The 72,089-nt window shown below is 41.3% G+C and overlaps 1 protein-coding gene across 1 annotated transcript; it reads right to left on the bottom strand.

The window, feature by feature from the left end:
- Window positions 1–18,263: 18,263 nt before the first annotated feature.
- Window positions 18,264–40,674, bottom strand: TMEM272 (transmembrane protein 272). The gene is made up of 4 exons (XM_036743905.1): window positions 40,593–40,674; window positions 36,875–36,934; window positions 32,503–32,585; window positions 18,264–18,626 (listed from the first exon to the last, which is right to left on the bottom strand). Exons 1-4 carry the CDS (start codon window positions 40,672–40,674, stop codon window positions 18,264–18,266), a joined length of 588 nt encoding a protein of 195 aa, XP_036599800.1.
- Between the last annotated feature and the right edge of the window lie 31,415 nt (window positions 40,675–72,089).

The following is a 72,089-nucleotide window of genomic DNA, read 5'->3' as shown; positions in this document are numbered from 1 at the left end:
GCTATGCACTATGGCTCCACCTAGCTGGCCCTTACTATTTATGGAACGATGAGCGAGTCATTTAACCTCTGTCTGCCTCAGTTCCCCCATATATAAAATGGGGATAGTAATATCCCCTATCTCCCAGGGTTGTTGTGAGGATCAAATAAGACAATAATTGGAAAATGCTTACCCCAGAGCCTGATACATAGTAGGCGCATATAAATGCTAGCTAACTATTCAGGTTGTTGTGAGGATCAAGTGAGAAAATACTTGTAAAATGCTTTGTAAACCTTAAAACACTATGTAAATGCCAGCCATTGTTATTATTATAGACGCACAAAACTAAAATACCAAATGATATGAGTTCATTAGAGCAATTCAAAGCAAAGTGTTATGGGAAGTCCTGGAAAGGAAAGGCCAGGAAGGGCAGGCTCAGGAAAGGCTCCTGGCAGGAGATAGCATTGGAAGGGAGCTTCAGAGGACCCCAAGAGGTGAAGAAAGGAAGCAGCCCTTGCATAGAATGACTTCAATCCTTAAAATCCCTACCTTCCTCGAAATGCTTGGCCCCAACTGCCATCCCCTGTGAAACTTCTCTGAATCCCTAATTGTTACTACTCTCTGCTTCATCAAATTAGCTCAGATTGATCAATCGATTGACAAATATTAATTAAGCACCTACTAATTGCTAAATACTATGATAGGCATTCAAGGCACCTATATATCTGTACAGGTAGAGAATCTCCACTTGCCCCGAGTAGAGAGCACTCCTTTATTCATTCTTATCTTTGGTTCCCTAGCCCAGATGACATAATAGACAGAGTCAGCCTTAGAGCCAGGAAGACGTGAGCTCAACAGCAGTCTCTGGCACATACTCACTCTGTCACCCTGGGCCAGGGCTCTCAGTGTTCTGAAGTTAACCATCTAAGCCAAGATCTAGAGCAGATGCTGACCTGCGCTGGTAGAAGAAATTCCTCAATAGATCTGGGTTGCAAAGCATGTTTCTGACTCCGAATCCAGAACTCTCTCCATTATACCACACCTGGCCACTTCTGTGAGGGGGAAAAAAACTATTCTCTTCCAATGTATTGTAAATTTAATTGAAACCTGCTTCCCTGCAGACAAATATAAAATGGAAATGGAAATGTGCTTTTAGATATGCTAATGCTGATACTCAGCTGCTGGACAATGGAGACATAAGCTATGGGGCATGATGGGAGGTGGGAGAAAGGTGGCCATGAAGGTGCCTATGAGAAACCAGATCAGATGACAGACTGGGAATAAGCATTTATTTAGTGCCTACTGTATGTAAGGCACTGTGTTAAGAATTTTACAAATATTATTTCATTTGATCCTCACATCAACTTTGGATGGTGGGTACTATTATGATACTCCTTTTACAGATGAGGAAACTGAGGCAGAGTTAAGTGACTTGTGCGTGGCCACAGAGCTAGTGAGTGATTTGAACTCGGGTTTTCTAGGCCTGGTGCTCTATGCAGTGGACCACCTATCTCCCCTGGAAGACAGCTCCTAATCTCAAGTAACTCACATTCTAACGGATGAGACAGCACACGGGGAAGGTTTCAGTCACAAGTCAGAGAGAAAAGTTCTGTGGTCCTCAAGGGGCAGTTCAGGAAAACCAGCCAACACATTTACGGTATCTGACAATATATGGCGTAATCCACACTCGAAGCCCCCATATCTGCATGGAGAGAGAGACATTTTCTCCACTATTCTTCTAGGTGAACTTGGCTGTTATAATTATATAGCATCTGACTTCAAACACGGACTAGCTGTGTGACCTTGGGCAAGTCATTTAACCTTTGTTTTGCCTTGGTTTCCTTAACTGTAAAATGGAGATTAATAGCAGCACCTACTTCTCAGCATTGTTGTGAGGATCAAATGATATAATATTTACAAAATACATAGCACAGCGTATGGCGCACAGTAGGTGTTGTGTAAATACTAGTTATTATTGTTATTATTACATAACCATTCAATTTCGTTTTATTGTTTTTTCTATTTACATTTTAGTAACCGTTATCTATAGGACAGCTGGGTGGCGCAGTGGATAGAGTGCTGGTCCTGGAGTCAGGAGGACCTGAGTTCAAATGTGGCCTCAGATACTTAGTACTTGCGTGACCCTGGAGAAGTCACTTAACCCTGTTTGCCTTGCTTAGTTCCTCATCTGTAAAATAAGGATCATGATAGCACCTGCCATCCAGGGTTGATGTGAGGATCAAATGAAATAATATTTGTAAAGTTCTTAGCACAGTGCCCGACATACAGCAGTCACTTAATAAATGCTTATTCCCAGTCTATAATCTAATCTAGTTTCTCATAGGCAGCTTTATTTTCTTCCTTTATATCCACCTTTCAGCTTCCTTACTCGAGTATCTTTGCCAAGAAAACCCAAATTGGGGTGACAAAGAGCTAGACACAACTGATCGACTAAACAACAACAAATCGTTATGTGTACTATTTTCCTGGTTCTGGTTAATTCGGTTAATCATCAGTTCATATAAATCTTCTCTTCTGAATGCTTCACATATGTTGTCCCTTATGGCACAGTAGTCTTCCCTTACAGCCCCCTTCTATTGTTAATGCACTTTCCATTAACCTCAACCTCTCCTTTGTCCTCATACCGGATCTCAGAGTCTAAGGAGACAAGTAAGGTGTAAGAAGACTGGAAAGGTAGGAAGGGCCCAGATGACAGCTTATAGAGGACTTTTTTTAAAATCATAAAATGTAAAATTATATTCTCCCTATAATTATGAAAACTCTAAATATAAAACAGCAAAACTCTATGTTATGGAGGACTTTGAAAGCCAAACAGAAGATTTTATATTTGCTCCTGGAGGTAATAGGGAGCGACTTCTATATTTGCATGACTAAATCTTGTAATATCCCATCCTTCCTGTTCATCAGGCTCAGCTCCCATGACCTCCATCTCAACCCTACCTCAGCCATAGAGAGGGTCACACTTTACACTTCACCTGAAACTAAGAAACCCCACCTCTAAGATCCTGACCCCGAAATTCCCTTTCCTGACCACAGTCTCCTGCTCGTCTTGCTTTCACACTGACTTCTGAACCTGCTCTTCACCCTTACTTCAACTAGTATCTTGATCCTCCAGAAATTCCCCTGATCCCTCAACCTGGTGACAACTTCAATCCATTATAAATTACTCAGTGGTTCTCTATTGTGTTCAGATCCTGATTCAGAGCTAGACTTTGAAGAATATACAAAGTTCGGAAGCATGTAGTTCCTCCCTTCATTCATGTCCAATGACTTTTTGTGACCCCATTTGGTGTTCTCTTGGCAAAGATACTGGAGTGGTTTGCCATTTCCTTCTCCAGGTCATTTTACAGATGAGGAAACTGAGGCAAACAGGGTTAAGTGACTTGCTTAGGGTCACACAGCTAGTAAGTGTTTGAGGCCAGATTTGAACTCAGGAAGATGAGTCTTCCTGACTCCAGGCTGTTCAGGCCTGGCACTCTATCTACTTCACCAATTGTCCCTCAAGGAGCTCACAAATCTAGAATGGGATAAGATACAAACATAGCTATAATATGCATTATTACATGATAACTGCATTAGTGACAGGCATAGAAATACAAAAGCAGAGATAGTCCCAACCCTCATGGAGTTCACATCCTAACATCAGGGAAACAGTATATATAAAAAGAACGGGGAGAATGGTGACCAGGGAAGGGTGACCAGGTGGTCCAGAAAGTTACAAGATGGTAAGTGGGGATAAATCCTTTCAAGTAAGAATGAACTTGATGGGGAAAGTGTACCCCAGCTACAGACAAAGTAAGCCTGTGGAGAAGATGGCCGAGGAGTAGGGAAAGAAGTGAAACATGGCTTTGGTCTTCTTGAAATGGCAGGCCAGGAAAGGCAGTCACCAATCAGGAAGTAAGGAGGGTCTGGGGAAGCCTTCCCCAAGATGAAAGAGGTAAAACTTCCAGGAGACAGTCTATGGTATAATCAGGAACACTGTGTGCAAGGGCCTTCCGTGAACAGGAAATGGTTGTTCTTTCTCCATGACCCCATCTGGGGTTTTCTTGGCAGAGATACTGGAGTGGTTCACCATTTCCTTCTCCAGCTCATTCTACAGGTGAGGAAACTGAGGCAAATAGGGGTGACTTACCCAGGGTCACACTTCTAGTAAGTGTCTGAGGCCTGATTTGAACTCAGAAAGATGAGACTTCCTGATTCCAGGCCCGGTACTCTATCCACTGCTAGACTGAACAAAATCATAGACATAAGAAGCATGCTCTGGAGGCAGGGAGTCATACAGTTTGGATGGACTACTTTGTATTTAAAAAATGGAATAATATGTGCTAAAACCATAAAGATAGGCTGGCATCAGGTTACAAAGAGCCTGAACTTCACTTTGGAGGCAATAGGGAGCCACTGAAAATTTTTGAGCCAAGGTAGGACATGATCTAGAAGATGATTTTGGCAGCAACATGAAGGAAGCACTTGAAGTGTAGAAAGAGTAGAGGTGGGGGGCGGAGCCAAGATGGCAACTGGAAAGCAGGGACTTGCGTGAGCTCCCCGCCAGGTCCCTCCAAAAACTTATAAAAAATGGCTCTGAACAATTTATAGAACGGCAGAACCCACAAAATAGCAGAGGGAAGCAGGGCTTCAGCCCAGGACGGCTTAGATGGTCACTGGGTAAGATCTATTGTGCACGGAGCTAGGAACGGAGTGGAGCAGAGACGTGTGTGAGCCACGCCTGGACCAACCAGACCAGGAGCCTGGTGGAACAGGCCCTAGTGTCCTGAATCAGTGAGCTGTGGCAGTTACCAGATTTCTCCACCCACAAACACCAAAGACAACAGAGAAGAACTGCAGAACCCATGAAATAGCAGAGGGAAGCAGGGCTCCAGCCCAGGACTGCCTGGATGGTCACTGGGTAAGGTCTATCACCCAGCACTGGGAGCAGGGGGGAGCAGAGCCCAGCATGGGCTAAGCTGGGACCAGCCAGACCAGGCATTGAGTGGAGCAGGCCCTGGTGCCCTGAATCAGTGAGCTGTGGCAGTTACCAGACTTCTCAACCCACAAACACCAAAGACAACAGAGAAGATTAGTGGGAAAAGCTGCAGGGGACAGAGTGAAGGAGTTTGCGGTTAGGCCACTGCCCCAGGGGCAGCGGGGGAGGTGCAGCTACAGAACTACAGCTGCACTTGCTTCTGGCCTCAGGCACCACCTGGTGGGAGGAATTAAGTGGCAGATCAGAGCAGGAGTGCAGAGCCTGCTTAAGATTTGAATCCAGTCTGGGTTGGCAGTTCTTGGGGGAGGAGGAGCACAGGTGTGCCAGAGCTTGCTGTATAGAAAGCTCCAAAAACAACAATGCATCCCCTCAAGCTTGGGACAAAGTACTCTTTACTCTCCAAGTAGTCATACCCTGACAAAAAAACTCAAGGGTCAAGTAGTTGGCTGGGAACATGGCCAGGCAGCAAAAATGCACCCAGATTCAGTCTCAGACTTTGGAATCTTTCTTTGGTGACAAAGAAGACCAAAACATACAGACAGAAGAAGTCAACAAAGTCAAAGAGCCTACATCAAAAGCCTCCAAGAAAAATATGAACTGGTCTCAGGCCATGGGAGAATTCAAAAAGGATTTGGAAAAGCAAGTTAGAGAAGTAGAGGAAAAATTGGGAAGAGAAATGAGAATGATGCAGAAAACCATGAAAAACAAGTCAATGACTTGCTAAAGGAGACCCAAAAATACTGAAGAAAACAACACGTTAAAAAATAGACTAACTCAAATGGCAAAAGAGTTCCAAAAAGCCAATGAAGAGAAGAATTCCTTGAAAGGCAGAATTAGCCAAATGGAAAAGGAGGTCCAAAAGACCACTGAAGAAAATACTACCTTAAAAATTAGACTGGAGCAAGTGGAAGCTAGTGACTTGATGAGAAATCAAGATATTATAAAACAGAACCAAAGGAATGAAAAAGTGGAAGACAATGTGAAATATCTCATTGGAAAAACTACTGACCTGGAAAATAGATCCAGGAGAGATAATTTAAAAATTATTGAACTACCTGAAAGCCATGATCAAAAAAAAAAAAGAGCCAAGATATCATCTTTCAAGAAATTATCAAGGAGAACTGTCCTGATATTCTAGAGCCAGAGGGTAAAATAGAAATTAAAAGAATCCACAGATCACCTCCTCAAAAAGATCCCAAAAAGAAAACTCCTAGGAATATTGTTGCCAAATTCCAGAGCTCCCAGATCAAGGAGAAAATACTGCAAGCAGCCAGAAGAAAACAATTTGAGTATAGTGGATACACAATCAAAATAACACAAGATCTAGCAGCTTCTACATTAAGGGATCAAAGGGCTTGGAATATGATATTCCAGAGGTCAGTGGAGCTAGGATTAAAACGAAGAATCACCTACCAAGCAAAACTGAGTATCATGCTCCAAGGCAAAATAGGAATTTTCAATAAAATAGAGGACTTTCAAGCTTTCTCAGTGAAAAGACAAGAGCTGAATGAAAATTTGACTTTCAAACACAAGAATCAAGAGAAGCATGAAAAGGTAAACAAGAAAGAGAAATCACAAGGGACTTACTAAAGTTGAACTGTTTTGTTTACATTCCTACATGGAAAGATGATGTGTATGATTCATGAGACCTCAGTACTAGGGTAGCTGAAGGGAATATACATATATGTGTGTGTGTACATATGTGTATATATATATTTACATATATATATTATACAGAGGGCACAGGATTAATTGAATATGAAGGGATGATATCTAAAAAAATCAAATTAAAGGATGAGAGAAGAATATATTGAGAGAGCAAGAAAGGGAGTGATAGAATGGGGTAAACTATCTCGCATAAAAGTGGCAAGAAAAAGCAGTTCTGTAGGAAGGGAAGAGGGGGCAGGTGAGGGGCAATGAGTGAATCTTTCTCTCATCAGATTTGACCTGAGGAGGGAATAACATACACACTCAATTGGGTATCACCCCACATGAGAGAAGGAGGAAGAAGATAAAAAAGGGGGGATGATAGAAGGGAGGGCAGATAGGGGGAGGAGGTAAGCAAAAACAAACACTTTCAAAAAGGGACAGGGTCAAGGGAGAAAATTGAATAAAGGGGGATAGGATAGGAAGGAGCTAAATATAGTTAGTCTTTCACAACATGAGTATTGTGGAAGGGTTTTACATAATGATATGCATGTGGCCTATGTTGAATTGCTTGCTTTCTTAGGGAGAGTGGGTGGGGAGAGAAGAGGGGAGATAATTTGGAATTCAAAGTTTTAACAACAGATGTTCAAAAAAAGAAGTTTTTTGCATGCAACTAGAAAATAAGATACACAGGCAATGGGGCATAGAAATTTATCTTGCCCTATCCTATAAGAAAGTAAGGTAAAAGGGGATGGGAGGGGAGTGGGGTGACAGAAGGGAGGGCTGACTGGGGAACAGGGCAACCAGAATATATGCCGTCTTGGAGTGGGGGGGGGAAGGTAGAAATGGGGAGAAAATCTGTAATTCAAACTCTTGTGAAAATCAATGCTGAAAACTTAATATATTAAATAAATTTTTAAAAAAGAAAAAAAAATGAAAGAGTAGAGGTGGTAAGACCTATGGTCTTATTGTTATAGACTAGGGGATGGCAAAAAGGAACCTAAAACGAAGTGGTGGCTCCATTTGTGAATAAGGAAATAGATACCAGAGATGTAGAAATAGAGTTTATAGGACTGAGTAACTGATTGAATACAAGAAGTGAGGTAGGAGGAAGACTCAAGGGGTCATAGATTCAGAGCTGGAAAGAACCTTGGAGGCCACCAAGATCAAACCCTCCCCAGACCTTCCCCTTAGGAATCTAAGACATAGAAAGTTTACGTGACTTGCCCAGGGTCACACAATTAGTATCTGAAGAAAGATTTGAAATCAGACCTTTTCAACTCCCAGTCCACTCTTCCACACTGCCTCTCAAAAGTAACTCCAAGGTTCTAGACATGAAGGACCAAGACAGAAACAGCAAAGTCAGGAAAAGAAGCAAGTTTAAGAGAAAGGGTAGTTTCTGGAGTTTTGTACACATTCAGTTTGAGGGGCTGTTGGAATATGAATAAATGAATAAAAATATTAAGTATTTAACATATACAAAGCACTGTGAATCACTGGGGATAAAAATACAAAAAAGGCAATCCCTGCCCTCCATTTTATAGACTAGTTGGAGAAGACAAGATATATAGGAGAATGGCAACCTGGGGGAAAGTATTCCTCTAGACGGCCCGCAATTGACAAGCAATAGTACTTGTCAATTGGAAAGCTGGAAAGTAGGGTTAAGGGAAATCTAGAGAGGTGGTGCATTTGCTATGATAGGGAAGATTGAAAGATGACATCTAGGTGGGTAGCTGGATGGAATGTGAAGCACAGTCTGGTCTGGTCTTGTCTAGAGAAGGTTACATATAGTGAACTAAGCAAGTTTACACCTGTTCAATGCCAGTCAAGGCAGCTTAGATCTAGGGAGGGTGTTACAAAGCTGAGTAGCTCAACTTCCCCAGGGACTAGGTTGTGATGTTATGGACAGGTGGAGATGTGAATCTGGAGCTCAGAAGAGAAATCAAAACTAGAGAGAGAGAAGTTTGGGAGATGCATAGATATGGTCATTGAAGCTCTTGGAATTAATTAAAGGGTTGAGGAATTTAGAGGTCAGTTTGCTAGAAGGATCATGGACTTGAACTTTGAAGTCCTCAAGAATGAAGCCAGAAGATGGGGTAAGAGGGAAGACCACAATCTAGGTACTAATCTTGTTTTAAAAAAAGTTGGCAGAATCAATTGGGGAATGACTGAACAAGTTGTGGTATATGAATATAATGGAATATAGTATTGTGATATAAGAAATGATGAGTAGGAGGATTTCAGAAAAACCTGGGAAGACTTACATGAAGTGATGCTGAGTGAGGTGAGCAGAACCAAGAGAACGTTGTACTTAGTAAGAGCAACATTGTGTGATGATCAACTATGATTGACATAGCTCTTCTCAGCAACACAATGATCTAAGACAATTCCAAAAGACTCGTGATGGAAAATGCTCTCCACATCCAGAGAAAGAACTATGGAGTATGAATGCAGATCGAAGCATACTATTTTCACTTTTTTTGTTTTTTTATGGCTTTTACCTTTTGTTCTGTTTCTTCTTTAATAACATGACTAATATGGAAATATGTTTACATGATCATATATGTATAACCTGTATCATATTGCTTGCCATCTTGGGGTAGGGGGATGGGAGGGAGGAGGAAAAATTTTGAAAATTAAAATCTTATAAAAAATGAATGTTGAAAACTACTTTTACATGTAATTGAAAACAAATAAGATACTATTTACAAAAAAAAGTTGGGAGAACGACCTGGAAGTTGGTAGGCGACAGCAACAAGGATGGAAGAGAGTACTAGAAATAATTGAATAGACCTCAAAAGAGAAATTAAGATCCATTGAAAGGTGATGTTATTGAATCATACTTTTTTCAGTTTCTTTTTATAGGGTTGGGTTTTTTTGGCAGCATGGCTAATATGGAAATGTGTTTCGCATTACTTCATATGTATAATTGATATCATATTGCTTGCCTTTTCAATGGATGGAAGGAGAGAAGAAGGAAAAGAATTTGGAACTCATTTTTTTTTAATTAATGTTAAAAATAAATGGATGAAGGAGCAATAATAAAAGAGAAAAAAGAAAGATGATGATAGAGGAATAGTCTGGAATGGAGAAAGTCATAAACTGATTCAGTGATTGCATGGCAATCCTTTTGTTCATCTATTATTGATTCTCTATCACAATGCCCATGGTAAATGTTGAAAACTCCTCATTTCCCAACCTTTCAACATGATCCCATTTCTTTCACAGAAGATGGCCTCTACCCTCACTTTACTGGAAATATTGAGGCCATTGGTCATGAATTCCTTGTCTCCCCTCTTTCTCAGATCAAAGCCTCTCTACATCTTTGCCCATTCTCTCTTATTTTGAGAATTACTTGTTCCTTCCCTTTGAGAAGACTAACTCCTCCCCTTGTGCACTTTGTTCCATGTCTTCCTGCCCTTGCTCCATCAATCATTCCCCTCCCTCTCTCATCCTTAATCTCTTTGTTCTTTTTGGCTCCTTCCCCGATCTCTACAACCATGTTCCCAATATTACAAAACCTTCACTTGATTCTACCCTTTCTTTGATCTATCATCCTGTATCTCCCTTTTGCTGCCAAGTCTTTAAAAAGAACCACAACCTACACTCAATACCTCTGCTTTCCTACGACCCTCACTCTTCACAGTCCCATAATCTGGCTCTAATCCCACCACTCTACTGAAACAGCTCTGTTGAAGTTTAATAATGATAATAATAATAGCATTTATAAATTGCCTTAAGGTTTGCAAAACACTTTACAAATATCTCATTTGACCCTCACTCAACCCTGGAAGGTGAGTGCTATTATGATACCATTTTACAGATGAGGAAGCTGAGGCAGATAGAGGTTAAGTGACTTGCCAACAGTCACCTGTCTAGGAAGAGTTGGAGGCTGGATTTGATCTCGGATCCTCCTGACTCCAAGTCTTGCATTCTATCCGCTGTGCCTCCTAGGCTGTTTATCACATAACCAGTTACTCAATGACTGTCTAAACAACCAAATCTCTGTCCTCATGCTCCTTGACTTTTTCTACAACATCAGCCACTTCCAACCATTCCATCCTTCTGAAGAGTCTCTGCTCTCTCGGTTTCTGTAACCCTTCTTTCTCCTGGTTGGTCTGCTAAGGTTCTTCTCAGGTTCCTTTGCTGGATCATCATTCACTTCTTTCCTCTTAAGTGTGGGTTTCCCACAAGGCTCTGTCCTCAGCTTTCTTTTCTTTTCTCTCTATACTCTTTCCCTTGGATATCTCTTCTCATTTACTCAGGTAAGTCCACTCATTCATCCCATCTATGCAGATGACTCCAAAATCTATGTATCCAGACCCAATATTTCTCCTGACCTCCAGTTCTGCATCTCCAAAAGCCCACGGACACCTCAAGCTCAAAATGTCCCCAAATAAATTCCTTGTGTCTGCTTCCTAGACATCTTGTCTTCCTTGCATCTTTCTTGTGTCTGCTGAAGGTGAGTTTCATTGTGGTATGGGATAATAAATAAAGATAGCCTTATTTTTCATTAGTGACATTCATGTGCTCTGTGTTCCAGTTACACTAGGCTGATTATCTCATGGGTTCCTCTTTCACCTCCTTGTATGTATGAAGACAAGCCATGAGACCACTTCCCCTGACTCTAAGTGATCTCTCCTTCCTCACATTTTCCTGGAGAATTTGTTTGCATCTCCCCTTGGCCTCTGTCATATGCTGCTTTTTTGGTTGTATTTACACAAACACATGCCGCATCTCTTTATTATTGTGCCTGGTCTCTACCTCTTGCAACCCTGAGCCTCCTTCGGAGCTCAACTCAAGTATGACCTCCTACCTGAGACTTCTCCTGATTCCCTTCCGCTGCTCATCTACCAAGTGAAATTTGTATTTTTCAATCAATCAACAAGCATTTATTATGTGCCTACTACATACCAGGCACTGTGGATACTGTACAAAGAATGCAATGATCCCTACTCACAATGAGCTTATATTCTAACAAGGGAGGCAAATACCTCTCTCTCTCTCTCTCTCTCACACACACACACACACACACACACACACACACACACATCCCACAATAGACTGTGAGCTGCTTGACAGCAGGGACTGTTTTGTCCTTCTTTGAATTCCCAGCACACAGTACCTGGCATATAACTGGTACTTAATAAATGCTCATTAACATATGTGGCTACTATGTGCTGGACACTTTACAAATAGTATCTCATTTGCTCCTCACAACAGCCTTGGGATGTAGGGGCTTTTATTATCCTCATTTTTCAGTTGAGGAAAATGAAACAGACAGAGATTAAGTGCCATGTTCAAGTTCACACAGCTAGAAAGTGTCTGAAGCTATATTTGAACTCAGGCCATTCTGATTCTAGGCCTAGCAATCTGTCCCCCACGCCATCTAGTTGCTCCCTACTACTATAGAGCTTTATAAACTAAACAGCTGAGTTTGTATTTTACCTTAAATACAATAGGAATTGATTAAGTAAAAGTCACAGGGTTAGAGATATGCTTAAGGAAAATTATTTTGGAATCAACGGATTAGAATGGGGAGAGACAAGGCAGGGACGCCATTTAGGAGACAGTTGCAATAATCTAGGCGAGAAGTGCTGAAGACCTGAACGAAGGCAGTAACTAAGTTTCTGTTTCATTACTATGTATTTTGTATCTATTTATATGTGTATGTTATTTCCCTGGATAGACTATAACCTCCTTGAGGACAGGCAGGGACTGGTTTTCTCTTTGTGTTTTTAGCACTTAGCACCACCATGGCACATAGGAGGTAATTAAAAAATGCTTGCTCACCAATTGATTGATTAGATTGTGAGCCTAGACTTGAGGTAGGCTGCATTAAAGCAATCATACTGTGTTCCTGTAATTTACCCACCTGTAATATACCTGATATCTGGAGATTTCACCTCAAACAGCTAACTGAGGCATCATCTGAGGGTTACCAGAGTGGAATACGATGGGTCTTTCTGAAAGAAATTCTCTTTCTTCCCTTTCTATTTGCAAAAATCCACTTGTGGCAGAAAACCATCTAGACCACATAGTTAGAATACCTAGTGAACTTGGAAGGTGACACCTTTGAGTTAAAATCCTGGCGGACAGGTTCTTTTGTTCCTTTCACTTCTGCACACAGGAAGGATCAGAAAAACTTTCCTGTTCATTCATTTCTCTAGAGATTCCACTACAGCAACACCTGCCCATGGAGCACAGTGTCTGGCACATAGTAGGTACTTAATAAATATTGTGTGTTGAGAAAGAGGAAGGGGAAAGGGAAAAGGGGAGGGAGGTGGAGAAAATTGAAACTGAAAAGCTTATGGAAGTGAATGTTGAAAACTAAAAATAAATTTTTTAAAAAAGAAAATCACTATATTAAAAATAAATACTTGTGTGATGACTGATGTGATCCAAATAAGTATTTTCTTTTTGTAAAGCCTTGTCAAAAGTATACTTTTAGAATCCATACGTACAAACACATTTGTAGCAGCTCTTTGTTGTGGTACCAAAGTGGAAACTGCCCAGTTTTAAAAGGTGCCCACCTATTGGGGAATGGCTAAACAAAGATGAATGTAACGGAATATTATTGTGCCATAAGAAATGATGGACTGGGCAATTTAAGAGGAACCTGGGAAGAATTTTATGAACTGAGTCAGAAGGAAGTGAACAGACATAGAACAATTTATATAATGACACCATTATGGAGAAAAACAACTTTTGATAGACTTTAGACCTCTTACTAATGCAATGATAAACCATGAGTCCAAAGGATTGAATTTGAATTAGTTCATTCACCTCCTACCAGAGAAGGGATGGACTTAAAATTGAGAACAAGACATGCATATTTGAACATGGTCAATGTCAGGATTTGTTTTGCTAGACTGCACATTTTTGTTGTGAGGATTTTGTCCTTTTGATTTTTTCATTGTTCTGTTGAGGAGATAGATATTAAGTGGGAGGGAGAGAAAAGAAACACTTTTGTTTAAAAGTATATTTTTTAAATTTTTTTTTGTAATTTTTCGAGGGGGAAAGGCAGGGCAATTGGGGTTAAGTAACTTGCCCGAGGTCACACAGCTAGTAAGTGTGTCAAGTGTCTGAGGCTGAATTTGAACTCAGGTCCTCCTGACTCCAGGGTCAGTTCTCTACTCACTATGCCATCTAGTTGCCTCTAAAAGTATACTTTTAATGTGTTGAAATTGGAACCGTCCCAGAAAATCTGAGACATATGGTAAGTATACACATGTGGATTTTGTGGAGGAACTCTTGAGCAGGCTAGACTCCTGAGAGCCTTAAGTCTTTCGGGTGAGAATTGTGATGCCCCATCTAATCCACTGAAGGAATGAGCAAGTGACAGAGTCTGTGGATGGTGGTAAAATTGCCATTTGGTGTTCAAGGAAGGGTCTGCAAGACAAATTGCTTATGCAAAGTTTATTTCACCAAAGTTAGAAAAACAAAGGCCTACAAATAAAGCAAAGGTATTTATTACAGTTGCAAAAACACAAAAATCAATTATCATTCAGCATCATCTCATGCTAAAATATAACCTTATTGTTGCACAATGTTAACAATATACAGACGTAACATGAAATCATGGGACTTGATAATAAAATCATGGAACTGACAGCAAATTGCTCTGCTGGTGCAATAAAGTCTATACTGGTCATAGGTCTGCTTCACCTTAGTCTGTGATGACTGCTATAGAAATAGCAGAAACTAGTCCTCCTAGGATGCTCACCTTTGATGATCACAGTGTAGATCTCCAAGGCTTAACAGGAACCACCAAGTCTTCCAGGGGCTCCAATTCTACCATGTTGCGTGGAGACTCCGCCAGCAAATGTGAACAGCCTTATTTTGACATGACAGCTACCTGAACTGAGTTTTCCCAGGGAGGAGACACACTTTTTGCCCATTGGGCACAAAACCGACAACCACAAATGATGGAGAGAAGCTCACAATCCCATAGCAATCCCTGCTACACACTCTAGCAAGCAACCTCCCTTCGTGCATGCGATGAATCCAAAGGAAATCAAAGGAAATGAAGACTTCCTTGTCTCTGCCCAGCCAAGAAAGCATTGCTAAGCTCTGGACCTTAAGCCATGAGAGCTCTACTCAGGTCTCACCACAGCAGAGATTTATACAATCTCTCACGCTATCCTTGTAGACTAGATGGAGAAAGGTGGGCTAGATGACATAGTAGAATTAAGTGCATTTGGAACTAGCTGAAGGACTAGACAAAAAAAGGGCCATTAATGAATGATTGGGTGTCAACTTGCAACTGTTGTTTGCTGTTCAATTGGTTTTTTCTGTCATGTCCAACTCTTTGTGACCCCCTTTGGGGTTTTCTTGGCAGAGGTGCTGGAGTGGTTTACCATTTCCTTCTCCAGCTCATTTTACAGATGAGGAAACTGAGGCAAACAGGATTAAGTGACTTGACCAGGGTCCCACAGCTAGTAAGTGTCTGAAGCCAGATCTGAACTTAGGAAGGAGAGCCATTAATGAATGATTGGGTGTCAACTTGCAAGGCCATCTCCAAATGAGCATTCTTATCTCTTCATGGCTTTGTGCTATAGAACATCTTTATCAATGAAATGGGCAAAGGCATAGGTGGCAGGCTTATCACATTTACAGAAGACACAAAACTGGTATGGATAGCTTTCACACTAAAGAATGGTCAAGACAAAAAGATCTAGATAGGCTAGATCAGGAGTCAGGAAACTACTGTTTTAGGACCAAGTCCAGTCTACCGCTTGTTTTTGTATGTCCATACTTAGTTCATAAGCCATATGAAAAAAGAAAGTGAGTCAGATTTGACCCCAGAGTCAGAGTTTTGCAATCCCTGGGTTTGAACTTGTGTAGACTCTAGTAAGATTAAAACTAGGGACAAATAGATATTTGCATATTACAATTACAAGCCAGAGGGGGCTTGACTATATAGCAATTACCTGGAAAAGACTGGGGAGATTTTCTATACTGTAAGTTTCAAGTCAATCAATAGTGTGATAAAGAAGAAAAAAAATGTTGATACCATTTTAAACCACATGAGAAGAGGCACAGAACATTTAGCATGAAGGTGATGGTTCCATTAACCTGTCCTAGTCAGATGACATCTGACATCTGAAGTACTGTCTTCAGTTCTAGACACTACATATTAGAGAGACTGATAAACTGGAGAGGAGCTAGCACCTTCCCTCTGCTGATTATTTCCATTTAAACTATATGTAACTTACAAGCTTACATATATAATTGTCTACATGTTGTCTTCCCTATTAGACTGTGAGCTTCTCAAGGGTAGGAGCTGTCTTTGCCTTTTTTTGTATCTCCAGAGTTCAGGACTACGTCTGGCACGTAGTAGGAGCTTAACAAATGTTTGTTGATTGACACTGAAAGTATTTGAAATGCTCTTACTATCCAGAGAGACATTTCCTCATCTCCAAAATGAGGATGGGACTGAATTACCTCTAAGGTTGGACTGAATCATCTCCACATCACAATCCCATGAACCATAGTACAATACACGCAACGATATTAGAAACACTAAAGCATATGCCTCCATGAGAATCATGGATGGTTTTCGGTGAAAAAACTATAGAAGGGAATCTGCTTTTTTAATAACCCAGATGTTTTTGCTGAAAGGCAGTGCCACAGATTGGCTGCAACTCTGTTGTTGGTTTTGATTAGAAAGCACCAGAAGGAGTGTTTTTCAAGATAGGCACCATAAAAAAAAAAAACATGCATATGTACAGCACATGCACCTGATTGGGATAGAAGGAAAAAGTCCAATTATATACCTATAAATGTAACTCTGTGTCCTTTTACCTGTGGAGGAGTTATTTCTGTAAATCACTGAACTAACAATTCCCTCGCCTTATTCATTAAGAAAACATAACACCCAAGAAAGCAAACACCCAAAGAAATTTGCATTCTTTAGCTGCTTTCTTGGGCAGAAAGTTAATCCAACCTTGGATACCACAAAAGAATGAAGCTGTACTAAACACGATATTCAGCCCCAGAGAGGCTAAGAAAGTGCTTACTTCATGGTAGACCTTAGGACAGCAGCCTCAGATACATTCAGGCTGTCCACAGGCTCACTGGCTGTCTACAGTAGAAGTGTCAGACACAGAGCGCAGGGGTGGCCTATCAGCCTGAACCAGATGGAAATATAATTGGTAAAATAAAAATGCATTAAAACATAGATAATGTCAATATGCAGTTTTCTAAGTCAATATGTGCCCACAGGGATCCTCATATATCTATATCTGGATATATACATACATATATGTATGTGTATGCTTGTGTATGTATCTGTACATACAGATACCTATCTATATATCTGTATGTACATATGTACGTAGAGATATATATGTACAGATATATAGATATATTTCTGTATGTACATATACATATATATCCATTTCTAGTTCAGTTTGACGCCGCTGTCTACATTTCTATCAATTAAATACTGGACAGGTAGCGGGGGCTGGAGGGCAGGGAGAAACATAAACTCAAAGCCAAGACAACCTTTGCAATATCACATGGCTTCTATACTCCAAAAGGGAACCCTTCTATTCATAATGATCCTCCTCCACTACAATGTGAGCTTCTTGAGGGCAGGGACCATGTTTTTATTTTCCTTGGTATCCCAGTGCTTAGAAGAGTTCCTGACACACAGTAAATGTTTAATAATTTTTTTATCGGCCAAATGGCTTTCATTGTCAGCACCAAGCTAATGTACCCCACACATGTGACGTCATCCTGTCCTGGGCTGGAATGTCAATATGGTTTGCTTCTGAAAGAGGACCTTTAACATAGACCTCGATCAGCTTCCATGGAGTCAGAACGAATCTGATGGCTGCTTTTCCTCTTCTTCCAAAGGGTGGCTAGATTCATTAAGAGAGCAGCCTTTGTATCCCAAAGCACAGATATCAGGTCCACTTGGCATTTTAAAATACCCAGTCAGGCTTTGGCCCTTGTAACAGTGAGTGGTTGCAGTGACTGATATTCAGTAGATTTGGATGCTAATAATAGTAATAATAAAATATGAGAATGATATGACAATAATAACTGGCATTTCTATTTTAAAGGAATTTTAAAGAATTTTAAATTTTAAATTTAAAGGAATTTTAAAGCCTGCAAAGTGCTTTATATACATTTTCTTACTTGAGCCTCACAACAGCCATGTGAGGTAAATACTATACGTGGAAAGTCTTTCCTCTTTTCTCCTTCTCTCTATCCCTAATTCAAGAAAAAACAAAACAAAATTCCTTACAGATGAAATTCTGAATGTAAAAGGTGGCAGGTGAGAGCAAGAAAACGGGGTTCCCTACCAAAGCAGTATGTATGTCTACAAGTTCTAGATTTTTTTATTTTTTTGGATCAGGGGCCCTTTTGGAAGTTTAGTAAAGCTTATAAACCCCCCTTTCAGAATAATATTTTTAAATGCAGAAAATAAAAGATGTTGGATTGCAGAGGAAACCAATGATATTGAAATAGATACCAAAGTATTTTTTAAACCCAGTTGACAAACCCAGGTTAAGAACCCCCATTCTGTTGGAAGGTATCCAGGAGGGCATTTTTGTGGTTTCTTCATTGTTTTTCTGAATGAGTGTGGTCATTGCCTTTCCCTTGAAATGGGGTCTGTGTGGTCCTAGTCTTCCTCACCACTATACCTCTGCCTGGAAACAACATATATGCAGCAACTACAAAAGACAAGCAGGAATAGCACCGAATGACTTATCACCAGGACACTCACGGCAAAGAGGTACAGGGTTTTATCACAGTAATCCTGAGGCTGGTGGAAAGGAGGAATAAAATTGGGCAGGTAGATGGAAAAGACCCAATAGTTGCCCAGTATGAACCAGATGAAGAGGAAGAGGCTGAGGATGAGGTGGATGTAGTATTTGTGAGCATTCTGTCTCCAGGGATATTCATCATCATCGTCATCGTCGATTACAACAGACTTGGAGAGCAGCTGTCTCATCTTGGTAGAGTCATAGAGCAGAAGGGAAACCTGTGACATGGGTGGAGGGGTCCAGGCAGGCAGGGAAGGGGAGGGGGAGGAGAAAGAGAAAGAGAGGAAGAGAATGTCATAGATCATTAGAGATGGAAGGTGTGGGGTGGTGGAAACAATTTTTAGAGTTCACTTAGTTATGGGATCATGGATGAAGAGCTGGATCCAACCTCCCCATATTTTTTAAAAACAAATTTGTTTTGGGGCAGCTAGGTGATGAAGCATTGACTCTGGAATCAGGAGGACCTGAGTTCAAATGTGCCAAGAGAGTCTACATCCTTCTTATTCACCTTAGCAGCATGTCAACTCTTTGAGGGCAGACACTATCTCTTTTATTTGTGTGTCCAGTGCACAATAGGAACGTAATCAATGCTTATTAATTTATTGGCTGATTGACTATGGAAGTCATATCACCACTTTCTCTAAAACATGGATAATGATATCTATTCCCTAAGCTCTTGTCTCACAGGAATACTGTGAGAAAAAAAGGTATTATGGGGGGATGGGCTGAAGTCAGCTCCAACTGGAAGCATTAAATTTTCCCACTTCAGAAATTAATGAACACTACAAATCAAGGCTTGATTTATTGTTTTGTTGATCGTGTAGTTTTAAGAAAATTGGAGAAAATATTAATAATGCACATTAAACTTAAAAGTGTGTTTAGGGTTTGTTTTTTTCCTGGAGGGCTGGTTGTTAAACATTTACCAGCACACCCCTGGTATTATGTAAAAAGAGAGGATTTTTGTAGGGCCAGGAGAGGGAGGGAGGAATGGGTTCATTCCCACCCCCACCTTCCCACTTCTCTTGTTACTGCAAACATACAGGAATCTCCATTGAGATTCCAACCAGGTAGAAAGCATTCCAGGTGCTCTTAGTGGAGAAGTCTGAGTGTGTCACACCAGGGTTAAGTACGACAGAAATAGGAGGTCCTGTAATTCCAGTCTGTCATGAAGCAGCTACTTTGTTTCCCTGTAAAGGCTTCCCTGCACAAATGTGCATGTGTGCTTGCGTGTGTATGTAGATGGTGGTTACAAAAGGATAGAGTGCTCGGAGCAGGGTTAATGAGGTCAGTGTTTCTCCTGCCCCATCACACTGTTCACACTACATAGCAATAACTAACATTTCTGTGGTGCTTGAAGGTTTGCAAAACACTTTACACACGTCTTATCTCACCTGCACATCTTTACCACAACCGTATGAGGTGAGAGCTTTTATTATTCCCTTATTACAGATGAGGGAATGAAGGCTGAGAGACAAGTAAGGTGTCCGTGGTAACCCAGCAGGATTCAAACTCTGCTCTCCCTGATTCCAAGTCCAGCGTTCTACCCTATAGGGAAAGCACCTAGAAGCCAATATCATGTCGCTATCCTGCCCACTCTTAGGAGCTCTGCTTATCCCTAACAGGGGAATAAGGATGTTCCGTGGAGAGGGCAGAAAGGGTGAAATTAGGCTAGCAGAGAAGAGGGGACCAGAGGGGAAGGGAACTGAAAACGGAGACAGGGAGGAAAGGTCTGGGAGAGCCACCTCACTCCCTTTAAGCATCCACCGTTTTTTGGTCCCCCATCAAAAATGACCCATCTTCTGTTCCATTCCCTTAGGCAGGGGTGGGGAACTTGTGGCCTCGAGGCCACATGTGACCCTCTAGGTCCTCCAGTGCAACCCCTTGGATTCAGTCAAAGGGATGGACTTGAGGACCTAGAGGGCCTTTGGCCCTTGCTCTTGGGGTTCTGTTCTCTGCTAGCTAATCTGATAAACTAATTCAAGCCAAGGTGCTAATGATAGCTTTGTTTCTCCATTGCAACCAGGGCCCTAAATGCCTTAATGCCTCTCATATCGACAAATAACTGGAATTTCAGACCCAACAAAAGGCAGGAATATACACTGGGTGGGGGGCTGGGGGTGGTAAACAGCCTTTTTTGGTGGGCATCTCCAGTCACAGAGGAAGCCTGCTCATAAAGCCAGCCCTGATAGAAACCATCTGACTTTCCTCCTGCCTGTAGTTGTGTTGGTAATTTCCCCTTTTAATGACTTGTACCAAATTGGGAATTGGACTGTTAGAAAGCATATGCCCAGCTCTGTTCCACCTTATACTCAAAGTATGTCTGTTATGAGCCCTTGGGGACCGGAATTCAGTACTGCTACTTTCTCCTCAAGAAGTGGTTAAAACTAAACTTAGAAGGAAGAACCAGAAGAATAATGAAAACTATAATGACATGGAAGCATCTTGCTGGGTGAGTGGGTACACACATGCTTGTGGGTGTCTTGAGCTCGGGAGTTCTGAGCTTCACTAGGGCTAGTGTCGATTGCTTGTCTGCACCAAGTACAAGACCAGTATGTACACAAGCCCTTCCTCGGGAGTGCAGAGGCTATCAGGTTGCCCAGGGAGGATTGGGCTGACTCAGCCGTAGATCCAAGCTGTCATGCCAGTCCACAGTGGAATTTAGGATTAGGGCACCTGGGAGGTACCTATACTTACAGCCTGGGGGAGATAGGGAAATCTAGTCTTAAAAAAAATAAAAAATTGAAAGACTTAGGAACTCTTATCGGGCACAGTGATCAAAATTCCAGAGGTCCTTTGATGAGGAAGAATGCTATCCTCATTCTGACAGAGAGATAATGGACTAAATATGCAGAATGAGACATAGCCCAATTGGGAATTTGTTTTGTTTAATTATGCATTTTTGTTACAAGGATTTTTCCTGGGGAGCAAGGAGGTTGGAGGAAGAGAGAGAGAGAAAATGAATACTTGATAATTGGAAAAAATAAAGTATAATTTAAAAATAACTAAACTTAACTAAATCCCCCTGCTATGGATTTCCTTTGGGTGAAGAATCTAGGCCTACCTCCATCTCTGCTCCCACCCCTCCCTAATTTGTCAGAACATCTGCATTCCAGAAGTGGGATGTGTGTCTGTTTTTAAATATTGAGAACAGGTCATTACACTGTGCAAAGGCCTAAATTTGAATGGAGAATCTCCCTCCCAAAATGACATAGAAAAGATGTGATACTGGTTGGAATCCAAGAGGCTGGAACACAGTAAACCTTAAGCAGAAGGGAGAAGAATGCCAGAATTCAGGGCTCATCTCTTCCCAGATGAGTGAGGTGCTGTTCAGTCATGCCAGATGGAACCACAGAGTTTGATGGCTAGCTGTGATTTAGTTTTTAAATGAGGCATGTCCCTGAGGGTGGGGAGAGGAGATGGGATGAGGGACAAAGAGGGTAATTTAATATGGAATGATGGCTGAGGAATGTGTAGCATTTCATGAAGAAATGTGCAGCATTTCCATTGTGAATGAGTCAGAGTACGGACAGTACTCTATTAACTGGCCCTCATCCAACCAGAAAGCTTTGGAAGCTAGCACTTCCATATCCTCAATACAAATCCTCCTTCTAAGAAGCTAGCCAGAACAGGATCATAGACTAGAGATGGAAGGGACCCTAGAGGTCTTCTACTCCCACTCTTTTATTTTATAAAAATAGGAAATTGAGGCCAAGAGAAGTGACTTGATTTGAATTCATCTTTCCTTTGGCTACAATCCGGCATTCTTCCTGCAACCAAGGAGACTATAAAAATGGATTTATATAATTGGGATGGCAGATGCCAACTATGTGCTGTCTCAGGAAAAGAAACTTAACACCTACTATGTGCTAAGTGCTTTGTACAAATATCTCATTTTTTTTTACAACAGCCTTGGGTGGTACATCTTATTATTATTATTCAGATATTGTAGTTGAGGAGGCCAAGATTAAGTGGCTTGCCCAGAGTCAAGCTAGTAAGTGTCTAGGTCACATCTGAACTCAGGTCTTCCTGAGAGAGCCCAACGCTCTCTCCACTGTGCCACCAGATGACAATGGTGATTTACCTCTTGACTTTTCTAGGAGCAGTCTCTGTGCCCTACTGCTGACACTTTCCTGGGCTGTTTTAAAGTCTTAGAAAAAAAATTGTGGTAACTAATGTTCTACAGGCTGCCAGCTGCAGGAAAATCCAGGAAGGGAGGGGACAGGAGGAGAGGGAGGAGGAAGGAGAGAAGGGAGATGGGAGGGTTTTCTTTCCTCTGCAATTCAAGAAGGCAGCTTGCTGTTTGGCTCAGAGCTGGAAAATTCAGGATAAATACGAGGTTAAATAGAAAAATAGACTAAACCTGGACTTCTAAGTGTGACCCTAACGTAGAGAACAGCCATGCTAGGGAGATTTCTCTTAAAACCAGGTTCTGTTGCTTGGTTTCCTTATTTGTACATTTCCCACATTTCATTGGGAAGAGTTTGCTAAAAATGTACCATAAGGGTCATAGCAGGAGGGGAATAATGTGCTCATGGGCTACTTGAGACATCAGCTGTCTTCTCCAAGGCAGAATCCTGTTGCCCCCCAGTGGCTGCACCATGTCCTGGCTACTGGCTGAGCTCCACAGCTGGAGTGGCCAGAGTAAACATGGCTGGTCCCAAACATGCCTGGATTTCCTTTCAGGGCTGACAGATAACCAGCTGAGTTGGTTACCTTATGCTACAGGCTCTAAACGCCTCTCCCTCTTTTAAACATGGAAGCATTTTCTCTGGCTTTGCTAAAGCAGACACGAGCAATTTACAAGATCCTGCCATTTTTCCGCTGTTGCCGTGATACGACAGCCACGATCCCTTTGACGTGCTTTCTTATTCCTAGCATTTCATAGTCCGCCTCTTTGTGAATCTCTCAATTTTTTTTTACCTCCTAACTTTTGACCTCTTATCAAGCAATTTTCTTTCTCCGAAAAGTCATTTGAACAATACTGTGTAGCATGGACATAGAATGTATTTCTTCTGAGGATATGAGCTAGTCAATTTATCAATCTATCTGAAAAAGGAGTTAGGCGGCTCAGGTTCCTGACCCAGGCCAGCTACAAATGAGCTATTTTCCCATCTGTAAAATTGATGGTGTAGACAAGATAACAACGATAATATAACTTAAAAATAATGCTAGCTGTAACACCAATAATAATAGCTAGCATTTACACACCACCCCCAAGGGGGTGGGGTCATTTCTAATACTATCATTCTCAAGCCATTATCTGATGTGCCCCAATATCAATTAATCGGCTGATATCTCCCTATATCAATTAATCGGCTGATATCTCCCAATATCAATTAACCAGCTGATATCTCCCATTATCAATTAGCCAGCTGATATCAACTTGATAATTGAGAGCCAGGTGGCACAGTGAATAGTGCTCACTTAGAGTCAAGAAGACTTCAAGTTCAAATCCTGCTCCAAATATGTATTAGTTGTATGACCCTGGGCAGTTCACTCAACCTCTCAATCTCAGTTTCTTCGTCTGTAAAATGGGAATGATAGCATCTACTTCACAGGGTCAAATGAGAAAACACATGAAAAGCACTTTTCATACCTTAAAAGACACGATATATAGATGCTAGTGTTGCCTAAGATGGAAATGTCCTTGAGGGGCCTGAATGCTGAACATGGAGGCCTCTGTGTCCATCCTCCCCTCCCTCAATGGGTGGGAGTGGCCTCCTTTGATTGGCTGCCTGAGTCTTCCCAAATACTGAAGAGGTGAGAAGGGAAGGTGTTCCTTCCCCTGCCCTCTCCCTTTTACCCCACTCTGAGAAATGGGTCTGGGAGTGTTCCTTTCTGTTTCTGGTCTGTGTTATTTGTCCTCCTCAGTTTCAGGTACTGCAAGTTAGAGCCTCAGCAGTCTTGGAGCTAGGATTGTAGATAGGATGGCACAGCCAGCCAGCCTGGCGTGGAAGCCCTGAGAAGCCAAGGTGTTGGGGACTTAAGCCCCAGGCTGGTTTTGAACTTGGAACTGGGACTGTGCTCTATGGGAACTGAGCTAGCCTGTGAAGAGTGGTGGAAAAAGAGATTGATCCCTTTGGTCAATAGTTTTAAAGATGTAGGCGGCCAATAAAAGGAGGGTAAGCCCACCCGTGTGGCAGGGGATGCAGAGACTTGCATCGTGGGCAATCCAAACCTACCCCAGAGGCCCCTCAAGGGCATGCCCAGGTTACACTATATTGTGGTTGTTATAATTTCATAAAAGGACATTTACCAAGAAGGTATGGCAAGGAACAAGGACAAGGACGTGCCCCCAAACTAGGGGCACAGTCTCCCCTCTGCAATAAACCATCCCTGGGAAGAGTGGGAATATTCTTAAAGTCATGGGTACAAAACATCCCCCCACCCCCAGGTTCTGGGATGCAGTCTCCCACAAATAGATACTGAATCCAGTGCAGGTCGTATGTGGCAAAGGCTCATGGCTCCCTGAATGAAGAAAAAGGTCAATGGATAAGAGTGTTGGGCCTGGAGTCGGGAAGATCTAAATTCAAATCCAGCCTTAGACATTTGCTAGCTGCGTGGCCCCAGGTAAGTCACTTAACCGCTGTCTGCCTCAGTTTCTTCAATCGTAAAATGAAGATAATATTAGCACCTACTACCCAGGATTGTTATGTGGATCAAACGGGATAACATTTCTAAAGTACTTAGCACAGGGCCTGGCATGTAGTAGGCGCTTAATAAATGCTTGTTGCCTTCACTTCCTTCCCCCACCTTCCTGGAGTCCTCATGAAGCTCCCCTGCCCCCCACCAAGGTATGTGTAGCTCTCCACCAGGCCCTGAGGATGGGGGTAGGGACCCTTGTAAAATCCTGAAGCTGCCTTTTCTTGGTGTGTTGAATTTATCCTTGAAACACCGCCATTGTTGGGACATTGCTACAGGCACCCATGGGAAGTCCAAATCTCCTGATCTTTTGAAGGTTATAAGGTTTTCCTCTGGTCAAGGAGGCATGGGAAAGTCAAAGATTTCCCACCTTACTTTCCCTATTCCCAAACAATTCCCTTTCTAGGGTGGAAGAAATTCCCTCCACCAATGCAGATCAGTCCCTTCTCTGCAATTTAAACTTGGAACAATAGGAAGCTCCTAGTGTTCCTGGCTCTCAGTCACACAACCAATGTGTATCAGGCTCAGGGCTCAAACCCAAGTCTGGGCTGGCTTTGAAGGACAACTCTCTAGTCAATTTACCTCTTTTTAAAAAAACTCCATCAAACCATTGTGTCAAAGACGAATCCAGTTGATGCCTTAATTTTAGTCCTCTCTAAAACATCCCTAAAATGTTAAATGGAGCATGACTCTTTTCAACCACTAGAAAAAAAACTTTGTTTACCTTTCGTATGTGGACTTTTTTGTACCAATCCAACATCTCTAAGTCCTCTAAGAGGCCAAGGCATGAGGTAGAACAGTGTCCATAATAGCATGTCTTTTATTTCCAGTGCCTAATGTAGTGCCTGGCACAATAGTCGGCCCCTGATAAATGCTCATTGGTGATTTATTGTTTGATATGCTGATGATCACAAAGTCCAAGCAATATTTTATTCAGTGACTCTGGACTAAGCAAATTCATTCTTCTTCCATTTTCCCATCAATAAAATGGCATGATGGGACTAATACCCCACTTCCCAGAGATACTGGGAATACAAATGCATTCTTTTGATGGTGCTTAATATTAAATGTTATCATTGCTAATAGAATTCTATATCTGGTGCATCTTAAAAATTTACTCCCTATTGGAGCTAATGATTATTGACTTCTTGTGAATTACCTTGTGGTGATGAGTATCAAAATTTAATTTGTTATTGCCTGGTTTTAGCTAGGCAGGAAAACATCACTATTGTTTATTAGGGTCCCAGGCTGTTCATTAAAGGAAATCACTCTAGTTTCTCTGGTTTCTTTCCTAGAGGAAAAGTTTTCTGTTATTAAAACAGATTGCCCAGATTCTAACATCTCTGAAGGAAAAGTTCAACTCAGCTGTCAGATGGCTCTGAAAGTGAAGCTGCCAAAGTTAATGACTTCCTTTGTGCTAGTTATCTTCTTTATGGAAGCCTATTCAGGAGTTCTGGCTATAAGACTCTGTTTTAGGTAAGACTGCGTTCTAATAAGAGCCTTAGGGGTAGCTGGGCACCACCAGAATCCAAGATGGAACTGGAGAGTAATAGATATTTTGAAAATAAATTTTGTTTTAGGGTGGGTAGTGAAACAACAGGGTCTTTGTAATATAATATTAACATGGAAGCCTCTGTGTCCATCCCTCCCCTTGCCCCATGGGTGGGAGTGGCCTCCTTTGGTTGGCTGCCCGAGTCTTCCTGAGAACTGAAGAGGTGAGAAGGGAATGTATCAATTAATCAATGAGCATTTATTAAAGGCCTACTGTGTTCTAGGCACTGGGGATACCAAGCAAAAAAGACACAATCCCTACTCTCAAGGAGTTTATGTTCTATCTAAGGAGACAATGAGAATGGATAGATAGAGAGACAGACAGATAGATAGATAGATAGATAGATAGATAGATAGATAGATAGGTAGATAGGTAGGTAGACATATAAATACAGATATATGGATAGATTGTTGTTGATTCTCAATGAGGACCATGACATCAGGAAGGTGATGTCATGACTTGCAAATGAATTGGATTTTAAGTGAGGCAGCACTATGCAAAGTCACCAGCCTCACTTTCTCCTCTGAAGCCATCTGGGTCCAGTGGCCAGCCAGATATGGATCAGGGTGACTGGAGATGGCCCCTATGGATAGATAGATATAGATGGATAGATAGATATGGATAGATAGATAGATAGTTGGATAGATATAGATATAGACATATAGATATAGCTACAGGAAAAGAAACATATATCATATATATATAGACATAGATATATAGAATAAATGTTAACAGGATAAATATAAGAGAGTATGCAGGAAGGGCACCAGAAATTTGGGGGGAAGAGAAAAAGCTTCATGTAGAAGGTAGCGCCTGAGCTGTGTTTTGATGGAAATGAAGGATTCCATTGGGGTGGAGGTAAGGAGGTAGTGCATTCCTGGCATGAGGGGCCATCAAGGCAAAGACATTGAGACAGGAAAGTAATGTGGGTAAGGAAGAGAGATCAGACCAGTTTGGCTGAACTGTGGAGTGTGGGAAAGGGAGTGATATATAAATGAGGCTGGAAGGATATATTAGGACAAGATTGTGAAGGGCTTAAGGGTAGAGGGGCAGGGAATAAGCATTTGTATAGAGCCTATTACGTGCCAGGCACTGTGCAAAGTGCTTTACAAATATGATCTCATTTGATCCTTGCAACAATCTTGAGAGGTGGGTGATGTTATCCATTTTATAGTTGAGAAAACTGAGACAAATAGAGGTAAGTGACTTGCCCAGGGTCACACAGCTCATAAGGATCTGAAGCTGGATTGGAACTCAGGTCTTCCTGACTCCAGGCCCACTGGGGCACCTAGCTGCCTTTAAAAACTGAGCAGAGGAGTTTATATTTAGTCCTAGAGGCAACAAAGCACCACTAGAATTTATTGAGTAGGAGAGTGGAATGATCACATGTGCACTTAAGGCAAATCGCTCTAGCAGCAGTGTGGAGAATGAATGGAAGAAGAGAGAGACTTGAGGTAGTGAGACCAACTAGACCTTTGTGGTTTTTGTTGTTGAGTCATTTCAGTTGTGTTTGACTCTTCATGACCCCATTTGAGTTTTTCTTGGCAGAGATAATGGAGTGGTTTTGGCATTTCTTTCTCCGCATCATTTTGCTGATGAGGAAACTGAGGCAAACAGGTTTAAGTGACTTGCCCAGGGTCACACAGCTAGTAGGTGTCTGAGGCTGGATTTGAACTCAGGAAGAGGAGTCTTTCTGACTTACAGGCCCAGCACTCTGTGCATTATGGCGCCACCTAGCTGCCCAGCAGCAGCAGCAGCAACCACAAGGCTTAGGACTGTAGATCTACTAGGACATTGACATAGTCTAGTTGAGAGGAGACGGGAGCCTGAACTAAGATGGCAGTTATATGAGTAGAGAAGAGTTCAGAAGAAAGGTTATAGAGCTGGAAACAGTGAGACTTGACAACTCAACTAGATATGTGCAGTGAGGTGAGGGGTCAAGAATAGTTTAGGAAGAAGTGAGGTGGTATAGTACATAGACTATGGGACCTGGAGTCAGCAAGTACCTGAGTTCAAATCCTGCCTCAGGCACTTACTAGCAAGTCACCTAACCTTTCCTGTGCCTTATTTTCCACACCTGTAAAATGTGGGAGTTGGATCTGGACCTCCAAATACCCTTTCACCTCTAAATCTATCCTCCTGTGATCTTATAATAACATTGAGGGTACAAAATTGGGAGACTGGAAGGCAGTGGTGCCTTCGATAGAAATCTGGAAGTTTGGCAGAAGAGTGGGTTTGGAAAGAAAGATAATGAGTTATGTTTTCCATATGTTAGGCTTGCCATGTGTCCTTGGTATATTGAATCTGAAATGTCAAATAGACAATGGTGTGGAACTGAAGCACATGAGAGAAACTGAGGCTGGATACGTAGATCTGTGAGCAATCCGTGCAGACGATAGTTAGACTCATGAGAATAAATGAAGTTACTGAAGGATCATGCCACTTGTGATGAAGCGTGCTACCCATCCTGACAGAGAGGTGAGGGTCATACTGAAACAGAGAGACAGAGAGAGACACACAGAGACACAGATAGATAGATAGGGAAACAGAGAGAGACATTGACACAGAGACAGGGAGACTAGAGACAGAAAAAGAGAGGCAGAGAGTGTCACACAGAGACAGAGAGACAGAGAACTAGAAAGACATCAACACAGAGACAGAAATAGAGAGACAGGCACAGAGACAATGACAAAGATAGAGACAGACAGAGGGGGATAGAGTCAGACAAATAGAGACACAGAGAGAGGATGGCAGGTTACGATCTGGTAGAGAAGATGGGAGGGGATGGGTTCAAGCGGGCATGTGGGAGGGTTGCCCTTGGCAAGGAAAAGGGCTGCCTCTTTGTCATAGACTTGGGAAAAGGAAAGGAAAGAGGAGTTTTGAGATGAAGAGATAGGGGATGAAAAGCTTCACATCAAATGGCCTCCATCTTCTCAGGAAAGAAGGCAAGATATTCAGTTGAGAAAGAGGGGGTGGAGGGTATATGGGAGTCTTGAGGAAGGAAGAGAAAGTTTGGAATAGCTTCTATGAGGAATGAGGTGGAGAATCAACTAAGGAAGAATAAAAGGCCCACTTGGATGCAGCGAGGACCCGGCTGAAGGTGGATAATATAAGCTTAGAATGTGTCCAGTCAGAATAATTGTGACATTTCCTCTAGATCTGTTCAGCAGCGCACATTTGAGTAAGAATGGAAGAAGCAGATGGCAGGAATAACCCAGGTGTGAAAGCTATTTAGATGAGGAGACTGAGGGTCAGAGTGGTTAAGTGGCTTGTCCATGGTCACTGAGCTGGGAAAGGGATGAGTTGGGATAGAAAGGACTAGGTCCTAAGTACCAGGATTTCCTGTGGTAAAGGGACTAAATGAGATGCTGCAATAGGAAGCCTCTGGGTAACCCAGGAATACTAGGAGGATGCTAGAACTTGGAGTGGGGATAGTGATATGAAGGGAATAAAGGTATAGAAGGACAGATAACTGTAAGGAAATGACCTCTGAAGTTGATAGATGCTTAGAATGAATTCTCTTGGTCTAGAGTAACAGTTCTAAAAAAAGAAAATTTTTTTTGGAGGGGGGGAAGGCAGGGCAATTGAGGTTAATCAACTTGCCCAAGGTCACACAGCTAATAAGTGTCAAGTGCCTGAGGTTGGATTTGAATTCAGGTCCTCCTGAGTCCAGGGCTGCTCTCTATTCACTGTGTCACCTAGTTGTCCCTCAGATTTTTTTTGACTCAGAACCCCTTTATACTCTTAAAATTATTGAGGATCTCAAAGAACTCTTGTTTCTGTGGGTTGCATCTATCAATATTTACTATATTAGACATTAAAACAGTACTATTTCATAATAGTACTGTTTTAATGTCTAATACAGTATAGGAGCCCATTGAAAGGGTCTCAGGGACCTTCAGGGGTCCCCAGGTCACACTTTGATCTAGAGACTTTTTAAAAAATTTGAGATGCAATTATTCCTGGGCTTCTTTATATCAAATCATTACCTGTTGTCTCACCTTGGGAATACCCACTGGGACATCTAGAGATAAGTGGAGTGAGGAGAGATAAGCAGAAATTGGGAATTCTTTTCCTGCAAAGAAGGGAAGTGAATTCCAGAAAGAGCCCATCCCTGGGGAATAAACAAGGATTTCAGCTTTGGGCAGGACTGATTCCAGACCAAAAAAAAAAAAAAAGAAACTCAGAGAGATTCAGTAAGTCACTTTGTCCTCGTCTATAAAATGAAAAGGTTGAACTTAATCAGGGATTCTTAATCTGGGGTCCATGGACTTTTAAAAAGAAAACTCTGATAACTCTATTTTAATATACTTAATTGACTTTTTAATATATTCTGTATTTCAACATAATTGGTTTCCTAACTTTTTAAACATTCTGATAACTATATTTCAATATTTTTTTTTACTTTTTCTTAGTATTCTGATGACTATTGCAATATAATTGGTTTCCTGACTTTTTAAAAATTCTGATAACTGAATTTCAATATAATTGGATTCCTGTGTAACTGTATTTCAACATAATTGGATTCCTTTGTAATCTTATGTATTTTACTTTATGCATTTAAAGAAATAGTTCTTAAGAAAAGATCCATGGGCACAGCAGAGTCAGAGAACCAGAGACAGAGAGAGGCAGAGAGAATATGACAGGTCGCAATCTGCTGGAGAAGATGGGAGGGGATGGGTTCAAACAGGCAAGGAGAAGGGCTGCCTCTTTGTCATACACTTGGGAAAAGGAGAGAAAAAGGAATTTTGACTTAAAGAGACAGAGATGAGTGAGTTCATGTCAAATGGCCTCCATCTTCTCAGTAAAGAAGGCATGTTTTTCAGTGGAGCAAAAGTAGATAGGGGGTACCCTCAATGTACCAGATAGTCAAAGGTGTCCATGACATTAAGGGTAAGAACCCCTGAACTAGATAATCTCTAAGTTCCCCTATAGCTCTAAATTTGTATTCCTGTATTTCCCTGCAAATGATCAAGGCCTCCTTCCCTGTACATTTATACCTGGAACACCTGCACTAATGTCTAAAATTTCTTGCAATTTTCTGTTTTTGCCATAGTCATTTTAAACTTCTCTCTGTTTCTCTGTAATAAGTAACAGTAAAACCTCATCCTTCCAAAAAACAAAAAAATGAAAACAGAAGACTTCTGTGCTGATTTCAGGGGAAGCAAGGAAGGGCAAAACTGGAAGTTGAGAGGGGTGGTAACAGTGATAACCAGCAGGGGGAACCAGAGAACCAAACCCTGGGAGGGAAGTAAATGGAAGTACTCTGGGAGTACCCTTTGATACTCAAAGATTGAACCCTCCAATACTTCGCTGTTTTCCTAAGTTGCATAAAAAGAGCAGTCAGGCAGAATTTAGGACTTAGCTGACAGCCACAGCCTGGGAGATCTGTGCTGGTCCATGTGATAGGGTAGACCCAGCCAGACCAAATTGTAAAAATCTCTCATCCACAAAAGTGAAGATTATTTTCCCTTAAGAAGGGGGGAGAAAGAAGGATCAGGTCTAGATGTATGTGAATGATATGTGCCTCTATTGGCTGCCATCTATCTTCTCAAGGCCTAATCAGCTCTCAGTGTCCCAGTTGCAGTCAGACCAAATGGGTGACAGCATCTGCTGTGTGGAGGAATCGGTTTAGCCAAGCCCTGATAGTGGATTCCCAGCTCCTGCCTGGAAAATCAATATTTCCTCTCCATCTTGGTATTCAGACCACAGTGGGGAGGGTTCATTATCTCGTGATTGCAACTGCTGTTTTAAGGGCATTTCTCTGCTAACTGAAGGCTTTCCAGTAAAAAGCTGTTTACACTCCTCTGTGAGCAGCAAACACTTAAAAGAGATTTTAGGGGGCCTCCTCAGCTTAGGTTTTTTTTGAGTAAAAGTTAACATGCAAAAATATACATTACCTTCAGGCTGCCGATGATCCCTCCCACTAGCAAGTATAAGGGAATGAGTGGCTCAATGGGGCAGTCCTCCAAAAACTTCATTCCTAGACATAGGAAAAGATACAGAAAATATGCAAGGATAGAAAGTAGCACCATAAAGCAGGAAACCTTGTTATAAGATGAATTAGAGATGGCTATACTAGTCAGGTGCCAGGCAAGGGTCACATTCTTCTCCATACAAACCATCTACTTTATACCTTGAATGTATAAAGTAAATAGGATAGGAACGGAGCAGGGAGAAAGATGCTGCTGATATTGCCTCTCCCCCCAACACAGAAAAAATGCCTTTTATATTTTGCAGATCGTGTATATATGTGTATATGTATGTTCTCTCTCCCTATAGAGTGGAAGCTCCTTGAGGGCAGGCACTTTCATTTTTGTCTTTGAATGTCTAGCTCCTAGCACAATGACTAGCTCATGTAATGCTTAGTAAATGCTTCATAGTAGGTGCTTAAGAAATGCTTGTTGCTTGATTGAATACGCAATTCTTTGCTTCTTCAACTAGTCATTCTCCAATAATCCTCAGGTGTCAAGCAAAGTGCTGCAGCCAGAGTGTGAACCTTCCACAGATTGAGGGGAAAGTTCTCTTGGATAGAACCATTTAATCAATCCTGCAGAGTGTTTTACCTGGCAATTAGTTACAAAGGATGAAGAACTACTTTAAGCAAATTCAACATATGGAGATCATCACTAGAATTATTCACCTTATGAAAAGATTTCTTTAAATACCTCAAATAAACCAAAAGATATGGAGGTAGCACGGTATGATGGGAACTGACCTTGAGACCAGAAGCCCTGGGTTCAAGTCCAACCTCTGAGACAGAACTACCTTGGGACCCCTGCAAATTACCTCTTAGTGTTCTAGGCAACTCTCTTAAGACTCTGAGTCACAAAGAAGATGTAGACTGGTATTGGTAGAAGGAATCCACCAGAAACTCCCTACTGTGACCGTAGTGTGACATCAATGAAATCACAAGTCTGGTTCTCCTTAACATTCTACGACATTAAAAGATAGAGGTAACCTGGAGTAGTAGATAGGGTAATAATGGGCTTGAGGTGAAGCAAATTTGGTTTAAATCCTACTTTTGATGCTTAAATGACTTTGAACAAGTCACTCATTCTCTATCTGCTTCAGGCGACTTCCCTAGGACTCATCTACTAAGTCCTAAGATGGTCCGAACCTATGTGGGTGGAGGAGATGGTGGTCACATAATTTCCTTAAAATGGGATTTGATTGATAAAACATGGACTTAAGTATCATTAGTTCACAGTACACATATAGTGTAAAATCACGGCCATTGCATTATGGAAAGTATTGTTAGCATGTCAGCTCCCCTGGGACAGGGACTATTTTTGCTTTTTCTGTGTGTCCCCAGGGCTAAGCGCATACAGTGTTTTATAAATGATTATTAATTGATTTTTGCTTCTTGGCACACCACTAATGGGGGAATAAAAGGGAGTATGAATGATGAACAGCTAATGCCCTTTGAGTTGACAGCATGCCACCTGCATTGATAATGGTGCCAGCATTTCAACTATGACCATCTACCACTTAATGATACCCAGGCTATGATACCAGTGACCAGGAGGTCTCATGGTACAATGAAAAGAGCCCTTACTCTAGAATAGGAGGACCCAGGTTCAAATCATGCCTCTGATGCTTATGATCTGTGTGATCCCAGGCAAATCACTTGTCTTCCTGGGGCCTTAATTTCCTCATCTATAGACGGTTTCCAAATTTCCTTCCTGTTCTAGATTCTTGATCCCGTGATTCTAATTTTGTCTGACCATAAACCAAGTGCACCCAAAGGCTTTCACATCTTTCCTTAGGGTAACTAGTCTTGCCTCACCATTATTTTTAATTAATTAATTAAATCGAAAAATTGAATTATTTAATTATTTTTCATTTTAATTTAATTTCCTTCAGCTTAATACAAGGAATGGGGACTTGACCTTTGATATCATTGGTGTAAGGCAGAGGTGTCAAACAGACAGGCTCTGTATAGCCCACAATATGCCCAGTACAACCCAAACCAGATTAAAATGTAATTGGGAAATAGTTAACAAAATAAATAAAAATACAATAAAACATAGTTAATATTAATTTTTTTGTCAATGTGAGATCCACAGGGATTGTAGTTTAGTGGCCCCACCACTGGTATAGGAAACACTATGCAGGTTGGTACCTTTTCTAACACTAACACTCTTAGATAATTGTCCAGGTAAGTGGTTCATCCAAGGTCACACAGCCAGGTAGTTTCTGACCCGGTTCTTGCGCTCACCTGGCTTTGAGGCCAGGTCTTTATCTACAACGCTGCTTACAAGGCCCAATGACTGGGAGGCTATGCCAACAGGACCCAGAAAGAAGACTTACTGAGAGATCAAAGTCGCTAGCTTGGGTAACTAATGTTTCAGCATCGCAATGATATTTCATTTCTCATTTACGCCTTGGTGGTTAACGAGACACAGCAAACCATTAACTAGTGACAACATTGTATTCTGCTGACATTCACAAAGATATCTAGGTGTGATGTGTGCGGAGATTCACAACTCAAGCCCAAAGGCAGGGGCTCCCAGGGGGAAATCAAACATATGTAGTCTTCAAGGTATCTGATTGCTTTAATTTCTGGAAATCTGTAATGGATTCCCCCAGAAGAAGCTATTAAGGAAAATAATACTGAAATGCAGTATAACTTTTTTTTTTAACAAAAGGCTAAATTCAGTTGTTTATGTCAATTTCACTATATGAATGAATTTCCTTTTTCAAACTCAAAACCCAGCTGTGAGATTACCTGCTCATTTCTCAGGAAGAAAGGCAGGCACTGTTCACTAGAGATTCAAATCAGTTCTGGAGAGTTTTTAAAACGTTCTAATAAATGTGTGTAAGTCTGTGAGCCTCATCTACCAGGCAAGATTGGGGGTAATAATTTGGTACATGTAGCTGAATGTTTTGCATGGCTGAGGATTTGTCCTTTTCAGGAACCAAAGTTATCACCCTCATTGCTGTCACTGTTATTTCGTTTTGGATAAAAACCTTTCTAAAATGCATCATGCGTTTCTGGCCACCAAATGTTCTAATGAGTCAGTATCGAGATTGATGAAATTGATGCAACATTGTGATTAGAACTATCAATTATCATGCTGTGCTATAAGGAAGCGACAATCTCAGGGGCTGGTGGAGCAAGGTCTATTTGCCCCTAAACTAAACGGCCTCAGACTTGTTGGGGCTGTGTTGTTTCTAGGTTGGTGTTTGCTTCTTCATTTTCTTCTGTCTCTTCCCCTACGTCCCATCATCTATCCTTCTTTTTGTCTATCGGAATGTCTGCCTCTAGTAGCTCTCCACATACATTTTTAAAAATAGATTTTTATTAATCTTTTGTTTTTATGTTGCCTAGATTTCTCTGTCACCTTCCTCCTTACCCCCAGTCACCCCTTATAAATTTTTTTTAAAAGAAAAGAAAAAAAGAGAAAAAAATTCAGGAAAGCCAATCACCAATCATTGAAAAATATCTGACATTGTAAGGAATTTTCACACCGCCTATGCAGAGGAACAAGGGAGGAGCCTTTTACATGTTCCTTCTAATCGGCTGTAGGCTAGAAAATGAGGCGACCAAGTTAGTTGTTAAACTTGTATGTATATTAAGAATACATAGCTTTGTATATAGTACAAACCTAAGCATTTTTCCTGTGAAGAAAGTTTCAGCGCATATGTGTAGAAGCTTTTGTGACATCAATTTTGTTTATTTTTTTCATTTGTTTTCACTTTGAGGGGCTTATTTCCTTGTTGGTTTCAGCTGTGGTCTAGATGAGGCACGCCTAACATTTCTGAGTCTCTGCACCCCTTATCTTTAAGTAAGCCTCCTTAGTCAATAAATTCCAGAGTTTGCTATATATAGGCAAGTGAATAAACTAAAGATATTAATTAAGGCATTATAAATGGAATCAAAGACTTTGGAGTATTGGACTTTGGAGTAAGAATTCCCTGACTTCTCTAACAAGCTTCTCACAGCTACCAGGGATATGGTTGGGAACTCCTGTTCTAGACAATTGAATTTGTTAAGTAAATAACTTCTGGACCAGCGTATCCACTAATCCAAAAACATTTTACTGAGTGAGTACTTATGTGGTGGAGAATCTGCAGACTAACTTTTTTTTCCTATATAGATCAAGTTTCCCGTGGAAATATAGGGCTTGGAAAGAACCCTCTGAGGTCAGCTCCCCCTACCCCTTAGCATCCGAGTTTTAAAGTTTGGAGGATGAAAAGATGCCTCAGGCTTCTAGACAAACATGTTGCCTCCAAGGGTTGGAGCAGAAATTTAGTTAACAAGCTTACCTGTGAAAGCCATGGACAAGGGCAGCGCCAGAAAAGCTAGGAGGGCAAAAATGAAGCAGGCTGTCGGAAGAGAAAGCATGATAAGTTACTGAGTTAGTCATGTGACTGCTACATTCTGTTTAAAATTGCTAATTTTTCAATGTATTACATGAAATTTGACTTCCTTTCCCTTCATGATAATGATAGCTAGAATGGCTTTGGACATGAAGTCAAGAAGATCTGAGTTCAAATCCTGCTTCAGATGAGTACCAACTGTATGACCCTGGGCAAGTCACTATACCCCTGTTTGCCTCAGCTTCATCTGTAAAATGGGGATAATAATGCACCTACCTCACAGGGTTGTTGTGAGGGTCACATGAAATAATATTTGTGAAAACACTTTGCATAATGCCTGGCACATAGTAGGTACTATGTAAATATTATTATTAAAGCATTATTTCTTCCCCTAGGGACCTAGGGATATATAAGCTAGCTCAAACCAAGTGCCTAGTACCTGTGTGAGAGCTAAAACGGCTATTTGGGATATTTTGGCCAATTCTATTGGTCCCAATATAAATACACTTTTTTTCTGTCAAAGAAACTCCAAGATGCAGATCCTGCACCTCTCACAATCATGGCTGGGGATATATTCTTAACCAAACAGGGGGTAGAGGCAATTACAAACACACACACACACACACACACACACACACACAGAGTTATTCTCCAATAGATAAAGGATCAAAGGATATGAACAGTTATCAAAAAGAGAATTGCAGAGGATTTACAGCCACATGAAAGAAAACTCCAAATCACTAATAACAATGATAACAACCGCAATGTTGATAGGCTGAGTGGATAGAGTGCTGGGCCTGGAGTCAGAAAGACTCATCTTCCTGAGTTCAAATCCAGCCTCAGACACTTACTAGCCGTGTGACCCTGGGCAAGTCACTTCACCCTGTTTACCTCAGTAAAATGAGCTAGAGAAGGAAGTGGCAAACCACTCCAGTATCTGCCAAGAAAACCCCAAATGGGGCCATGAAGAGCTGGACGCAACTGAACAGCAAAAACATATAGTGCATATTGTGTGCTAGGCACTGGACTATATATATATTATATATATATATATATATATATATTATAATTATTATTTCATTTGAGATAATGCTCATCTTCATAGCACCCCTAGGAGGTAAGTGCTATTTTTATCTCTATTTTACAGTTGTGGAAACTGAGGCAAAAAGAGGGTAAGTAACTTGCCCAGGGTCATATGGCTAGTAGGTGTCTGAGGCTGCATTTGAACTCAGATCTATCTAAATCCAGGTCCAGCACTCTAGTTACTGCGCCACCTAGCTGCCAAATGTACTGTATAAATACTCTAAGCCATACAAAAAAGTATGTGGGACCCAGCAAGATTAAGTGAAGTCCCCAGGGTTGCACAAATAATCAGTGGCAGGAGTTTGCTTCAAACCCAGGCTGTCTGGTAGGAGCGCAAAGGTTGAATTCAAGGGGAGAAAGACTGGGAACAAGATGAGTTGGAAGGTTTGCCAAAGTACAGATGAAAAGCAACAGGCTATCAGTGGGAATAAAAGGAAGGGGATGGATTTGAGAGACATTGGAGACGAAGCACAGACAGGACTTGGGAACCGATTGGACATGGGAGGCTGAGGTACAGGAAGGCACCAAAGAGCATAGATTATGGTTTGTCCTTCGTCCTTGAAGAGGACCATGACAGAGAACACAGAATTCTTTTCTTGAGGGCCCCTCTTAGTCAGTGTTCACCAGTGACTGATAACTTGAGAGAGCAAATTAGTAAAGAACATTGGACATCATCTATTTCCAGATAAGGGAACTGAGGTCCAAAGTGGTTAGTCATTTGCCCAAGGTCACTCTGTGGTTTTAAGACTAAGATAACTGGGAGAGTAGCTTTGCCATTATCAGAAACAGGGAAATCAAGAAGAGAAAATTGTTTTTTGAGTGGAAGAGCTGGGGAATTTTCTGGGAAAGAGTTTAATTCTGACTGTTTTGAGTTTGGGATGCCAACAAGCTGTATTACACTCACAGATTCCAGGGATTTTCTTGCCTGTCTCTCTTACCCACTCTTTTGACCATTCAAAGACACAATTTCCTTAGCTTCTCAGTATAGCCAGGTGCTTCATTCTCTTACCTTACAGGTTTATTACAAATCCTATTGAGTGCTATGGGGCAGTTTCAGGTGAAATGTGGGCTCTGCTACCCTTTGTCATTCGCAGGTACCCCAGCCCTCCCCATCTATCCAGACTTAAGGAAAGGTTTCTCAGGACCTCACTGACAACTTCAAAATGCATCTTACCCTTACCTGAACATGTGGCCACGTGCATTTATCAGATTTAATTGAAGCATCCCAAGAGGCTGAGGGGAGGGAGCACACATCACACAGATGCCTTTATCAATATTTCATTGCTTCCCAGATATTAAAGTAACCCTCTGGGGGGTTGGAAAGCACATGGAATGCAGCTGTTCATGCTTGGCAGAAGGAGAATGAGAGAGATGGGCACGTGGAAGACTCAGGGGGGCTCTGAAGTGCTATCCCAAGAACCATAACGCTGTTTCAATCTGGGCTGACAGTGACTAAGACATTCTGTGATCTGAGCATCAAGCTGGGCCTTAGCTTCAGACCTGTGGCACCCACTTCCCTACAAGCTTCTCTCCTCATTGAATTTCCACATAAAGGATTGGTTTATGGCTTATGGGTTTAAAGGGATTTTTGACACCTGTTCAAAATTACAAAACTCTCTTAGCACCAGGCAGAAGAATCCCACTTACAGAGAAATAGGGGATGTTTGTAAGGCTCTGATCTGGGCACTATCTCTCCTCTCAAAAAGCTTGTGCTCTTAAGGGAGAGGGGGAAGCCTGCATAATGGACATGTGTCCATACAAAAAAATATGAAGGGTTTTGGTCAACCAGCATTTACTAATCACCTACTATGTGCCACGCACTATGCTGAGCGCTAGAAATATGAAGAAAGCCAAATACCAGTCCCTGCTCTCAAGGAGCTCACAGTGTAAAGGCGGGGGGAGAGGCAGGGAGGGAGAGACAACATGCAAATAACTATTTACAAACAGGATATACACAGGATAAACTAGAGAGTGGTGATCTCAGAGGGAAAGCACTAAGATTAAGGAGGACAAGGAAAGATTTCTTGTAGAAGGTGGGACTTCAGCTGAAACTAGAAGGAAGTCAGAAGACAGATGAGAAGAGCGAGTGTATCCCAAGCATGGGGGGACAGCCAGTGAAAATGTTTGGGAATCAAGAGATGGAGTATCTTGTTGAAAGATTAGCAGGAAAGCCAGTGTCACTGGATTGCAGAGAATTTGGGAAGAAGTAAGATGTAAGAAGACTAGAAAGGTAGGAAGGGGCAAGGTTATGAAGGGCCCTTGAAAGACAAGCAGGATATTATATTTGATCCTGAATGTAATAGGGGGTCATTTGGAGTTTATTGAATAGTGCAGTGACACAGTCAGACCTGCTTTGTACATCTTTTCTTTTTTTTTTGGAGGTGATTGGGGTTAAGTGGCTTGTCCAGGGTCACACAGATGGTAAGTGAATCCTGAATCCAAGTCCAGCATTTTATCTACTACACTGCATAGTTGCCTCTAGCTGACTGGCCTGAGGTCCCACAGACTTACTGTCTATGTAGTAGTCAGATGTCAAACCCTGTTCTTCTGACTCCAGATCCAGTGTTCCTTTCTATTATACTGTTCCCTTGGATGCTCATGTGGACTATCTGTGCCCGAACTGTGGTAGAGCCTTCCAAGCTGCTTTTGGGCTGATCAGCCATAGTCCGACACACTGTACCTTGACCCCGACACAGTAAAGTCATTTTGGTCCTCTTCAAGATCCACAACTCCAGACACCACCCACCCTCCCCCATCAACTACCCATAGCTCTCTATAGCCCCATCTTTTCAAATGCCTACTGGGTGGGCACTGTGAATTTGCACCTAAACTACTCAGAGCTGGTAATCAACTCCGGTGGTGTAACCTGGTAGATGAGAAGATGAAAGCCAAAGGAAGAAAGTCAGAAAAGGGAGGATGAAGGCTGGAAGAGATTCCAGAAAAAAGGACTTCAGTAAAACTAGCTAGCAATTTTATATTGATTTATGGGGCAAATTGAGAAATATTGGGAAGCTTTGAGCAAGAGTGACACGGCAAAGCCAAACTAGATAGATATTAATTACTGCCCATCATTGGTCATTAATATGATACTAGGACCATCTTTCCCCTTCCATTGACACATAAAGGAAGAAGTTCCATCTTTAAGCCAGGCAAGTGGAGTCTATCAATGGAAATGATCGATAACCAGTAGAATATATCAATGGAAATGATCGATAACCAGTGGAGTATATCAATGGAAATGATCGATAATCAGTGGAGTATATCAATGGAAATGATCAATAACCAGTGGAGTATCAATGGAAATGATCGATAATCAGTGGAGTATATCAATGGAAATGATCAATAACCAGTGGAGTATCAATGGAAATGATCGATAATCAGTGGAGTATATCAATGGAAATGATCGATAACCAGTAGAATATATCAATGGAAATGATCGATAACCAGTGGAGTATATCAATGGAAATGATCGATAATCAGTGGAGTATATCAATGGAAATGATCAATAACCAGTGGAGTATCAATGGAAATGATCGATAATCAGTGGAGTATATCAATGGAAATGATCAATAACCAGTGGAGTATCAATGGAAATGATCGATGACCAGTGGAGTCTATCGATGGAAATAATCAATAACCAGTGGAGTATATCAATGGAAAACAATTACAGTTATTAGCTCCATTTTCTCATACATAGGAAAACTTTGCTCTGATATTCTTAGCCCTTTATATTTAATTTGCAATTCATAATTTCAATTAGATACTGTCCATACATGTTTACTGAAAAACTATTGTGTTGATTTGACATTGGAAGTGGTCTGTACATAAAAGCTTTTTTTTTTTTTTAAGGAATGCACAATTCATTCAAATAGAAATAATGCTCAGGTCCTTATTAAAAGAAGAAATGATCTTAAAAAATAAAAATAGAAGAATAATCACAATTACCTTGAAATCTAAGAGTGATGAAAAATCAAATTCTTTTGAATTTTAAAAAGTTAGATTTCTCTGATCTATTTTAGAGGCTTTTCTACTCTTTACTTAGAGCAATGACCCTGGACAGGTCATCTAGACTCTGAGCCTTAGTGTTTTAAGCTCTTTGAGCCTCGGTGTCTTCATCAGTAAAGTGGAGATAGTAATAGCACCCACCTGCAGGATTATAATAAGAGCAAATGAGGTAAAGCATATAAAGAGCTGTAGAAATGAATTGTTCTTATTCTCATTTTTAGGTTGGGCAGCTCTTCTTCTTAGATATCTCTCCACTTTATTTTGCCTTCTTTTCCACTAGGTTCGGGGTTTCCACTAGGTTTCGGGGCCATCTCAAGGTTCTTTTGATCTCTAGACAGGTATTAAGGTGGCAACCTCTGGTTTGAGGTTTATAGCCCCTGTTCATCTCTACCTAGTGAGGGTACTGCCACCCTGGTACAGGCCCTTGTCACCTCATGCCTGTATATTGTAAGAGCCTGTTGGTGGGTCTGCCTGCCTCTAAGCCTCTCCTCCATCCATCCATTCTCCATTTAGCAGCAAAGGTGATTTTCCTAAAGCACGAGTCTGATCTCACACACACACACACACACACACTCAATAAACTCCAGTGGCTCCCTATTACCTCCAGGATTGAATATAAGATGCTTTGTTTGGCATTTAAAGCCCTCCACAGCCTAGACCCCTCCTACCTTTCCAGTTTTCTTACACCATCCTCCCTGCAACAAACTCTTCAGTCCAGCGACACTGGCCTCCTGGCTGTTCACGAACTAGACGCTCCATCTCTTGGCTCTGGGCATCTTCTACAGCCGTCTCTCATGCCTGGAGGCTTCTCCCCTTTCATCCTCACCTAATTCCTTGGCTTAACCAAAATCCTACATTCTATAGGAAGACAATTCTAGTGCCTTCGATCAGCTAATTATTTCCTATTTATCCTGTATTTTGCTTGTTTTCTATGTATCTGTTTTCATGTTGTCTCCCCCATTTGATTGTAATCTCCTTGAGGGCAGGGCCTGTCTTTTATTCTTTTTTGTTTCCCTAGAGCTTAGAGCAGTATCTGGCCCATAGCAGATGTTTAATAAATGTTTATTGATTGATTGATTCCTGTAACACATATGATAACATCACAAAACAAAAACCATGTATCACACATAGTAAATTTCTAACATTCAAAATATGTGTATTTATAAAGAGAAATATTTCAGAGGCAGCATTGCACTGTATAGAGAGGTCTGGACTTGAAGACAGGAGAACCAGGTCTGAATTCTATCCTGACCTTATCCTATTCCTGATCTTACCCTGGGAATTGTCAGCCCTGAATTATTCCTACCATCCTCTGCCTTTGTTCCTACTCAAGTGCTGCTAAGCAAAGCTGGAGAAAATAACAAAAACCATTCTGCCTGGGTCCACTACAGATTTATGCTGTGTCATCTGGCAATACCGGGTCCTCACTACAGCAAGGCAATTCTTCTACACTTCTGCTTCCCTAGTCCATTTACTTACTATTCCACTGGCTCCAGTGGCTTTTCCAAATCTTTCCATCCCTCATTAAACTTCCCATGGATGCCCCTCCCCACTGCCTCAGGCACTTGAGACCAGGGGAAAATAATTTAACCTCTCAGAGCCTCAGTTTTTTTATCTGCAAAGTGAGAATAAAAATGTTTACCCTTCCTGCCTCACTGGGTTGTCTTGAAGAAAGTACTTTGCAAATTTTAAAGGCTAAGCAAGCCTGACAAGTGTTTCTTGTTGCCTTCTTCTAGTCCAGGCTCTGTTTGGGTGATGCTTTTTTTGGGGTCCAAACTTTGTGATTTCATGAGAATACAAAAAAAGACTCTCTGCTGATTCAGGTCGGCAGTTTCTCTGTAACTGATGATCTCAGAGAGATTCCTGGGGCAAGAAGAAGCTAAGCAATAATAGCCAACATTCATAGAGTGCAAGTGCAGTCCCTGATGTATACTCTGCCTGTGGCCTTAGGCGAAAAGGTGGCACAGTGGGTAGAGTTCTGGGCCTGGAGTCAGGAAGACCTGAGTTCAAATCTGGCCTCCTGGGCACGTCACTTCACCCTATTTGCCTCAGTTTCCCCAGCTGCAAAATGAGCTGGAGAAGGAAATGGCAAACCACCCCAGTATCTTTGCCAAGAAGACTTCAAATGGTTTCACAAAGATTTGGACATGACTGAACGACAACAAAAACCAAATGTGCCACTGTGTTAAATACTTTACAGTAATTCTCCCATTTGATTTTGATCCTCAGACACAGTAAGTGCTTAATAAATACTTGTTGACCAACCTCTGGAAGCTTACTCTCCTAATAAGAGCTAACATTTATGTAACACTTACTGTCTACCAGGCACCACCGTGCAAACTGCTTTACAATTATTATCTCATTTAATTCTCACAACAATCCTGAGAGGTAGGAGCTATTAGTGTGCCCATTTCACAGATAAGGAAACCGAGGCAAACTGAGATTAAGTGACTTGCCCAGGGTCACACAACCAGTAAGCCGGGGGGCCAGACGTGAACCTAGGTCTCCTTCACTCCCAGGTTAACTCTCTAACGCTGCAGGATACTATCTCTTAATAAATCAGTTTAGAGATGGAAGAAACCTTCGAGATCACCTAGTATAACATAATCATTTTACAGATATGGAAACTGAGGCTCAGAAAGGCTAAGTGGTTTATTGAATTTACGTTCAATGCAGCCTAGCGTCCCTGTTACCAATCTCCTGGGCAACGCAGAATCCCCCCAGTGGCAGGATGGGTTACTCTTCCATCTGTCCTAGCAGAGTGAGGGTGCTCCAAGTGATGACTCCAAACTCCAGGACAGGGATTCATACTTAGGCTCCCTAAATTTGTCTTCAAAGGGTAGTTTGATAACTCTTTCATTCTAGCCAGTTTCTTTTAAAATGCTCTGTATTTTATTTTATGTTTTTAAAAACATTATTCTGAAAATGGGTCCATTTTGTGCCATTTTGAATAGTGGCTTTGTTTTTTTATATGGTACATTATCTATACCATATGGATAGGTATTAAAATTAGAGACAATAAAAGAAATCTGATCTTTAAAAAAAAAAGACTGCCAAAGGGATCTATGCCATAAACAAGGCAAAGAACCCCTGACTTAGCATTCAGACCCTCAATGTCAACTGTTAACTCCTTCTTCCTTCCTGGAAAAGAAGCATCGTCCTTCGAGTGCCAACTTACCATTACTTGCGATGGCAGATATGCATCGATGACAGGCCTTCTCCAAACCACCAGACATTTTTAAGTGTTGTATAAAGTAGACCTAAGAATTAAAAAGATCCATTAAAATAACCAGGAGAATATTTTATATGAATTAATCAAACACCTCTGATGTATATGTGTATATACACACATATATCTGAGGGTAGCAGTGTAGACTAATGGTGACTCTGTAATCCAAATCTTAGGAGTCTACCTTCACTCTGCCAGTCACTTACTATACGACTTATTCTCGTTCAGTTGTTTCACTCATGTCTAACTCTTTGAGACCCCATTTGGGATATTCTTGGCAAATAGCGTCACAGAGAGTCAGACACGACTGAAATGACTGAAAAACAAGGCAAAGATAATGGTTTGCCATTTCCTTCTCCAGCTCATTTTACAGATGAGGAAACTGAGGCAAACAGAGCTAAGTGGCTTGCTTAGGCTCAAACAGCTATTAAATTGCTGAGGCTAGATTTGAACTCAGGAAGATGAGTCTTCCTGACTCCAGGCTGGGCACTCTATTCACTGTGCTACCTAGCTGCCCATATGACATATTGTCATTAAGAAGAAATATAACCAAGGATGGGAATGGGGTCTGGTACTGAGTGAGGATCAGATCTCAGTCCCTGATTTATGGTGGACTTGTGTGACTCTGGGAAAAGTGTTTAACTTCTCTTGCCTCTCTCAGTGTTCCCATTGACTAACCAGGAGAAATATGAACTTTTCTTTCACCTCCTAGAGATATTATACTATGTTGATCTTCATATGGCATGAACTCTGGACCCTTCTATTCACCATCTTGGTGCCCTCGGTGCCAGAAGAGTGGTCTCCTCTAAACACTCTCCAGCTTATCAATGCTCTTTCTAAAGTATGATGCCCAGAACTAAACACAATACTCCAGCAGAACTGTCATCCCCTAATTCCTAGACTCCATCCCTCCCTTGATTCAGCCAAAGATTGCATTTTTTCATCATTTTAGAATCAGTTCTGTGCTATACCAAAGTATGACTAAAGCTCCATATTTCCTAACCTACTGGAGCTACTTTTAAAATCCCTACACTGGAGCATCAAAAGACGTAATAAAATGGGTTTCCCTTAGCTGGTGCTTGGTAGGACACAAGTGGTTGGAGAAATAAAGCGGAGCAATTGGAGAAAAAAGATGGAGTGCTATGATTGGAATTAATCCATTCATCTCTGGCTCACTCTACTGCCTTCTTGCCACCATAGAATAGGAATAACCCATCACCTTGTCACTGCAAACAGGATTAAAGTCACCCACCAGCAAGAATTTCTTTCTTTGATCTTTCACACTGATAACTCACAATTAAGGAGTCCTGATAAGAACTGCTGGTCCGAAGGGGGAGTGGAGGGGTGTGTGTCAGGGTACTCACCTCCCACCAACTACTGGAATCTAGCTTTTTTGCCTATTTCTGGATTATGAAAAGTAATGACTATCCGGTTTTCTTGGAAAGAATTCCATTCATTTCAATGAGTCAAACATAGGAGCTTGATGAATACCCAGTCATTTACTTAGTCGCCGAAGTAAGCTCAACTCCTCCGTGCAATGAAAGACATGAATAAGAAGGAGAAAGCACAGATAGGAAGCATTCCATACATCCTCAGATACTCCATCTGTGACAGATGGTGCAGCATAGGAAACAGAAAACTTACTTGGAGTCAGAAAAATGTAGGTTCGTGTGTTGCTTCTGACACATACTGTTGTGTGACCTTGGATAAGTCGCTTAACCTTTCAATGCCTCCAGACAAGTCTCTAAGACTATAATTTATTCAGGAGTTGCTGATCTGTATTGGTGGTAGGAATTTATACACCAGAAATTTCCCCACATTTATGAAATCACGAGTCCAGATGAAAAAAAGACTTCCGTTTATAAGAGGAGCATATTATAAGCCCAAGATTTAATTCAATTCAACAAAAATATTTGTTTAAAACTCATTACGTATGAGGATTCTGGAGACAGCAAACTTAAATTGGACAAACTTCCTGACTTCGAGGAGTTTATATTCTAGTAGGGTAGATAAGGAAAACCCTATGGACAGTATGGTCCATGGGGTCATGAAGAGTCAGCCATGACCGAGCCGCTGAACAGCTAGGGTAGATGAGATATGTATATAAATATATATATTGTACAAATGAGAATAACATAGGTGCGAAGAGGTTGAGTGCTATCTATGAGATAGTTGAGGAAGGAGAGGCTGCTATTGGTTGAGAAGATCAAGGAAGTCTTCAGGGAGGAGGTGGTATTTTTGTTGCACCTTGAAGGATGGGAGGGAGGATATAAGTAGGGGAACATGCTTATACATAGAAGAGGGTTAATACTACTAATAATAAGGTATTTTTATTGTTTTCATCATTGTTAAAGTAATGCCTTTGCTTGGCCGCCAGTCATATTTTTGGAAACCTCGACCACCTAGAGCACAGCTTGGTAAGGACCTGAGAGAAAGTGAAAAAATCTTCTAGGGGGTCTGTGAAAAGTTTAGATGATATAAAGCACACAAACATTACCAGGAGAACCCCTTAATTCTCTCATAGTTTTTTGAGTCCTACTTGACACACAATTTCAACAAGTTGTTCCTGTCGAGTCATTCGGTCATGTCCAACTCTTCGTGACCCCATAGAGCACACCATGCCAGGCCCTTCTATCCTCCACAATCTCTTGAAGTCTGTCCAAGCTCATGTTTGTTCAATTTATTTATTAATTTAATTAGTTTATTAATAGTTCACATTTATATAAGCACTTGAATGTTTATATATTGCTTTCTTCAAGACTAACCTTTTGAAGTAAGTATAGAGATGATTAGCCCCATTTTTAAATGGGGAGACAGAGGCCCAGAAAAGGCAAGTAAACTGCTCACGAGGTCACACAGGTAGTGTCAAAGTAACACCTTAAACCTTGTTCTCCTGACTTCAAGTATGTCAGGATTCTGCTGTTCCTCTTGATCCACAGAATACTAGAAGAGGAAGGGAAAGTCCACAGGCCCCCATATTGAGCAGCGATATCTGGCAGCTTAGCCATAGAGAAGGAGACAGGAAAACTGAAAAGTAGAACATAAGAGGGGGGAAAAGGACCCATTTAGGTATGGACAAACAGTACTTCAGATCTCAATAGCCCCCTCTGTTTAAACAGACAAAGAAATTTGTAAGGGATTTAATAAAGATTTTTACATTGTTGTTGAGTTGTTTTAGTTGTGTCTGACTCTCCATGACCCAATTTAGGAGGCAAAGATACTGGAGTAGTTTGCCATTTCCTTCTCCAAATTTTTTACAAATGACGAAACTGAGGCAAACAGGGTTAAGAGACTTGTCCAGGGTCACATAGCTGATATAGAGTTCTGCTCTATTCACTGTGCCACCTAGCTGTTCCTAAAGATTTCTTTTTTCCCTTTTTTTCCTTTTTTTGTTTTTTTTTTTGGGGGGGGGCAGGGCAATTGGGGTTAAGTGACTTGCCCAAGGTCACACAGCTAGTACATGTGTCAAGTGTCTGAGGCCGGATTTGAACTCAGGTCCTCCTGACTTCAGGGCTGGTGCTCTACTCGATCTGCCACCTAGTTGCCCCTGTTGCTAAAGATCTCTATACTAAATGGTTAAAATAACAAAGACAGGGGTCCTTAAAGGAGTCAACTGAATTTATCTAGAAAATTTCATATTTCTGACTGATGCTGAATCAATGAAAATTTCCTCTATTATTCTCAAATGAGAATATTAAACATTTAGTAAGAGCTTTGGCAGTTAAGTGGGGCAGTGGATAGAGTACTGGGCTTGGAGTCAGGAAGACTCATCTTCCTGAGTTCAAATTTGACCTCAGACACTTACTGGCTGTGTGACCCTGGGCAAGTCACTTAGCCCTGTTTACCTCAGTTCCTTATCTGTAAAATGAGCTGGAGAAGGAAATGGCAAACCACATCAGTATCTTTACCAAGAAAACCCCAAATGGGGTCGCAAAGAGTCAGACACAACAGGACTATTGAACAACAGTAACAATCCATTGATTTCCCACTGGTCAGAGTACAACGGGAGCCAGACTTCTGGGGTGCAGTAATGAGGTTAGCAGGTGCCAGTGGTTTGTTTGAAAAGAAAAGAAGCCCGCTGGGAGATATAGGTGCCATTGTAAGACCTGGAGCTTGGTTGTTCTTGTATGCACTTAATGAGGCGGATTACTGCAGAGTCCACCTTCTAAGCAAAGCCTTTAAGAACGGAAAGGTTAGCTGAAAAACCCTCTGCAGCCCCACAGAAAGTCACCTTTGGCTAAAAGAATGAGGAGAACGTAGCTCTTAGGCTTTGGGGTCAGTGGGATATTACTTTGTTTGGTCTTCTGAACAGGCCAATTCACTTCTGGCTTTCTTTTATGATTCTTTTGGAGAAAAAAATGGCTCCCTGGAAGAGCACTACACTCTCCTATCGAACTACCTTTGTTAAGGGTATTTATTCCCTTGGCCTAGAATGTCTGTGCTCTCTCTTTAAAGCCCAAATTTAAATGCCATGTTCTTTAAAGCACTTTCCTTTGTCTTTCCCCACCTGCCACCCCACCTATCTTTCTGCTTAGATTCCCTGTTATAATTTGCTTTAAAACTCTCCAATTCATTGGTTGTATAATATTTTGCATTATCTCTATCTGTAGTGGAACTAAATTCCATGAGGCTGTAGGGACCAGGTCTTATTAAAACTCCTTTTCTCCTCTAGTACCAAGTATAATGCTGCATAAGGCAGCAGGTACTTAAAACTGGTAAACATACACATTCCTTTTTCTGCTTTGTTGTGACCAAATCTCTAACTTAGAAACGAATGAACTGTTTCAGGTAACCTTGGCCTAGAGGCCTTTCCTGGCTTGGCAGTGGCAATCCCCAGCAGCACAGCATGCGAGAGAAGCCTGATTTCTTGGAGGCCCATCTTCCAATTTTCTGCTCCCTCGGAAGTCCCATGTGTTATGGAAATTTTTGATTTCCCTCTATTCTTCTTGCAACTTTTGGTTAACACTAACCCCACTTGACCAAAACTTATCCCATGAGATGCAAAAGTTTACTTAAGGGCCTTAAACACTCTTTATATTAGAAGTCAAGAGGAAGAATCTCAACTGTTCCTGACGCCTTGGCAACATGTAAATTCTCCTCCTCAATCAGTCTATTGTGAATCCTCTAAATGTAGCTTAATCTAACTTAGTTTACCTATTGGTGAAGTTTGTTTCCTTAGGAGATGTATGAGATCGTGACTCTGTTTAAGTTTGTTCAACTTTTACGATGTTAAAAGAAGTATGGGATTACGGATTGGATCAGATGACCTGTAAAGTGACTTCAACTCCAACACTTTTTTTTAACCAGGTAAAAGAGGCCATTCTCTGCCTCATTTCTTACCTAGCCTCGATCACCGAATGGGCATTGCCTCAGTCAAACTGAGATCTGTCAAAGACCTTAGCTTAAAAAGGCCAAGGTCTCCCACTGGATCAAGGGCCATCTCCAGTCATCCTGATCTATAACATCTGGCCACTGGATCCAGATGGCTCCGGAGGAGTGAGGCTGGTGACTTTGCACAGGCATCTCCTCCCTGATTTTACTGGTCTTCTTCATGAACAAAGGACAAACAACCACAACAATATCCTCGCTTTAAGTTTTATGGCCTAAGAAGAATATACAAGATCACAATATGTAAATGAATTATTTCTCTGTCACTCAGACATCCTTTTGCCTATAAAAAGCCTTGATGGAAGACTCATAATTGTTCATGTTTTCTCTGAGGCCTCAACCTATTCTTTGAGCATAACAATGAAACCTCGGTTTTTTACCTCCATAATTTCTGTGTTGTGGTAAAAATATATTTGGCAACGTTTACCCACCACGTGAACTCAGAGGAGATATTTCTCCCATGACACATGTAGTGTAACAGTTTAGGACTATGGAGGTAGTACAGACCCAGGCTGAAGCACTTATAACATAGATCTGTGTACATGAAATCTTCATAAAGACCTTACAAAAGTTTTCAACTTTAAAATTCTTGTAACTTTTGTGCTGGCCATGATCAATGATATTTACGTCTCCCCCATTAAAATGTATGTTTCTTGAGGGCAGGGACTTGGTTTTTGCCTTTGTATCCCCGGCATGTAGCTGGGAGCCTGTGTTCTTCCATGGCAGCTAAGTGGTTCAGTGGGTAGAGTTCTGGGCCTGGAGTCAGGAAGACCTGAGTTCAAATTTGGCCTGATACTTCCTAGCTGTGTGACCCTGGTCAAGTTACTTTACCCTGTTTGGTTTAGTTTCCCCATCTGTAAAATGAGCTGGAGAAGGAAATGGCAAACCACTCCAGAATCTTTGCCAAGAAAACACCAAATGGGGTCTCAAAGAGTCAGATACGACTGAAAAATGGCTGAACCAATGTCCTCATGAGAGAGATATAGATGACCAATGAGTCAATCAACAACCGTATGCCATGCTGGAATATTAAAGGGAAGAGAATGAGCATTTGTGTAGGACCCACTATGTGCCAGGCACTGTCCTAAGTGCTTTTATAAACAGGATCTCATTTGACCCTCACAAAGACCCTGGGAGAGAGGTGATGTTATCACCCCTACTTTACAGTTGAGGAAACTTTGAAGTAGATGGGGATTAAGTGACTTGCACAGGGTCACACAGCTAAGAAAGCATATAAGGCTGAATTTGAACTCAGGTCTTCCTAACTCCAGGCCCGTTGCTCTATCTATTGGCTTCCCCAAACTAAAACAATCCATTTTGCTGTTACTGTTGCTGCTCAGTCATTTCAGTCATGTCCCACTCTTTGTGACCCCGTTGGGGTTTTCTTGGCAGATACCAAAGCAATTTGCCATTCCTTCTCCAGCTCATTTTACAGATAGGGAAACTGAGGCAAACAATCCATAGGCAGATTTTAAAAGATAAATGAAGTGTTCTTTTCACAGTGGATACAAGTTTCCATTTTGCTTCCTATGGGGCAGTTAGCTCTTTTCTCTCTGATTACCATTTTCTGTTTGTCCCCGGGATAACACTGCACTGTACAAATTGTGCAAGGTCACTAGTGAATGAAATGCCATTTGTTAAGCATTTAGTTTGTGCCAGGTACTGGGCTCAATTCTAAAGATGCTACTACATTCCCGAAACTTTAATCAAGTTTGCTTTCACGATCTACTTTCATTTTGTTTCTATCATTTCTACAACCTAAGTTATTAAAGGGTGTGCTGGGACTTAATTGCACTAGGTGTTTGTCCAACTTAATGGTACAATTAGTTGTACCTTGACTGTGTGTGTATTTGGCTGGTGTACACACGGGGAACCCTGGAGAACAAAGGGTTATAACATAATTTCTCATGAGTGAGAGCACCCTTCACGCAGCCACCCTCACAAAAGAGGGCCAAACGGGGTTTTAAGTTAAATCTCCTGCCTTTGCCAGATCTCTCCACACACCCCACCCCTATTTCCAACCTCCGTAGAAGATAATATTCATTCATTCATTCAACCAACAAGCATTTACTAAGCACCCAATTACCAGCCAAGCACCAGTGTTAGATGCTGGGGATATTCAGGCGGAAAAAAAAATAGCCCCTGCCTCCAAGGACATTATATTTTATTGGTTGATGATGAGATCGTAGTCAAAACAGGGTTGGAGGACCTGTGGCCTCGAGGCCCCATGTGGCCCTGTAGGTCCTCAAGTGCTCTGGCCTCGAGGGTGCAGGTTCCCCACCCTGGCTAAAACAATCAGAATTAAAAATCAGATGTTTTCTGCTTATTTTAGTACCTCAGAGGGCCCTGACTTCACTGGTGGGGGCTCTCCTCCTACTGATCCAGATTGAAGCACCTTAGGACACTATCTTCACAAATTGTTATGTTGGAAAATTCCATGAGCTGGTGGCCAGTCTTTCAGGTGATGAGCCCCTTTAGTTTAGCAAGATTGGTATTTGGGTAGCAGACATAATAGCGCATACACAAAGCCCTTCCAAGTGGGTCCAACCTGCAAGTTTAGCCTGATGTCACCTCTGTGCCATGAGAAAGATTCAGAAGACAGCTTTGGTGGAGTTTTATAAAACAATACAAAATAAAATGGTGGATGATGCATCCGGCTAATAACAACTAGTAAAAAAAAAATTCAGGACACAGCATTGTTTCCATTTTTAAAATGGGATAATTTCTACTTCTTCAAATCCTTTATTTTTCAACACCCAAGGCAGTTGAGAAGAACCAATATGACTGGAGGGCTGTTGCCTGACCCATGAGGGATATTATCTTAAAGCTCTATTACTGTCATTGGAGCTGGGATGTGGAGCACTGTCAGAATTTAGAGCCGTCACAACTCCCTGTGAAAGTCTCATTTGTTGTCAAAAGTGTTTTTGGTATGGTTTGGTCTTGCTTTAGTCTATATTTCCAGCCTGATGACACATTTCTCCCCATCGAACGCTTTATGTTCTGGTCAAACTGGCCTCTTAACACTCCCCCCATGTACACATGTGACATTCCATCTCCTCTCTGGGCTTTTGCCCAGCCTATCCTCTGTGCATGGAATGTTCCTTCCCTCACCTCTGCCTTTAGAAATCCCTAATTCTCTTCAAAGTTCGTATCAAGACCCACCTCTGACCAATATGAGGACTTCTTGATTTCCCCAGTTAATAGTGTCCCCCTCAATTACTTTGTATTTATTCTGCATGTATCTTTTTACATATTGGTGAATATGTTGTATCACCCCAGTAGACAGTAAGCTCCTTGAGGGCAAGAATTATCTTACTTTGTCTCTATACCCCCATAGTATCTGGCACATACTAGACACGTAAGGAAGGTTTGTTGATTTTTTTTTCTTTTCCAAAAGTTCTTAAGGGAAAAGTAGCTACTTCCCTCTACCCCACAAAGGAGTACAGAATTAAAATCTCTGACTTCACCTCAGCAATGGTACTGTTCAGGTACAAGCCAGAGAGAGGTGATGTGAAGTGGGCAGAAGTATTTTCTTCCCTTCCATGTGCTGCATTCCAAATCCTCAAAATAGTCATTAGACACCACTTAGCTAAAAAACTGCAAGGTAAGAAAGAGACTATGAAGGACAGCTTTCTTTAACATTATCTGGACTGATTAGCAACAATTTCACTTTTAAGATGGTGACCCAACAGCACAGCACTTAGAGCATTTTCCTAAAGAAACCTCTGCAAGAGACTCCCTCCACCCTCCTTACACATTGTAGGCACTCTCTGTCACTCAGTCAACACACATTTATCAGGGTCTTACTAAGTGCCAAGAACTGTGCTAAACTCTGGGGACACCAAGAAGGACCTCAGAGTCAAATGGGGGTGACAGAAATAACTAGGGACATACCAGGTATATAGAGAATAGAATCAATATATTTTGATGATGTTTAGTTAGTGGTAATATAATAGCTAGCTGTGTTACCCTGGGCAAGTCACTAAACCCAGTTTCCCTCAGTTTCTTCATCTGTAAAATGAGCTGGAGAAAGAAATGGCAAACCACTCCAGTATCTTTGCCAAGAAAACCCAAATGGGGTCATGGAGCGTGGGACACAATTGAAAATGACTGAACAGCAACAAGATGATGGTGGTGATGGTGGTAGTGAGAAAGTATGGAATAACTCTTGATTTTTTGAAGCTTCAAGAAAGTGAAAACATCAGGGGCAGGAACAGAACAGTGATAGAGAACTACTGGTATGTAAACTCCCTCCCCTCTCATCCCCCATAGATCAGCAACTCATCTGTAACTTATATTCTTAGTTACCTGAGCACACCGAGAAATAAAAAGATCAAGGTCACGCAAGCTAGTATGCTGTATCTAAGGCAAGATTTAAATCCTGATCTTTCACCCTGAAGGCAGTAACTGTTTAATTTTGGTCTTTTTTATCCCCAGTACTTAGAACAGTATGCCTGGTATACAGTAGAAGCTTAGTACATGCTGCTTTTTGACTGCATTATAATGCATCTCTTGCCTTTTGTACTAATGTGAAATATGGAGACAGTAGCAGCAGTGCATGGAGCACCACTGACACATCCCGACACACAAATTTACACACTCCCGTCAGTGTGACCTGCTCTCTCCTCTTAGCCCAGGGACCTGTGACTGAGCCCCGAGCATGGATTGATGCTGTTAAATGCCTTCTCAAAATGGGTACAATAACCCTCATTGCTCCTCCACTTCCCAACTCCAAAACACATGAAGGGACTTTTCCTAAATACTGTAAAATGATAGAAAATAAGCTTGCCAACACACTTTTTATTTTAAACCCAGGCAATGCCTCTGTGACACCACAGGCTTGAATGTTTCACTTACCTTGCAAGATATCTGCTATACTCCAAGGTCGCTGATGGGTGCCACAAATTTTCACTTAGTCCTATGAGTGTTATTTAATTTGCCACTAACATTTAATCATTAGCTAATGTCCAACAGTTGCCTGAGCCATGTTCATTGTTCAAAGTAAACCGAATACCCTCAAACACCCACCTGAACTGTGAAGATGCCTTCTCTTTCACAGACTTAAATTGTATGATTGACTTGGAAAATTTGACAGTTCACATGGGAAAGGCAGAGAAAGAGGGAGATGGTTTTGGAGTTTATGGAATATCAGGCACCTCATAGACCAATGTTGGCCAGCCTTGCGCATTACCTGTCACACACCACACATGCCCATGAGTCTGCCACCCCCTTCCCAAATGCACCCTTGCTGTCCCCAGGAGTTCTCTACTCATTTTCCATTCTCTGCCCTCTTTAACCCCCACCTCCCCACCCCACTAAACACACATTTCCCCACGTCTTCCCTCTATTGTCTCATTTCTATCAAATGTACTTTCTTTGTACATACACTTTTAAAATTACCAAGTCCAAGCTGCCTCAACAGCGTCTCAACAGGCAAGACCCTTGGATAATTTCTCCAATTCTAATTCACTCCCTTTGGTATCACAGACAGATTCTGACAGCCCAACATGACTCCCTTTGACCCTGTGCTCCACTGTGCCTATGGACTGATACCATTTTCTCTGCAAGAAAACCAATTTTGTTCAGACTGAATGAAGGTTAAGGTTTTCCTTTCTCTCTCTGCTATTCAAAAACTACTTTGACAATACAGTCATTTTCTCCCCGGGTAGGATAAACCAGTACATTATCATCCTGCCTCTAAAGGATTCCGAGAAATCATTTTCCATGTACTTGTTTTGACCTGAAGGACTGTGAAGGATGTCCTCACTCACCTCCGGAGCCAATGGAAGAGTTGGACAGAGAAAGCGCTGGTGAGAGAGTATTGCCTTCAACAAGACAAAGTCACACAAGTCAGGCTCTCGAAGGCAGTTACTGCCCACCCTCTGCAGCCAGGGGTGCTGCTGCTGCTGCTGCTGCCTGCATCTGGAGTGTGCGTCTTCTTTCCCCTCAGCTTCCCTCTCCCGGTCATACACTTTCTTTCTCTGTTCGGTTCTTTAGTTTTCTTCTCTGCCGACAGACACGACTCTGCTGCTTCTAGTCCCGAGGAGGGCTGATAATCTGCATTTCCCACTCCCACTTTTCGGGCTCTGGCACAACCCCTCCCCCACCCCCCCCCCCCCCCCCCCGCCCCCCCCCCCCCACCCCCCCCCCCCCCCCCCCCCCCCCCCCCCCCCCCCCCCCCCCCCCCCCCCCCCCCCCCCCCCCCCCCCCCCCCCCCCCCCCCCCCCCCCCCCCCCCCCCCCCCCCCCCCCCCCCCCCCCCCCCCCCCCCCCCCACCCCAGCTTTAATACCCCCGGCAGTGTTCCATGGGGCCAGGAGGGGGCAGCAGAGGAGGCTGGGAATTGCACTGGCAAAATTAACACCTTGGAAATAGACTGGAGAGAAGCTTTTGGTTAGATCCTTTCATCTTGACCAGTCTTAAGTCATGGTGGCAATGGATTTGGAGTCCAAGGATCGGGTTTCCTCTCTGGGCCCTGATGCTTACCACTCGTATGTCCTGGGGACTTTCCCAGTCTAGACCTCAGTTTCCTCATCTGTAAAGTAGGGACTAGACGATCTCTAGGCTCCCTTTGGACTCAACATTCCTAATACTGTTCCATTCTCTTAATACACTTTGATATCCCCATGGTATCTTTGCATAAAGGTGAGGGGGTATTTAATTTTTGTTTTTGCATCTCATGTGACTCAGTACTTAATAAATCCTTGTTGACTTTAGTTGAATAATGCTTCTAAGAGTATCACTGTAGCAATATGGCATTAGTGGTCCTCTCCATGGTATAATGTGAGGTGTCCGAGGAAAATCCTCCAATCCTACCAGTCTGTTACATAGCATCAAACACACTAAAGATCAGTCCTTTTGGACTACAGCACTGAGGCACCAGGTGTCCTTCTTAAAAGGAAATCTCTCTAGATGAACTGATATGAGTCACTCACACATTAGTATAAAGTAGTTAACTAGATCTCCTTCCTCTGAGAAATGGCAATGGGGAAAGAGCACTGGGGAAGTAGGAGTTTGGGCAGGGACGTTTTAGAGTATGGGGTGCTGCTCAGGGAGGGCAGACCTGGATGGAATGCCTTCCTGTCCGGTTCTTAACAGCTAAGGGAAATGGTGAAAACACTCTTCCTCTGAGTGAGAAGAGTCAAAAAGAAAGCAAAGGAGGAGGAGGAGAAGGGCTGGGGACTGATTTGCTTTGTAGCATCTTACTAAAGGATGATTTCTCCTTGTCTAGAGCATCCCCATTCTTCCTGTCAGCCAGACTTACGCCAGCTGGGTCATCCTCAACAACTCCATGCCTCTTATTCCCCATAACTAATCAGTTGGGGTATGTACCTTCACAGCATCTTTCCCATACATTCCCTTCTCTCCATTCACACGGCCACCACCCTAATTAAGGCTCCTGTCACCTTTCGCCTAGTATCTAGGACTCTAGCTCTACCATGTCCTAATCAGTCTCCTTGCCCCCAGCTTCTTCCAATTTCTATCTATTCTCCATTTAGCTGTTGAAGCTGACAAGGTGACCTCCTGAAAACACAAGCCTAACCATGTTACCCCTCACTCTATAAACTCTAGTGGCTCACTATTACCTCCAGGATCAAATCCCAAGTCCTCTATTTGGCATTTGAAGTTCTTCACAACACAGCCCCTTTCTACCTTTCCAGTCATCTTACATTTTACTCCTTTCCCCATTCTCTACCATAAACCTACACTGGCCTACTTGTATTCCCTCAGATTGGACACTCCATCCTTTTGTTTGTGCCTTGACACTGGCTGTCCCCATGCTTAGAATGCTCTTCTTCCTCACCTCAGTCTCCTGGCTTCCCTGGCTTTCTCTAGGACTCAATTCAAGGAGCAGCTAGGTGGCACAGCGGATAGAGCACCAGCCATGGAGTCAGGAGGACCTGGGTTCAAATAGAGCCTCAGACACTTACTAGCTGTATAACCCTGGGCAAGTCACTTAACTCCTATTGCCTTTGAAAAAGAAAAGAAAACTCAGTTCAAAATCCAGCTTCTTCAGGAGGCCTCTCCCAGTTTCCTTAGCAACTAGTGCCTTCCTTTCTAAGTTGAACTTCAAGCCACTCTATTATTTTGTCTGTTCCTAGTTATTTACATGTCACCTCCTTCATTAGAATGTGAAGTTCTTAGGGGTAGACACTGGTTTTCCTTTTCCTTTGTCTCTCCAGCACTTTGTACAGTGCCACGTCTGACTCTTGGTGACCCCTTTTGGGGTTTCTGTGGCAAAGATATTGGAGGAGTTTGCCATTTCCTTCTCCAGCTCATCTTACAGATGAGGAAACTGAGGCAAACAGGGTGAAGCGACATCCCCAGGGTCACATAGCTAGTAAGTATCTGAAGCTGGATTTGAACTCAGGTCCTCCTGACTCCAGGGCAGGTGCTCTATCTACTTTGCTACGTGGTAAATACTGAATAAATGCTCCACTCAGCGGTCATATTGATCTTTCTAAAGCACAGTTTTGGCCAGGTCATTCCCACCCACTTAGTCTTCTCCAGTGGCTCCCTGTGACCCACAGGATCAAATATAAAGTCCTCTATTTGGCTTATGAAGCCCTTCTTGGCATACTCTTACACACACCTTTCTGGTCTTCTTACATCTTTCTCTTCTCCATGTTCTTTGTCATCCAGTGACACCAACCTACTTGCTGTTTCTTGAAACGTGACATTCATCTCCCTGCTCTCAGCATTTTTACTGGCTATCTCCTATGCTCAGAACTCTCTCCCTCTTCATCTCCACCTCCTGGCTCTCCAGAGTTCCTTCAAGTCTCTGCTAAAGTGCTACCTTCCACAAGAAGCCTTTACCCATCCACCTTAGTACTACAGTTATCCGTTATCCCTTCCACATCAATGGGGTTGGGGCAAGTGGCCCCACAATGTGGAAAATCTGCATAAAAATTTTTGGCCCTCCCTTCGTACCAGAGAAGAAGTCTGAATTAGTATGGTATTAAAAGATAAAATATGTTGACATTACACAATACCATACATATACTTTATGCATTTCTGAGTTTCTAAACTTTTTCTGTGTCATCTGCTGGCCTTCATGTGTGATCTGCAGCTTCCACAAAACTTCCCCAAAATTCCCATTTAATTTGTTATGCCTCACTGTGATACATCAAAACCATGATGGGGAAAGTCCATTGTGGAAGGGATAACTACATTGTCTTCCTCCAGAAATTATCTTGTTGCTACATAATTGTTTGCATGTTGTCTCCTCCATTACACTATAAGCTCCTTGAGGGCAGGGACTGTCTTTTGCCTTTCTTTGTATTCCAGTTGCTTAGCACAGTGCCTGGCACATGGTAGGTACTTAATAAATGCTTGTTAACTTCATGGGTCCTTCTTCTAATTCTTGTGATCTTAAATGAAAGAATGAATTCCAAAGGAGGCATCAAAGCCTCTGGAATGGATTGCTGAGTTAGCCTCATCCTCTACCTAGTATGCTGACTGCATTGTAGGAATTTGGGTGAATATTACTTCATTTGTTGATTAGGTAATTCCAAACTCTTCACATTCACTGCTTATATAATTTTTCAATATTTCAGCCCATCTCACTGTCCCACACATAAAAATACCTCAAGGAGTCCTGAAAAGCACATATACCTTTAAAATATTTAAGGGAATCAAAACTAATTTTGTAGTGAGATCCTTGAGATATTATTAAAAACAAACAAACAAGCAAGGTTAGGAATCATAAGAGTGTGAATTAGACGGGTGATGCTGCCCAGTTAGACCAGGTTGGGGTGCAGAACATGGAGATAAAAACAATTAGAGTGACTGCTCGGTATCTGTGAGCACAGCCTCTGACTCCAAAGGAATTCTGCCAACCCCTGTGCTTTTGCCCTTTCTGCTTACCCCTAAGATCAATTCATTCATTTGTTAAAAGGCTTCAGTTTCCTTTGTCTGCTGCAATATAAAACCTTATATCCCCCGACATTTTTAGGCTGTCTACAACCACATAGCTGCCTGGGCTGGGCTGATTGCCTGGGGCATAGCCATCTGTGAGCCTCACTTAGCCAAAGCTGGCCCAATGGGGACCCAGGCATGGCAATGAAGCAGAGAGGATCCACATCTTACATACTTTGTGCATGACTCAGTTGGCTCGGTCCATTCGTGAATTCTCAAGAAACCCTGGAGTTTAATCTGTGTAGTCTGAGGCTCTGGCTACATCCTTGAGAGTCCTTTCAGCTCACTACCACAACTGAGGGGCCTTAGAGATCATTTAACCAGCCTCCTCCTTGAAGAAAATGAGGCCCCAAGGTGAAGTGGCTTGCTCGGAGTCACATAGGTCATAAGTGGTCAAGTACTAGTTATTATTATAACTCAGGCAGAGCTGTGCTGGAGCCAGCTTTCACCAACTTGGGAGAGTTAAATTTCCAGTGTGGGCATTTACACCTCAGAAATCAGGCAAAGCTACAAATCAGTCTTGATTTACGGTTTTGCTACCAGGATTGGGGAACCTGCAGCTTCAAGGCCACATGTGGTCCTCTAGGTCCTCAAGTGCAGCCCTTTGACTGAATCCAAACTTCACAGAACAAATCCCCTTAATAAAAGGATTTGTTCTATAAAACTTGGACTCAGTCAAAAGGACCTAGAAGGCCATATGTCTCCTGGAGGCCGCAGGTTCCCCACTCCTGGTAGACTTAAGAAAGGTTAGTAATGCACATTAAACTTAAAGTGTATCTTAATCAATCAATCAACCAACATTTATTAAGCATATCCTATGTGTCAGGCACTATGCTAAATGCTAGGGATGTTTAAAAAAAAGGCGAAAGACAGTGCCTGCCCTCAAGGAACTTATAATCTAATGGGGGAGAGAACATGCAAACAAATACACACAAAGAAAGCTGTATAAAGGATAAATGGGAAATAAATAACAGAGAGAAAGCACCAAAATTAAAAGGGAGTGGGGAAGTCTACTAGTAAAAGGAGAGATTTTAGTTGGGACTTAGAGGAAGGCAGGGCATACATTTCTGCCTTCCCTCCACTCAGCCTGATTGTTTAACATTTCCCATCACACCCCTGAATTCAAGTCTTCTGACTACAAATGTACCATTCTTAACTCTATACTATGTGGGCTAGAGGATTAAGTTCACTGATTGGATCCATTTAGGCTCTAAAGGGCCTGTTTTTAAGTATGTATAGAGGAAGGCAAAATAAACAGCTCAAATGGCTTTCCAATTCACAGATGTGAATTGACTCCTTAAATTGGAAACGACCTTGGTGGTTGTCTAGTGCAACTCTTAACAATGGCACGAATCCTTTACATTCTACAAGAAAGATAGAAATCATGAGACAGAGAGCAATGGTAGAACAAGGCAGAATGTGGCCTCGCCGAATAGGACATGGGGTGCATGTGGGGACATTTTAACAACAACAACCCCACCCCCACCAAAGTATCAGTTGTAAAAAGAAAGCAGTATGATTTCTGTGCTTTTGAAGGCTGTCTGGTTTGTTCAGGGTGTAAAAGATGAGGGAGTTGGGCCAGATGGCCTCTGAGGACCTACTGGGTTCTTTAAATCTAGGGGCCAATGCTCTTGTATTCTAACAGGCCTCTGGCACCTTGTCAGAGAGCCAGTGGTATGTATGCCTGGTTGGAATTCCATGCTTATATAATGAATATGTCATAATAAGGATATGCTGCAGACTGTCTGCTCAGGATAATGAAGATAAGCTGAGAAATGTTAAATGAGACCGAGGAAGCTGAAAAATGAATTGAGGCCATGATAATGAGGTTTAAAAATTCCAGGCGTAGATTGACAGAATATCTCACTGGGGCACAGCATGGAGATAAGATTTTGGATGAGTTGAATTCTTTTCGTTATCATCAACATTCTATTTGTTCTCCTTCCACACTGTGCCTATAGAGTCTGTATTCACAGAAAACCTTCAGTAGACTAGTCTGTTCTTCCCTGTAGTGATAAAGGTCATGTGTTCACTTACCAACTTTGTGATCTTAGATAAGTCATTTAACATCTTTCATTCTCAATTTCCTCGTCAGTAAAATGGGGAGGATAATAGCACTTATCTCATAGGATGATTACATCAAAATGAGATGATATATGTGGAGTACTTTACAAACTTAAAGTGCTATCTAAATGTTGGCTATTATTATTATTATTATCATTATCATTACCTATAATAGAACCAGCCTTCAATAAAACTGTGCCTGAAGTCATTTGTCAAGTGTCTTCCAATCTTCCTTTTCTGGTTTCATTCCTTCCTCTCAGGCCCAGGTAACTAATATTAATGGGGATGATAATGATGATAACTTACAAAGCACTTTAAAATTGCTCAGTACTTTACAAATATTATCTCATCTTATCCTCACAATAATCCTGGGAGGTCAGTGCTATTTTATCTCCATTATATAAATGAGGAAACTGAGACAAACAGGTTAAGTAAGTTCCCCAGAATCATACAGCTAGTAAGTATCTGAGGCTGGACTTGAACGCAGGTCTTCCTGACTCTAGTCCAATTTCTCTGTTCCCTTTGCCACCCAACTGCCTCATCTTATTTTATCTAGTGCCCTGTCTTATGTCCTGGCTTTCCAGAATGACCCAATGTCCTAGAACAGAGATGTCAAACTTGCTCCCCTTCTCTGAAAACAGATTAAAATATAATTAGGAAACATTGAACAAAATAAATAAAAATACAATACAACATTCTTGTTGTTCAGTCATGTCCCACTCTTTGTAACCCCATGTGGGGTTTTCTTGGCAAAGATACTGGAGTGATTTGCCATTTCCTTCTCCAGCTCAGTTTACCAACGATGACACTGAAGCAAACAAGTTTAAGTGACTTGCCCAAGGTCATACAGTTAGTATCTATGGATGGATTTGAACTCAGTTCTTCTTGATTAGGGATAGTGCTCTATCCACTGTACCACCTAGCTGTATTACAATACAACATAGATGATATTAATTTGTGATTTTCTAAGTCAATGTAAGGAGCAGGGAATCTGTTTCTATTTGAGGTTAACACCACTGTCCCAGAACACACAATTGTGGCAAACCTAATAGAGTTGGGCTTGTCTGGCAATGCTAGGATGGGAGAGTAGGGTGAGCAAAGCATCTGTATCATCTATATCAATGTCTATATCATTGATCATACTACAATGTATTCTTTATCTCAGAACGGATGAGAAACCAAAGTGGTTTTGATTGTATGAGGTTATGATTGTAGAATAGGGACAAAGGTAAAGAAACAATTGACAGTAGAACCAAAAAGTCAATTTCCCACTGGAGTCCTAGAGACTAAAAGCACTTCAAAATAAAAGTGTGCCATGGTTCAACACCACTGGGGGCTTGAAAAAAATCCTCTCCATGGCTTGGCTAATGGGCAAAGTAAAAGGAGCTTAACTTTGGGAAAAGATATATTGTTCTTGCTTTTCTTTTTAATGGGAAAATTGCCCATCTGAGGACAAGAGGGAAGAGAAGGTATGTGACCTGTCAGGTGCAAATTAGGACTTGAACGAGCCAAACAGCATAAGCATTAGCTCCTTGCAAAAGCCAGTCAGAAATTCTTCACTTACACCATAGGGAGGTCTCCAGTTGGTAGTCTACTAATGGAACCACCTCAAGAGGAGGCCATAGACAGGTGGAATAGATTTTTTTGCCTCATCCTTTTCCAAGGAAGTTTACCAGTTAGAAACATTTCCACTCCCTTGAAATGAACGAATGGGGAGGAAGCATGAGATCAAATAGAAACATACAGTGTGTTCTTAAATTTATTGTCAGACTGGGTTTTAGATATGTTACCAGCATCTGCTCAATTGTTCTGAAGGAGCTCAAGGGTGAGACTGTGGAGTTGTTGGCCAATGTAAAATCTCTGATCAAAATGATCACTGTAGGGAATTGGCAATGATTTTTATCTACTGGTATGCTGGTAAATGTTTAACAACCGATTCTCCAGAGAAGGAAATTGTATACAGCATACATTTAACTTTATCAGCATCACTAATATTTTCTCCATCACTTTCTTAAGTCTAGACAATCAACTAAACAATGTATTAACCCCTAATTTGTAGTGTTTTCAAGATGTAAATGCTCACACTAAAAATTTAACAACCAGCTCTTGCAAGTTGCTTAAAGCTGGCTCCAGCACACACCTACTTCTATCCCTAAGGCCTCCACCAGGAACTACACACCAGTGAATATTACCTTGTTATAGAGCAAATTGCTTACACTATAATAAAGAATAGAATCATGAAACCAAGAAGCAAAAGTAACTTATTAGGGGTTAAATGGTTTCTCTAAAGGGGAAAGGGAAGAAGGAAAATCATGCTTTATATCATTTAAAACTATATAAAAATTTAAGCCTCACAGAACACTCTTCTCATGGCAGGCCCAGCACTCTATCCACTGCACCACCTAGCTGCCACTATCTAGTCGACTGCTATACCATTATTTGGGATCCTTGAAAAACCATGGACACTAGGAGTGATAAAGAGTGGAGATAAACAGACGTGGTTCTGAAATTTAAAAAAAAGCAGAGAAAGCTTGCCAACCATAGGCTAGTAAGTTTAACTTCAATTCTTAGCAAAATTCCAGAAAATATTACTAAAGGAATAATTTGTGAGTACTTGAGAAACAAAATGTTATTCAATAAAAATAAACTTGCTTTCAATTAAAGAAAAAGTTATACCTGGTAAATTTCATTTCATAAGATTTTGGGATCACAGAAATAAAAAGAACTTCTAAGACCATCCAGTCTAATCTATAATTGACTGAGGATTCCTCACCCTGCCCAATGAATGCTCATCCAACCTTTGCTTGCAGACTTTACATGAGGAAGAATCCATGCTCTCACAAGAAAACTCATTCCAATTGTTCGGAAGCATTTCCTTCTATTGAACTTAAATCTGCCTCTGGGCAACTCTCAACAACTTACCTTGTTTCTGCCCTCTGAGGCAGAAGAGCAAATCGAATTTTTTTCATTCTTGAAGACAGCTAGCTATCATGTTCTCTCCAAAGTTATTTTTTCTCTAGGCTAAACATCTTTAGTTCCTTCAACTGATTCTCATGTTCTCATTCATCTGAATGATCTTCAGATACTTCATCATCCCAGTCATCCTTCTCTGACTGTTCTCCAGGGTCACTAACCTCATACATCCGGGTAATCCTATATCCATAGTATTCATAGGTTTCAAAAAAGCATTGACTTTATGGAAAAGATGGAGGGATAATGAATGACCTGACAATCATACAATTAGGTGCATTCAGAACTAGTTGACTGACTGTACCCAAAGGCTAGCTTTAATGAATCAATGTCAACTTGGAGGGAAGTCTCTAGTGTATCATAGGAAAGGAGTGAATCATAGGATATAGAACTGAAGGGGCATTAGAGATAGTCTGATCTCATTTTACAAATGAGAAAACCATGGCCCAAAAAGGTAAATCGACTTGCCCATGTTACACAGATAAAGAGTCACCAGAGCTAAATGTCCCAATGTGTGTCCTTGCCCCTTCCATCCCACATTATATTAGTGACTTAGATGAAGTCATAACTGGCATACTTTATCAGTTTAGAAATGACAGTAAGCTGAGAGGGATAACTAACATTTTAGATGATGGAATTAGGTTCCAAAAAGATCCTGACAATCTGTAATGAAGGATTGAATCTAATAAAATTAAATTTACTAGGGATACATGCTAAGAATCCTTGAGTTTAAAAACTTAACCACACAAATAGAGGATTGAGAAAGCATGGCCAGACAAATAATTTATATAAAAATTATAAGGGTATTAGTGGATTTCAAGCTCAATATAATACAAAACTGTGACATGGAAGCCAAAAGAGCAAATCTGATCATAGGTTATTCTAGTAAAAATTGAGTCTCCAGATTAAGGCAAGGTGATAGCTCCACTGGATCCCACCCACTGAACATCTAGAGTGTTATATTTAATTAGGGGTGCAGCACGTTAGGAAGGACATTGATAAGATGGAGACTTTCTAGAGGCGGTTTAACAAGATGGTGAAGGAACTTGAAAACATGCCATGTGGGGAGCTCTTGAAGAAATTGAAGACTTTTTGACGTCCTTGATAAGAGAATTGAGTCTAGAAAAGAGAAGGTGTGGGAGGACACATGCTTTCAAATATTTGAAGAACTATTATATTAAAGACCACATATTAGAGAGACTTTGTTCTATTAGATTCAAGATGTCACATTGAAGTAGAATTGGGCTCAATATAAGGGAAAATTTTATAATTAACTAGAGCTGTTCAAAAATGGGACTGGGCTGTCCAAGACATTGAATATCTCATCACTAGATATCTTCAAGGGTGGATGGAGGGTAGATGACCATTGATCTGAGATTTTGAAAGGGCGTTCCTTCTTCAGGTAGGTGTTTGACTAGATAATTTCTGAGGTTCTTTTTAACTCTGAGATTCTCTGGTTCTATGAATAAACAAGCATTTTCTGAAGCAATCAACAAACATTTATTAAATGCTTACCTGTGTATGTATGTGTAATGGGGGTAAATACAACATCCACCTTCCCTTCCAATATGCTTTGGCTTGAGCATGCCCTATGAAGCATAAATGAAGCTTACATGGCTACTTCTTGTGGCATTATGTGCTCTAACTTAGTGCCAGACACTTGGCAAAACGATTTGACACAGCAATCCCTTGGTCCTATGATATCAGCGGTGGAGAGCAGATACACGCAAAGAGAATTGGTCATTGATGTAGGCACTGTAGACTGAGTTGTAAACTCAGTAAACTTTAAAGGGAGAGAACTTTTGCTCTTCCTCTCTCTTCTTCTCTATTTGAATACTCTCTTGGACTTTCTAACAGGGTATTTCATCTCCCCACCTTCAGCACCCATGGAAGTTGGTTGCATGTGGTAGCTAGAATATGTGCTCACCTAGGTGAATCTGATTCAGGATCTCAATGCTCTGTCTCTTATGCAGTAACTTAAGTGTGAGAATGTATTTCTACTACTGTGCACTGTAGCTCCTTAGCCCCCACCAGTGTGCAATAATAATAATAATAATAAAGCAACCTAGATTAACTAATTAATCTTTAGTTATCCCATTAATTAACCCCTAAATCATCCCATTAATTAACCCTTAAAATACCATTAATTATTAATCAGAAACACTTAGTATACAGAAAGTAAAGCAAAAATAATAATATAACATTATACCTGGAAACCAAGAACACTCTTCCACTGATGCATATGATATATGAGAGGGAGAGTGGGCACAAGCTTAACTAACTAAAGCAAGAAAGAGCATGTATAGGGAATATTCCTGCCTGGAGCAACTCACAACTCCAGACTTTAAACTTTGATGTTCTTTGTTTCCCTCAAGAAAAGTCTGTACAAAATTTACTTAATGGGTGGGTCTACGTGCATTCTCTGGCTGCTCCCCTTGGACCACATGTCTTTTGGGATACTGATATATTACTATTCTTTTTCTGTAAAAGAAGAAACCCTAAGAATTTTTCCAATTCTTCTGAGGAGTTTCCACCTCTGAGGCAGTAGGTGATCACAGGAAAAATCAAACTTAAAACTTTGTTTCTCAAGTCAGCTCTTCTAAGGAGGAAAGTCAAAGTCTTTTCTCTCTCTGGTCAGTTCTTCCACGCAGCAACTGCCAGTGCAAACTCTGATGTCTCTTCCCAGATATGACCAGATGTCTCTCCTGAGATGGACTGCAACTTCTTGACTCTCAGTTCTCAGCCCAGCTATGTTACTGATCCAAATCAGAGTCTGTTTAGTGAGATGCCTCACTTCTATATTATGGTGATAAACTAAGATGTACATTTCTTTCATTTACCCCATAACTAAGCAACATACATTTTTCCCATAGTCATCAAACAGTTCTAAGAATCAGGGCTTTCAGCTACTAACTTCAAAGTTTTCATTTCAGTCATGTGCAAATTAGATGATGGTAAATAAGACATTCATAAACTTGAGCTCAGGTTAAGTACTTTTTCTCTGCAAGGCTGCCTTTTCGGTGTTTCTCTCACAACTGTCCTGTTTCTACTGCTTTTTATTAGCAAAACTCACAATGTCTGAAAGGGATACCTCTTAATTAACCATGAGTAAACATTTGACAAGTGCCTACTATGTGTCAGACACTGGAGATAAAAAAAGAGGAAAAAGATAGTTCCTACCCTCAAGGAGTTTGCAATCTAATGCAAACAGATATATACAAAGCATGCTGTAAGCAATAAATATGAAATAATTTAAAGAGGAAGAGCACTGGAATTGAGGGGTTAGGGAAGGCTTCCTGTAGAAAATGGAATTTTAGTTGGGACTTTAAGGAAGCCAGGGAAGTCAGTAATCAGAGCAGAGGAGGAAGAGTGTTTCAGGCCCGGGAGACAGCCAGAGAAAATGCCCAGAGTGGAGAGATGTATGGTCTTGTTCATGAACAGTCAGGAGGCCAGTGTCACTGGATCAAAGAGCATGTCTCTGGGAGTGAGGTGTAAGAAGACTGGAAAGGGTAGGGGTGAGAAGGGGTGCTGGGTTATGAAAGGCTTTGAATGTCAAATAGAGTGCTTTGTATCTGATCCCGGGGGCAAGAGGAAGCCACTGGAGTTTACTAAGATGGGGGGAGGGGGCGGTGGGGCCTGATAAGACTGGGCCTGCGTTTTAGGAAAATCACTTTAGAGGCTGAAAGAGGACAGATTAGAGTGGATTTGAGGCAGGCAGACCCATAAGCAGGTTACTGCAATAATCCAGGCATGAGGTGATGAGGTCCTGTACCAGACTGGTGGCAATGCTAGAAGCATGTTCAAGACATGTTACAAAGATGAAATCAACAGGCCTTGGCAAAGGCTTGGATATAGGAGGTGAGAGACAGTGAAGAATCCAGGATGACTCTGTGGTTGTGAACCTAAGAGACTAGGAGTGTGGTGTTGCTAAGTAACAGGGAAGGTAGGAGGCAGGGTGGGTCAACCTAGATCAGCCTTTTCCTACAAGGACAGCTCCAGCCCTCCTCAACCAGCTGTGGCCACCATCTATGAAGGTCCCTGCAGTTCTGTCATCCTGATAAACCAATGGAGATTTTTTGGGGGGAGGGAAAGTGTTTGCAGTCATCCCTTTCACCCAGTGGCTAAGAAGCTTTGTCTCTCAGCCACATAGAGCCAGAAGGTAACAAAATTTCCCCTCTCTGCAGCTTTGCCCCTTCACCCTTCTCAGAATTCTGATGTTTGACCCTCTGGTTTTCACTTGCCTTTTGGCTTTTTTTGGTCAGTTTTTATATCTTCTGATATAAGAGCCTTGTTCTCTACTGGTGTTAGTTATATCTTACCTATATACTTTTGGTTTTGGTCAATTCTTATATCTTCTAATATAAGAGCCTTGTTCTCTACTGGTGTTACTTATATCTCACTTAAATACTTTTTTTGGGTCAATTCTTGTATCTTCTGATATAAGAGCCTTGTTTTCTACTGGTGTTACTTGTATCTTACTTATGTGCTTTTTTTTGGTCAATTCTTGTATTTTCTGATATAAGAGCCTTGTTCTCTACTGTCTCCCTTGTATCTCTTGGTTTAACTGTCACCTAGCTTGTGGTTAGAAGCCAATCTTAGTTTCTAGGTCTTATTCCCCAACTGAGAGAAATGTTCCCCAGGGCTCTATGGAAAAGGAGTTGAGTGATACCTTGATAAGGAAATTATTTTAACTTCCTCTAAGTTGCTCCTCTGTACTATGAAAATAGAACTGCTGTGTTGTCAAGAGAAGCCTGGAAGGCTGCGTGTCTGTATCAATAGCCCTCCTACCCTCCATTGTCACACACATCACAACTTGTGTCTTACCAGGTCTTTATATATATATTTATACTGAGATCTCATTTGCCTTTTTTTTCTAATAGCCATGTCACTGTCTGATAATCAATTGTGGAATTTTCCCAAGGGTCAGTGGCTAGGTTACTTATCTATAGTTTCTGCAGTCCACTTCTAAAAATAAGACAATAACTTATTTTCAGTCTTCTAGCACATCTACTGTTCTCTTTGGGTCCTCAAAGGTTCCTAACAATGATTTCTACATGTTCCCATCTACAAATTCTTCCAGGAGCTTGAGGTATCATTTTCTTGGTTGGGGATCTGAATTTACTTAAAACAACTAGGTGCTTTCTTCCTATCTTGGGCTTCAATTCTTTCTTAACCTTCACTCAGTTGCAATGTAGAAAAGAATCATAGATGCAGAGTAGACAGAATTCTTAAATGTCATCTAATCCAATTCTCTTATTTCATAAATAAGGAAACTGAGAAAGGTGTAGTGATTTGCTCAAAGTTATATAGGTAGTAAATGGCAAAGCTGAGATTTGAACATGTTCTCTAGTTCCAAATTTAGCACTCTTTCTCTTGCTCCGTGCTGCTGAAACCTCTGGAACCAGAAGAGAACTAATTTAAAGCCCATCCAGACAGGTGAGATGAATACATTAACAATTTGTAAGCATATTCAGAAATGCTTCAAACTAGTCACAGTCTCATTTTAGAACTTACACCATCATACACCCACACTGACCATGATGCAATGTTATGGCTGAAAATGCCATCTTTACTGAATACTAATTTTAGACTCGCTTTAGGAATGACCTAATTGGATTGGCAAGTAAACTTTGATAATTGGCAATCGACTTAATTTTGGGAAAGAAAGTAACTTCTCTTTGATAATGTCATTTATGGAGGCAAACTCAGTCATAACACTCAAATTGTGGCTTTCTATTGGCTCAACTTGGGCATAGCTTCTTAATTACCCATAAAGCAAATTAAGAGCAGCATTATATTGCTCTAAGTTTGAGTTTTTCTGATATCTTCATTTGTATATTACATATATATGTATATATATAATCTTGGCAAATAAATGTGGTTTAAATCAGATACAAACTCTGTAAAACAGTAATAGGCTTTCTATTTTGGCTGAAGTGGAATCACTTGACAAAGGAGATATTTCAAACTACTTTTTGGCATTTTATCTACTCATTTGTCAGCATCACAGTTTTCCAAAAGGATGCCAGTCTGAACATCAACCATTATTTAAACATACCATGGAAACAACTTTGTCCCCATAATAAATGTGTGTATAGCAAACAACTTGGAATAGCATGAACTTAAAAATAGGTATTGCATATGAAACTGAGATTAATTCACTTCTAGATTATTATCAACATTATTATTTTGAGTTGAGTTACCTAGGAATTCTACTGGTTTATCTTTGTTTGTTGGACTAGAGGTTCCTTTCAACTCTATAATTATATGGTAAATCTTTTCTTTTATGGTAAATCTATATGGTAAATCTTTGTTTCTTTACACCCAGAGACAGGAGACTTTGTTTGGTTCTTATCTAATTTATTCTTCATTTTCCTTCTCTTTGAGAGATATAATATCCTTGTTAGAATGTTATGTTCACAGATACCTTATTTAAACTGACAAAACAGACAAAATGGGAAAATTTTGTAAAGATTTTTATAACTAACTCACTTCACCATCGAAGA

The sequence above is a fragment of the Trichosurus vulpecula genome, chromosome 2 (assembly GCF_011100635.1).
Source record: "Trichosurus vulpecula isolate mTriVul1 chromosome 2, mTriVul1.pri, whole genome shotgun sequence".
In the NCBI taxonomy this organism is placed as follows: domain Eukaryota; kingdom Metazoa; phylum Chordata; class Mammalia; order Diprotodontia; family Phalangeridae; genus Trichosurus; species Trichosurus vulpecula.
The sequence above is the reverse complement of the archived record's forward strand: the minus strand, read 5'-3'. Positions and strand labels throughout refer to the sequence as shown.

Excerpts from the sequence above, each read along its gene's own strand:
- TMEM272 (XM_036743905.1), bottom strand. The coding sequence starts at position 40,674 with ATGGCTGATCAGCCCAAAAGCAGCTTGGAAGGCTCTACCACAGTTCGG. Across the intron at positions 36,935-40,592 it reads CATGAGCATCCAAGGGAACA|CCTGCTTCATTTTTGCCCTC; the intron begins GTATAATAGAAA and ends CTCTTCCGACAG. Across the intron at positions 32,586-36,874 it reads CTTGTCCATGGCTTTCACAG|GAATGAAGTTTTTGGAGGAC; the intron begins GTAAGCTTGTTA and ends TCCTATGTCTAG.